The 72,089-nt window shown below is 39.1% G+C and overlaps 2 protein-coding genes across 2 annotated transcripts in view; both read right to left on the bottom strand.

Annotated features, from left to right (window-relative positions):
- ELAC1 (elaC ribonuclease Z 1) overlaps positions 1 to 3,147 on the bottom strand; it is a 16,282-nt gene extending 13,135 nt beyond the window's left edge. The window contains exon 1 of the mRNA XM_068993880.1: positions 3,099 to 3,147. The gene's annotated coding sequence lies outside the window, so the exon portion shown is untranslated. The remainder of the gene's footprint in view (positions 1 to 3,098) is intronic.
- Positions 3,148 to 14,261: 11,114 nt separating this feature from the next.
- On the bottom strand, positions 14,262 to 67,521 carry ME2 (malic enzyme 2). Its single transcript, XM_068993729.1, has 16 exons — positions 67,481 to 67,521; positions 56,719 to 56,838; positions 49,846 to 49,979; positions 47,212 to 47,361; positions 44,778 to 44,853; positions 42,988 to 43,149; positions 42,606 to 42,709; positions 39,747 to 39,856; positions 39,551 to 39,648; positions 39,140 to 39,253; positions 36,671 to 36,785; positions 34,152 to 34,294; positions 28,479 to 28,581; positions 19,439 to 19,509; positions 18,856 to 18,954; positions 14,262 to 14,801 (listed from the first exon to the last, which is right to left on the bottom strand). Exons 2-16 carry the CDS (start codon positions 56,824 to 56,826, stop codon positions 14,634 to 14,636), a joined length of 1,755 nt encoding a protein of 584 aa, XP_068849830.1. The 5' UTR covers positions 56,827 to 56,838; positions 67,481 to 67,521; the 3' UTR covers positions 14,262 to 14,633.
- Positions 67,522 to 72,089: the final 4,568 nt, after the last annotated feature.

The following is a 72,089-nucleotide window of genomic DNA, read 5'->3' as shown; positions in this document are numbered from 1 at the left end:
GTAGTGAGAGGAAATGCAAATTAAAGAAAAAAGAGCCATCATTTGCCACACATTGGCTGGCAAATATTAATGCTATCCAGTGGTAACCCAGACAAGGAAAAATGGGTACCTACATTTTACTAGTGGTAGAAGCATGAACTGCTATTATGTTTTGGGAGAGTAACCTGGCAACACATATTACCAACAAAAACGAGCAACGTACTTTAATCCAGCAATCCCATTATTGGGAATCTACCTTACAGAAATAAAGGATCTATGTACAGTGATATTTACTGTGAAACTTTTAAAGTGGCTAAAATTTGGAAACCATCTGAATATACAGATAGATAAATATCAATATGGAAACAACTGAGTATTTCATTGTACATTCATACCATGAACTATCTGTTCTACAGTCCAGCCAGGTCTGTGGCTCCTGCACTGAAGGGATGACAATGAGAAAAGTTACAGATGGCTATGGTATAATCTCATTTTTATAACAATGCCCAAACATCTATGTTTTGCAAGACAGAGATAGTCTGGTGAGGAAAGATATACACCGTACTGCTACAGTGGTTATCCCGGGGGTGATTAAAATGATGGTGGTGGAGATTAACTTTTTAAAAAAATCCTTGAATTGTTTTTGGTTGCAATAAGCAGCATTTTATTTACCTATTTGACTTTATTTTGCATTTAATTTACTTCATGACTTTAAAAAAAATGTGTCATAAAGCTAAACATGCTTTTCTGACTTTTCAGAAGAGTAAAGAGAATACAGAAAGTCAAAAATTTAAGGTAATAAATGCAGAAGGTATAATAGAATATAAACACTTTGCATGTGTAACTGACAGTAGATCTAAGCCAGTGGTACAGAATCCTGGAGTACTAATCACCCAGTATACAGACTTTCTGTACACTCTTTACTTTTCTGGCTCTTGCAAACTGCAGTCCAATCAGAAACCTTTGCAAATTAAACTATAGAGTTATCAGAGGAAGTCTTGATCTTGGAAGTGAAAATGTGGAGTAAGGCATAGAAAGGTCACTAGCAATAACCTAAAGACTCATGTGCGGGGTGGAGAGATGTACCATCCACCTGCTGTGTGGGCTGTGGGGTGGAGATCTTTTAAAACATATCAACCATTGGGCTCCATCCCAGAACTATCAACAGGAAATTCCACGAGACATGTGTTTTAGAACTGAATAAGAAAAATTCTTCCCCTGTGATCCTAACATGCAATCAGTTTTGAGAACCAGTTAGTGAAAGGCTAGTGGAGAACTATAATGGATGGATCAGGCTGACCTGAACTCACTAGTCAACAATTAAAATAAAAATAAAAAAAACCCAAAAACTTTTGTTATGCAAAATTTCAAAAACACACAAAAGGAGAGAGATTAGTATAATGTACTGTCACACTGAGCTTCAACAATTATCAACTCAAGGTCAATCCTGTTTCCTCTTTATCCCCCATCCATCATCTAAGTATATGTAACAAGTGGTATTGGTAAGTTCTACCAGGGAGCACACGCTGTCTGGCTGTCTCTCTTTATCTGATGTTAGCAGCCATTAATGATCCTTTCCAGGAACCATTATTTCATTAGGGGTTGTCAAAAGGTGATATTCTCTCATTCAGTCTGTAGTTATCAGTATCCTTCTATAATTCCCTGATCGATCAGTCACCCTGCAATACAATTTGTATGGAAAAGAGCCAGTGATCAATCTTAACACCACAGAGACAAGACCTAATCCAACTCCTGCTGTGATGCAATATGAAGCACACAGTAACCGAGGTTTTCTTGCCAAAAAACATAACCTGTATCTGGAAAAGGCTGTCTTCTAAACACCAGTTTATTAGAGCACACCACAGGGAAGGAAAAAGCAAAATTCAGTATGTAAGAAACATTACAGGACAAATGACTTGACTTTTTCAACAACCTAAATACTAGGAAAAATAATAATCAAGAGAGAGGAGACAAAGAGATATGAGCCATCAAACAAATGTAACATGTCTAACTTGTCTGAATCCTGATTTGGCCAATCAGATGATGGGAGGGGGGAAAAAATGAGAGAACAGGGGAAATGCAAACTTCACCAGATAGTAACAGGAGATTCTTATGAGACTTATAATGGTGTTAGGGTCAAGGAGTTACTGTGTTGTATAAACATGGATGAAATGGTACATTTTGATTTGCTTTAAAATAATCCAGTGGGGGTGAGGGTGCCAGATGAAACTAGATCAATTAGCGATTAGTACATGAGTTGGTACATTCTGTACACGATTCTGTTTTTGTATAGATTTGAAAGTTTCCATAATAAAAAGCTTAAAAGCAAGCCAAACAACCAACTCTTCCACTAGGTCGGGAAGTAACCAGAAATTTAATCACTGGTGCGCGTTATGCACCACTAGGAAATAAGTAAGCAAACCAGGTTTTGGGTCTTGTCTTCTTGGACAACAAAACAAAACAAAACTCAGCCGTTTGCTTTCTCATAGTACACATTCCTAGCGAGAACACAACACACGATCGAGCTCAGTAGCCCACTTGACACTGGGTTCGTGGTTCTCAGTCCTGGCTGCAGACTACAATCGCCCGGCGGTTCTAGGGTTCTCAGCACTGGGGAAGCTCCCCGGAAGATTTTAAAGACTGTCGGGCTCCGAAGGAGTTTTCAGGCAGAGGCGGTGCCAAGCCTGCAATCCACCCAAGCGGTGCAGGCAGGGCAGGTCCTGTCATCCTCCATTTCAGAGATGAAAGGGCCGAGGCCCTCTGCACAGAGAGTGGCCTTTGCGAGGCCAAGGTCTAGCCAGCCGTGGCCAGAGGCCGGGTCTCCGACAGCCGGCCGGCCCCAGCAGCTCCTCCACGCCTATCGAGCAAAAGGAGGGTGGGAGGCGGCAGAGGCGCGGGGCAGGGTGTCCTCGGCCCGCAGGTCGGGGTAAGCAGGCGCGATGAGGGGCGGTGGGTGGACAAGGCGCGTCCCAGCTCCCCGGCTCGGGTCCTTGGCTTCCGGCCCAGCCCGCGACTCCGCGGGTCGCCGAGCGCTCGACCGGTTTGGCGGGCGCGGGGGAGGCCTCGGTGGCAAAGACCCCGGCCCGTCCCCCACCTCGGGCGCGCCCTGCCCCACTCACCCACTCCCCGAGGCCCGCGGCGAGGCCCGGCCGTCCGCGGGGCGGTGACGCGCGCGGGCGGAAGTGCGCCGCCGGCCTAGCCCGCGACCCACCGCTCTAGGAGGCGCCGGAGGTCCGCGCTCGGTGGTTCTCCGTGGAGCGCGACCCCGGCGTGAGGCTGGGCTGCGGGTCCGCCGCTCTGTCCCGCGGCGGGTGGGAAGGCCTCTAAGACGGCTGCAGTATCCCGGGAGGACCAGAGCGCCTGAAGTGAAAAATGCCCGCTGTGTGGGTTGCTTTTTTATTTTTATTTTTTGGCCACTGCTTGGGGGCATGTGGGATCTTAGTTCTGCAACCAGCGATCAGACCCTCACCCCCTGCCCTTGAAGCCCAAGGTCTTAACTACTTGGACCGCCAGAGAAGTCCCTACTGTATGGCTTTTTTTTTTTTTTTTTCTTTTTTGCCGTGTAACGTTGATGCTTTTGAACTGTGGTGTTGGAGAAGACTTTTGAAAGTCCCTTGGATAGCAAGGGGATCCAACCAGTTCATCCTAAAGGAGATCAGTCCTGAGTGTTCATTGGAAGGACTGATGTTGAAGCTGAAACTTCAATACTTTGGCCACCTGATACGAAGAGCTGACTCATTTAAAAAGACCCTGATGCTGGGAGAGTCTTAAGGTGGGAGGAGAAGGTGACGACAGAGGATGAGACGGCTGGATGGCATCACTGACTCAATGGACATGAGTTGGGGTAAACCCCGGGAGTCGGTGATGGACAGGGAGGCCTGGCGTGCTGCAGTCCATGGCGTGCTCAGTCGGACACCACCGAGCGACTGAACTGAGCTGAACGTTTTCAAACAAGAGTGTTCTCCCAGATGCTTTGCTTTGGCTTATCTGCGTAAAATCTGTGATGTTATGGGGATGAATCTATCTGAAGCACTAAAAACTGAAGCGTGCGGTGCCTTGGAATCAGAGTGCATAGTAGAACTTACTCTAGATCCCAAGTCTTCTTTCGATTCCACTTTGCACTTCCAGGGATACCGTGGAATGTCTCCTGAAAAATCCGCAGCTGCGGGTGCTGTACCCGCAGCAGGGTCGCGGGTGTTTTTCACTTGCTGAGCGGAGCGCACAGCCACAGCATCGCCTCCTGGACACGTGGGGTGAAGAGCCCCGGCTGAAACTGCACGTGGCCCAGATGGAAAAACTGAAGTGACCTGAAGGTCGAACTCCAGCTTTCAAAGCTTCACACTCTTGTGTAGTGTCAGATGTACTGATTTTTGCTTACATGCTGGAGGTGGTCAAAGTATCCAGCAGCTTCATAACAGGGTTAGAAGTGCTGTGGATGGAGGGTTTTTAACACTACTGGAGAGTGGGATCATTTACTTTTGGGCCTCTTCAAAGCTTTTATTTCAGAGAAGGCAATGGCACCCCACTCCAGTACTCTTGCCTGGAAAATCCCATGGACAGAGGAGCCTGGTAGGCTGCAGTCCATGGGGTCACTGAGGGTCTGACAAGACTGAGCGACTGCACTTTCACTTTTCACTTTAATGCATTGGAGAAGGAAATGGCAACCCACTCCAGTGTTCTTGCCTGGAGAATCCCAGGGATGGGGGAGCCTGGTGGGCTGCCGTCCATTGGGTCGCACAGAGTCAGACATGACTGAAGCGACTTAGCAGCAAAGCTTTTATTTATGCAAGTGTTACTTAAGCACCGCCTTTGTGGAGGGAGAATCCGACTATGATAATGAATTTTTAATATATGTCATGGTTCCTGGTTTTAGGAGCAAACACCAAGGTTGGAAAAAGAAGTAGCAGAAAGTCACTAACAAAATGAGAGGGCAAAGGAGAAATCAAAGAGAGTGACAAAAATAGGGAGATCATTAAATTAAGGAAGGGTTAGGGAATTCCCTGGCAGTCCAGTGATTAAGACTCTGCACTTTCAGTGCCAGGGGTGTGTTCAATCCCTGGTCGGGGAACTAAGACCCCACTGCCTTGTAAAAAAAAAAAAAAAAAAGCAGGGGGTGGTTAGACTTGAGCTGGGTCTTGTGGGAAGGTTGAGACTTGGATTAATCTCCTGGAAATGAAAAAATAAGGAAATAAGGTGGATTCGTTCAAGCGGGGACTGGTTTAGCAAAATTTTAAAAACCAGACCTTGAACGTTATTTATTCTGACACTTGCCTGGCTGAGAAGTGCTCAGGAAGACACATTCTACAACTAGGTTTTGACCACAACTCAGCTAGGGGTTCCCTGTAGTGGTACCCCCAATAGATCTGCCCATTCTAGAGGTTCCTGGCTTAAACCTACCATCCCCTATGCCCACCCCAATCAAGATTTCTTACAACCCCTTTTCTCAGAGGTTATTATAGCTTTAGAGAATTATAGACAGTGCTTTATGTTCCTTTTAAAAACCTTATGGGAAATTTTTAACATACACAAAAATTGAGAAAATGTTTAGTGAACTTCTATATAGAATCATCATTCATCTTCAATAGTTATTATGTCCAGTTTTTTTCACCTAGAACCCTGCCCCTCCAAATGTAACCTAGCCCTTAATTAACCATTTAGTTATTATAAAATACTGGCTTTGTTCCCTGTGTTATACAATATATCCTTGTAACTTATTTATTTTATACATAGTTATCTTAATCTGTTATCCCTATCTCACTCCTTCTCCATCCCCTCTCTCTAATGGTAACTAATAGTTTTCTATATATGAGTTGTTTCTTCTTTGTCATATTCACTAGTTTATGTTTTTACATTCAACGTGGGATATCATACATTACTTGTCTTTTCTGATATTTTCACTTACCATGATGCCCTCCAAGTCTATCCATGTTGCAAACACAAAATTTCGTCTCTTTTTATGGTTCAGTGGCACTTCCCTGGTAGCTCAGTGGTAAAGAAACCGCTGGCCGATACAGCAGATGCATGTTCGAACCTGGGGTCAGGAAGATCTCTTGCAGAAGGAAATCACAACCCATTCCAGTATACTTACCTGGGAAATCCTATGGACGTAAGAGCCTGGCAGGCTGCAGTCCATGGGGTCACAAGAGTCAGACACTAAACGACAACAAATATTCCACCATGTATATACCACATCTTCTCTGTATGTTCATCTGTTGATGGACATGTAGGTTGCTTACATATCTTGGCAACTGTAAATTGATGCAGCCACTGTGGAAAGCAATATGGAGATTTCTCAATACTACTGTGAACACAAGTACATGTGTCTTTTTTTAAAATTTTTTAATTGAAGGAACACATGTATCTTTTTAATTAACATTTTAACTTTACTTTGGATCAATACTAGGAGTGTAATTGATTCTTTAGTTTCTTGAGAAAACTCTGTTTTCTCACAACATTTCTTAGTGTTTTCCACAGTGGCTGCACTAATTTACATTCCCACCAACGGTGTAGGAGGGTTCGTTTTTCTCTACACTGTTGCTAACATTTGTTGTTTGAGATTTATTTGATGATAGCTGTTCTGGAAGGTGAAAAATGGTTGTTGAGAAAGTGTTGGACCCTAGAGAAGGCTGAGCGCTGAAGAATTGATGCTTTCGAATTGTGGTGCTGGAGAAGACTCTTGAGAGTCCCCTTGGACTGCAAGGACATCAAACCAGTCCATCCTAAAGGAAATCAACCCTGAATATTCATGGGAGGACTGATACTGAAGCTGAAAGCTCCAATACTTCAGCCACCTGATGCAAAGAGCTGACTCACTGGAAAAGACCCTGATGCTGGGAAAGATTGATGACAAAAGAAGAGGGTGGGAGAGGATGAGATGGTTAGATAGTATCACCAACTCAATGGACTTGAATTTGAGCAAAGATAGTAGAGGACACAGGAGCCTGGCGTGCTGCAGTCCATGGGGTCACAAAGAGTTGGATATGACTTAGTGACTGAACAACAAATTCTAAAATGTGATAGATGTGTTTTCAAATATATATATATATTTTTTCTTTCTTATTTATTTAGCTGTGCCAGGTCTTAGTTGTGGCATGCGGGGTCTAATTCCTAGACCAGGGCTCAGACCTAGGCCTCCTGGATTGGGAGCTTGAAGTCTTAACCCAGAGAAACCCCTGTTTATTAGTTTTTAACCAAAGGATCACTCTGGGTGCAGAGGAAGATCATTTCTGTGGTTTGGATGATACTCAGGTTTTGCCCATGTGTAGACGTGATGGTCTACATGGTGTCAGATTTCATTTTCTTGGGCTCCAAAATCAACGCAGATGGTGACTGCAGCTACAAAGGTAAAAGACGCTTGCTCCTTGGAAGACAAGCTATGACAAACCTAGACAGTGTATTAAAAAGCAGAGACATCATTTTGCCAACAAAAGTCCATATTGTCAATGCTATGATTTTCCCAATAGTCATGTATGGTTGTGAGAGTTGGACCATAAGGAAGGCTGAGCACCAAAGAATTGATGCTTTTGAACTGTGTTGGAGAAGACTCTTGATAGTCCCTTGGACTACAAGGACATTAAATCAGTCCATCCTAAAGGAAATCAACCCTGAATATTCATTGGAAGGACTGGTGCTGAAGGTGAACCTCCAATACTTTGGCCACCTGATGCGAAGAACCGTCTCATTGGAGAAGACCCTGATGCTGGGAGAGACTGAGGGCAAGAGGAGAAGGGGACAACAGAGAATGAGATGGTTGGATGGCATCGCCGACTCTATGGACATGAGTTTGGGTAACTCTGGGAGTTAGTGATGGACAGGGAGGCTTGACATGCTGCAGTTCATGGGGTCACAAAAAGTTGTATACAACTGAGTGACTGAACAAGACGTGATATTGGAGTGACCTTGTTTTTGTCTTAATCCATTGTGGTCAGAGTCGCCTTGTCAATGTCCTGGGAGATATCCATCACTCACTGCCTCAAGGACAGTCACGGGGGGAACTCTGGGTATCAGTGTGTGTATCCCATTCAACAGAGAGCTCAGGAGAGCTCAGCCGTGAGTTCCTAGTATCAGGTCAGCTCCTGGAAGTCGGGAGCTGCTGCTTTTCACTTTCTCAAGGTTCCTGGAGAGATGAGGGGAAAGGGAGCGTGGGGACACCTTCTTCTGATCGTCCCATTTCTCTGTGACTGAAGCAAGGCTTTCTTGAGAGCTAGGATGCAGGAGAACATCAGGGATCTGACAACAGGCAAGGTACCAGAGTTACGGGACCGGGATATGCCAGGAGCATTGAGGCTGTCTTGAAGTTAGTGATTCTGACTCAGTGAGACAGCAGGACTATGATGTTCTGCTGCCCTGCTGTGCAGGGCGGGCTGTGCTTAAAAGGAGGAGGAGAGTCTAAACAGGATTGGAGTTTCTGTCACAAACATGTCACAAGAGCTCTGAATCGTGGCTTTGCATTTTAGTAGCTATGTGACCCCCTCAGATCCTACATCTGTAAAATGGGGGGATATCAACACTTCAGAAGGTTGTGAATGAGTAAAAAAGTATCAGGTGCTTAGGACAGCGCCTGGCTTGAAGAAGCACTCAGTAAGTATGAGCTCTAATGCCATCTTCTCCCTTAATCACCGAATCAACAGTCTTTCTGCTTTAGCATTCTAACACTAAGGTGTGGGAAGGTGTATGTGGTGGGGCAAGAGGTGAGAAATCATTCCTTCACTCTTCTGATTAAACAAAATAAGGAGAGAAAGAGGGTAAGGAAACAAACAGAAGGAAATGAAAAGATGAGCAGAATCACTAGGTCTAACAGCATATTCTCAGGGGAGCAAGTATTTTGGAGTGCGTTTAAGGTTTAATACCAAGTGCGCGTGTTTTAAGATAATACCTTACAGCCGCCTTTAAAAACAAGATCATAACACATTTTTGATACATAGCAAAATTTTATTAAGAAAATACACACATCTCAGCGTTTTAGATTAACATATACACATTACTATATGTAAGATAGATAACCAACAAGGACCTACTGTATAGCACAGGGAACTATATTCAATATCTTGTCATAACCTCTAAGGGAAAAGAATCTGAAAAAGAATATATATATATGTAACTGAATCATTGTGCTGTATACCTGAAGCTAACACAACATTGTAATGAACTATATACTTCCATTAAAAAAAGAAAATACACACATCTCAGTGGAACTTATATATCACAAATGAGAAAAAATAGTCCATACCATTAGGAAGTTTTTAGACTGACTCTTGGAAGCATCTGGAATATGTCTCTGGTATAATACACTCTACACAAGGCTTTCCCCTTAAACTGGTATTTCCATAGGCTATTACCACAACACTGCTTATTCCAAATACAAAGGTGAGAAAGGGTAAGCAATGACTTTTGCTACGTGCAACTCCCTTCAAGTTAATAATGAATGTTTCACATGTTACCAAAGGAAATACAATATCAACTGCAAAAACAGCTTTAATTTCAGTTAATTTTAAAGGTGATTAGGCAAAGCTTAATAAAACATTAGGCAGAAATGTTATTGTGTCAAATATGTAACTAAAATAGGCTTCAGAAATTCCTAAATTCCTTATTCCGCACACATTTGATGCTACTACCAATATTTTCCATTATGACATCTTAATGGAAGAAGTTATAGACATGCATATAATAGATATCATTAAAAATACGTCTTACAATTCCCAATTCATGTTGACATTGGCAGATGTCAAGATACAAAGTATAGTACAGCAGAAACCAACACAGCATTGTTAAGCAACTATAATTTTAAAAAGAAAGTTAAAACAAGATACAAAGTGTTTAAGTGCTACTGAAACAGTGATAGCGGTTGGTGGTTTTTTGAAGATTGGCAGCTGAAAATGTGAGTGAAAATGAGTCACTCGGTCGTGTCCGACTCTTTGCAACCCCATGAGCTATACAGTCCGTGGAATTCTCCAGGCCAGAATACTGGGAGTGGGTAGCTATTCCCTTCTCCAGAGGATCTTCCCAACCCAGGGATCAAACCCAGGTCTCCCGCATAGAGGGCAGATTCTTTAACAGCTGAGCCACAAGGAAGCCCTCTTGTAGTAATTTTTGAAGATTACCAAATCAAAAGATGTTAGTGAGCTGGAAGTTTTGGTGTAATTTATCAAATTCAAAACCAAATCTATTGTTTACATTCAGTACTTAAAATGCTTAAGACTAATGGATTAAATAGGTTTATACTGTATTTGAATTATAAATGGGAACAAAGTAAAAAAAAAAAAATCACATGAACCAGTAAAACACATTAAAAAGGACCTAAGACTAATCTTACGAGAATAGGTGAAAATTTTTCACTTGAAATAAGATTCTTAAAAGTAAGGTATTTAAGATCCAGGTAAAATCACCTGTCACAGAGGCCCCTCTTCCCCACTAAGGGCTAAGGTGAGGCACAGCTCTGCCTCTTACCAGCAGAGACCTTGGACAAATCTTTTAACCTCTCTGTGCATCTGTGTCCTTCTCTGAGAAAGAGGCTAGTGACAAAAGGTGTTCATGAGGATTAAGTATGCTGCCTCATGTAAGATGCTTAGAACAATGCCCAGCAGACTAGGTGCTATCCATAAAATTTAGTTTATCATCATTTGCTAACTGAACATACCTGATGTGTTGGTGATAATTCAGTGACTATGTAGGAATCAACGATTTGCTAGAACGACACTTAAAATTAGGAAAGTCAAGGAGAACAGTTTTCCCAGAACATAAAAGGACATACTGAAAACCAGGGGGAATAAATACCCATTAATTTCCCCTTCGTCTTAAAACTTTTAAAAGTGTGCTGATTGTAGGGGTAATTTCCCATAAAGCAAAGTAGCAAATACATCTTTACTTGGGAAAAACAGGGTTGATTAAATAGCCACATCAAAGAGTCAGTTTACTGGCAAAAAGCTGTTACAGAAAGATGCAAAGCATCCAAGTCACGTGACTTAAATTTGTGTATTTTATGTCACTGAACTATGCACACACTTCCAGACCTTTTTCTCCTTGAGAGGCACTGTCTTCCGTATCCATGTAAGGAAAACAATGATTGTTTTAAAATCTAATCACTGGTTTATCTGAGTAACTCCTGGCAAGGATTAAGGGAATTATGCAATAAGAATCCTGTCCTAATTAGGCCCAGCTGAATTTATAAAATTCGGAACAAAGCACTGAGCTTTGTCTCCACTTTTATTAAAACATCTTGATTTCAGATGAGGGGTAAGGTTTCTGTAGTAAAACTGTTTTGATCATTTTAAATATTATGTGTTATTTAGCTTGTCTGTGGAGGACTGATCTTTTTAAAATCTGGATGAACATCGAAATGCCAGTCATACATCGGTTGAGAGCCGAAGTAGACAAGGAGTATCTCTGCCATTTTCTATAAAGTCAGCAATACACGTGTACCTATCTTGGCTGGAAATATGGTATTGGTGCTACTTCATTAGGACGGTCCCTTTAAGTGGAACCCCAGTAGAGCTTTGAGCTTTATATTAATGTTCTCCAGTATTCTGTATGCTCGGCAGAGCTGATTCTGATTCGGTGAATTTAACGGAACCCTGGAGCTGCTGCGGGCTTGAAGAGGTTATTTCTGAGGGATACTGAATGGACTTGGGAAACAGCAGCATCTAGAGGAAGTGTTTTTCCTAAGGCAAGAGTTTTCCCACTACCCTGCCAGCCCCCTTGGGCTTTCTCAGTAACCTGAGAGTAAATAATGCTCCATGCCCCTCAATAACTATTATGCTTTGGTCTTAATTCATTAGCAACTCCTTTGCAAAGGAAAATGTGGAATCTTATTTTTCCAGAGGCTGATAATTTAGAGAAAGAAAAGACAAGAGATAGGGTAAGTTATATCATAAGACAAATAATAATAGAACAAATATTGACTTGATAATCTTTTATAAGTGAAAAACTAGTTGCTAGGTTTTACTTAACAAAGTATATTAATCTAATTAAGAACTGAACAATGTTCTAATTACGTATTTTCAGAAGAAGCTGTTTAAAAGTTTTTTATTTTTGTTCTTATGAACATCCTATATAGGTCATACATAACAAAAGCAGATGAAATAAATTTGGTCTAAGAACAGAATTTCAGTTTTCTTTTCCAGAGGGAGCCTATACTGTCTGAGCACTTGAACACACACTACACTCAGGCCTCCGGAGCAGTGTCACACACACGTCCTCCACAGCAGCATGGTCACCCCTGGGAGATTATCCGAAGTGCAGAATCTCAGGCTCCATCTCAGGCCCGCTGCATCAGCAGGAGGGTCGGTTAGCTCTCCACGACCACCCAGCTCCTGGTGCTGGTGGTGTAAGGCCCTTAGGGGAGGGGCCAGAGGCATCTGCATTCTGAAACTTTACAGTAATTTGGTGGCCACTCCTGGTTAAGAATCCATCCCTTAAAAATCTTTTTAACTAAAATCTTTGACACTTTTCCCATTATAGTCAATAAACCTTTACCCTCACTGGCTATCCAATTTGTTTCACAGTACAGGTCATTCCAGATTAGAAAAACATGCATTCTCACTTTTCCCTACTAAATAATTTGATAGCCTGATGTACAGAATTTCTTCAAAAGAACGAAAATAACTGTCCATTGCTATTAGGTTCAAATGTTGTTTCTTTTCCCATTTGTTGCCATGATGCCACCCCTCCCCCTACCACCATTATGACAGTTCCTGCCTGTATTCTTAGCTTAAATAATAAAACATTTTAATTTACATACAAAAATTGTTACATGTTGAAATTCTGGTTGGTAAATAACACATAATGAGAGTAGGCAGCTTTTATTCTGTCTTATTTAAATAAGCAGGCTATATGCCATTTAGCATTGTTTTTTCCTTAAAATATTTCCATGTAAACTGTATTAGACACATTTGAATAAGCAAACATCTGAGTAAAATTACTTTAATTTTGCATTTTCCTACCTTCAAGAAGAATTGAGTGAAAAAACAGGTTTGTAATTATTTTACTTGTAATGTTAAACTAAAATCAAGAATTCACAGAGTATTTTTGTGGATGATTTTGATAAAGGTAACATGAAAACCATAAGCCTTTCATCTTTAATTGAGGAAAACAAACAGTGATCTGATTGTTTATTTTACCAAACAGATAAAGCATACCTCTGATTTTACTCATCTGTTAAGTATATTTAACCAACTGCATTTTTCCATACTCCAAATGGCAATGCCATTTTGAGCATTCTTAAAACATTGAATTATATTCAAAATTACTATGAATCAATTAGTCTTTACCTATTAGTTTTGTAAAAGGAAACAGGAACATAAAAATGAAGCCCTTTTACCACGCTCCAGAATATCACATCTAACGTATTAAGGACTGTGGAGGGAAACTTCAAATAATGTGCACATTGATATGCAGCTATGCATAATTTTTTATAGTTTATCTTGTAGAATGGGCATTTTAAAGTTTTGTTTGTTGCCCCAAAGCAACTATGTTAGGGTTATATATAGCAAGACTACTTCTCAAAATGTTTGGGATTTTCTTTTAGAACTCTCCAATGTGTAAGCCACATAAGAAAATCGATTTTTCACTAGGTAGTTATTACCCATGTTACTGGGACTAAAAATGACATTTACTGGTCTAAACACCTATTCACTCCCACTTAGCTCTAAATTAATTTTGGTGATTTCAAAAAATTAAATCCATCTTCAATGGAGGAGTTAGTTATTAGTACTAATGATATTTAAAGGAATGTATAATAGGAACATTCCAAAATTATCTCAATAAAGACCATCACTACTGGAATAAGGGTATAGATTCACGTAGATGAGTCTAAATGTGACTCATTTGGATGGGAAACACATGGTCAATTTGTTAAAAATCACATGTCAAAAACCATAATTTATGAGGTCTACCTATACCTCGTTCTTTAGAATCATCCAGGAGAAAATGAAAATGTGTTTTGCATAATAAGCTAACCTAAATTTCTAGTTATGCAATAAAAATAGCCTAATTAAAGCAATTAAATTTAAGATATTACCTTTATTTTACAATATTATACTGTGACTTTCACACACTGTTGAAAACAATGACTAATTTGTCTAAAGGCAGCAATAGTTCCTGTTTCACTTGATAATTAAGCTTCAGTTTAGTCCCAGAAAATAAATAGTAGGGTAGATTTTTCTGTATCTGTCTACTGGAAAAGGATTTCAGAGGATGAAGGTCAAATAAAGCAGATATAAAAGGATATTTTTAGATACTGACAACTTGTCCTTAGAATTTGGTTAAATTTTGCTTCTTCTCAAAATTCTGTACTCAAATCCACAGAAGTAAATTTCTATTTTAGTAGCCCAACAAGAACTGGAGGAGAGATTTTTAGCTGTAGTAGTAACTAGCAAATCTTTTGCTAAGAGTGAACAAGAGCGCAAGTGAAGACATTCACAAGAACATTTTTAATATTGCTGATATGACATGAGCTACAAATGAGAATAAAATTATTATGGTCATTTGATAGCAGGGTGCAGGTGGGCGTTAACAGAGCAGGCAACTCATCCGCCCCGGCGCAGAAGCGTAGGTTCATGGGCAAAAATAACAGAAAAAAGCATGAAGTTAAGAACACTATCTGTTTCTGTCTGAAAAAAGGAGCTCCCTGACGCATGGGAAGTGTCTGTGGTGTGCTTCTATTCTGTTATCGGGGGAGGGTGCGCCGCAGCCTCTGGCCACTCATACACATCGGGCAGCAGGGAATCGTACTCGCTCCGCCATATTCTTTCTCTAATGTATTTGGCCTTGTCCTCAGGTTCTGGGTATCGGAAAGCCATTTTATTAGCGTACAGGTATTCTGTAACCTGAAAAATAATAAGATTACTGCATGGCTCTCAGTATTAACCTATTTAAAAGAAAAGGTATTATTAAAACACAAAGTAATGAATTTGGAAGGATGGTGTTTTTTTCAAAAGAAAAAAATAACATTACTTGGACTCACTTTAAAACATTCAGAAACTATTAGAAGATTAAAAATATCTGCACTCTCACCATACGTTTGATATGTTTTAAAGTGACTTTAAAGTTCCCCTTGCCCTGAAATATCAACAGTTCCTTGACACTGAAGTAACTTTCTGCTTTACCGTGTACGGGTCCAGCAGACCTGCTTGGGCAGCCTTCCCTGCCTGTGTCCTTTCCCACAGCCCTGCTGAGACGTGTGTAGGAGATTCTACTTCCTGGTCACAGCTGACGGGGCTACGGTGAAACTCTAACCCAAGTGAGCCAGGTGTTTTTGCTCTATAATTTCGATAAAAGGACACAGAAATTATTACAAACCAGTGTTGGACACTAGAACTGTAAGGTCAAGTAAAGTAAGGGCTGGAACCTATACACGGTAATAACTCAGCACCACCATCACTGAGTGTCAGCCATGTTTTTATGTGCTTTACATGGGTATCTCATTTAACCCTCACAAGAATCCTATAAGTACTATTATTATTATTCTCATTTTATACATGAGAACAACAAAGTCTGAGGAGTTTAAGTAACTTGCCCAGGGTATTTAAAAGTGAGAAATATGTTTCAAGTGCAGAGCATTTTGAGACTAGACCACAGACCACTCTAAAAAGTTAGGTTAGGTACTTCCCACCTACACTGGCTTGAATGAATTTCTGATCTTTGTAGCAAGCCACACATCATGACTGGTGGTGAAGATAAACCCTCTGAGTCTTGGTTATGTTGTAAAATGAGGCAGAATGAAAAAGCTTCCTCACAGGGTAGCACAGTGTCTATCACATAGTTAAGTTCTCAAGTTATGGTCTAATTTTTAAAAATGTAGTGATAAATGATAGGAAAAAAATTTTCTTCAAACAATTATGTCTCCTCCTCTAATTTTCATTCTAAATGATGATTACTATTAGTTCTTTCAGTTTTCTAAAAGGAATATTTAAGGAAAAATGACGGCTATTAAAGGTAATCCTTGGTCTTAGGAGCTCACTCTCATGATATTTTGTGATGGAAAATGTGTCACATTCAGTTGACCTCAAACAACAAGGGTTTGCACTGCACAGGTCCACTTATATGTGAATTTCGTTTACTAAATATATACCACATGATTCCCAGTTGGCTGAATTTGTGGATGCAGAACTTCAGACCCTGAGGACCAACAGTAAGGTAATAGGTAGATTTTCAGCTGCGCAGAGAGTCAGCAGCTAACTTTCGCATTGTTCAAGGGTCACCCGTATTGTCTAGTCTATTGTAGGAAACACGTCTGTGTCCACAGGAAAGACTGAGGGCAGGGCCTGAGATCAAGCCCTCCTTGGTTGCACATATATCCAGCAGGTGACCAGTGGCTATGTGGAGCTGCCTGGTGGCTCTGGGTAGTGTTGAGGGACAGACACAAAGCACTGTCTACTCTCCTGATCCCTTGGCCCCTAAAAAGGAAAACTTTAGGACACAGAAGGAGGAAGAGGCGGAAGAGACACAATCCTGGGGTTTCTGCTCCCATACCACCCCCAAGCACAGATCTTCTTTTTCCTTATATATTACCTTTCATGTGGACATGCTAGTAATCTAATTGACTGGTATCTTCCAAAATCTGTCCCACCTATAACATTCTAAAGTTGAACTCTACTCATCTAAATGCTGAGCTCTAAGTTCTTCAGTTGTTTTACAATAGTATTCAGAGTCCTAAATCTGGCATTTGTGTATCTGTACAGCCAGTCTTAATTTCAAATCTTACTAATGCCTTTTTCCTAACTATATTCTAGACTCCAGGTCAACTGAATTGATTATTTCCTAGGCATATCATTCTTTATCAATTTCCAATCTTTGCTTATTTTATAAGTATTAATATAATACAATAATAACATTAATACTCAAAGGGGTAAAATTTTATGATCATCAGCATTTAAGTTGAAAGTGCGTTGATAAATTCTATATCTAATCCTGATATTTATGAAAATCTTGGGAGTTTCCCAGTGGCCTAGTGGAACTGAGGCCCGGGTTCACTCCCTGGTTGGGGTGCTGAGATCCCACAAGCCATGCAGAGCAGCCAAAAATAAAAAAGAAAATCTTAGTAAATAGTAGGAACATAAGCCTACTTCTTCAAAAAGATTTTACAAGTACTTATTTCAATCCTTATTAAAATACAAGGATGTGTGCCCTTATCAACTCAATTGTTTAAAACTGCTCTTACATAGCAAGTAACTTAGTAAAATAGGGAAAAAGTGAGTTATATAAATTAAAAAACAGTCATTTTCAGATAATTCACAACTCAACAATTCCAAAAGAATTAACTTAGTTCAACAAAGAACCCTGTTATCAAATAAATACCTTCCCTGTATATTAGAAATGACCAACGAGGAAATATATATGGAAAGGGAAAATGTTATTTTAAAGGATAACAAAAATTTTGGATATCTATGAAAATAAGCAATAGGAAACATGCCACATTTCAATGAAGAAAACAACAAAATTATATTGAAAAACTTAGACTAAAACCTTCGTAAATGGAGAGAGAGATATCGAGTAGGGAAGAGTCAATACAGACAGACTCAATTTCACCAATTTATAAATATGACACAGTCTCAGTTTGAAGGGTTTTGAATTCAAAAATTCATCCAAAAGAATAAAAAGGCCAGAATAGAAAGAAAATCCTGTAATGATGGTTTCATATGTATAATGTGTAGTATCAAATAGCAAACATTATTAAACAAAAACAGTGCCTAATAATAGGCAAATATGGTCACAACAGACTCCTAGTAAAGGAACCAATGTTTGTTTCTATGTTAACAAGAGTAGCATTCCCAGTCAGTTGGTGCTGAGACAACTGGTTAACTTTTCAGGAAAGAATGTTTCTCTGTCTCATATCATACACTAAAACCTCAGAGGGATTAAAAAGTTTTCTGTTATTAGAAAATACAGGTAGACATTTATGACTTCGGAGAGGAAGAAAGCATCAACATCCACAGGAGGTAAGAAAACAATCCATAAAATAAACAGATCATTCCATTAAAGAAAATGTGAAAAATGGCAGTAAGTTAAAATAAATGACAAAGGGGAAAATACCTACAGCACAGAAAACAAAAGGATCATTGCCCTTACTGTTTAAAGAGCCTGCTGTTAGGAAGTAGAAGACAAATACAGAAAGAATACTATTGTTCAATAAAAACAAAAATATTCTTCGATTTAATAAAGTGAATGCTTTAAATGAAAATAACATGTGCAATTAAAAAAATAATTCTCAGTATTGGCAGAATACATTCCTACCTAACAGGGCAGTATAAATCAATACTTTTTTTTCTGAAAAATCATTTGGCAATGTTTATCAGAAGCATTAACATGTCAATCCTTTTGTTCTTATGATAAGAAATTTACCTAAAGAAAAAATGATCACAAATGCATATAAAGACTTATTTAAGGATGTTCATTGTAATATTATCTGAGGATGTTCACTGTAATATTATCTGAGGATGTTCACTAAAATATTATCTAAGGATATTCACTATAATATTATTTCTAATGAAACAGAAGATGCTTAAATGTCCCCCCCAAACCGATAAATGGTTAAACAAATTATGATCTTACAACAAAGAGAATTCCACAAATATTAGTGTTCCTAAGAATTATTATTGATTTACATACTATACTTAGAATATATTAAGTGGAAAAAATGCAGTGAGGAATCAGTTTTAAAAACAGGCATAGGTGACTACACATGTGTGCATTTTATATGTTTGTGGAAAGAAAAAAAAAGACTAGAAGGTATCAAAGGAGAGTTACATTCTGGTAGTAAGAATATGAGCAACATAAAATTTCTTGTTTGCACTCTAAATGTTCCCAAGTTTTCTCGAACCTGTGTTAGTTCTGTAAAAACACCACTAAAATTTCTGTGAAGAGGTATAAATTATTACTTACTTTAATAGCAATGTTAATAGAAACTTCCTGAATATTAGAAAGTGGTGGGTAAAGTCTCCCCTGAGCCAGCTCTTTATCTGTTAACTGACTTGTCAGAGCCTGAAGAGAGAGAAAAGAATTTCATTTTTGTTTGCTTAAATAAGAGAGTAATAAGGACTAATGAAATGGGAAAAGGGTTGGGGGAACAGAGAATAATTCTCTGGTAGTCTCGATTCTAGCAGGAATACGCTTAATCCACTGCAGAATTTAAAACTGCTTTCCACTAAACAGTAAATATTTAGATTTATTTAAAGACTTCTAATCATATTTAAAGACATTTTATCTGTGCTGTCACAATTATGTAACCTTCAGATATGTATAATACAGATAAAGTATATATGAAAGGATTCACAGCTTGCAATTAAACACTGGAAAAATCATGGTAAACTAATTTTATGTAGAAGAAGGTATATCAAGAAAACAACAGATGAGTCATTTCCTTTTCATTCATAAGGCAAATTTAACTCATTCTCTGTTTTTAAGATCCATTCATTTTTATAATTCATCCTTTATAAAATAACCAAACAATATTTAAAACACTTACCTTTGCAGCTTCCAGGAACACATGGTCACTAATATGCCGGGTGTTACAGAGAATAACAGCTAAAGCCACACCTGGAATACATTTAAAATAGTTTTCTTAGTAAGGTCACTTCAAATTATGAAAGGAGTGAAATAAATTCCTAGATTTAAACCAAATTAATGGTAAGGCATCCCTCCCTCAAACAACCTCTCTGAAAAAACAAAGCAGCCAAGAGAAAACAGAAATCTGAGCACTAAAATCAAATGATCTCTGACTATTACAATTCTCATTTACTAGAAAAAATAATCTTAGAAATATCAAGGGCTTTTTGCAATTTAGTTTTCACATTTATCAAATTCACAAATGTATATAAGTCATCAACAGTTGTTACAAAAACATTAATTCCCAGTCCATCTCTAATCCTCTATTTCTTGCTCTACAGAGGTGACTATTTTTAATTCTCTTAGCCAATTATTTTAATTAGTTTGGTGCAAAAGTAACTGCAGTTTTGCATTGTTGAATTTTGCCACTTGATATTGGAATGCATTCTTAAATAAATGTGGTCATGTTATATATATCGTTTTAATGTACATTTTTTGCTTTTTTTTGCTAATGACTTATTACATGCTGTTTATATTTATGTCAAACTACAGAAGTGATGTTATACAAAAAGCAAATTCAAGTGATTTTTTTATTTGAGTTCAAAATGGAATGTAAAGCAGTGGAGACAACTCACAACATCAACAATACATTTGGCCCAGAAACTGCTAACGAATGTACAGTGCAGTGGCAGTTCAAGAAATTTTGCAACGGAGACAAGAGCCTTGAAAATGAGAAGCATAGTGGCCAGCCACTAGAAGTTGACAACAACCAACTGAGAGCAATCATTGAAGGTGATCCTCTCACAACTACACAAGAAGTTGCCGAAGAACTCAACATTGACCATTCTACGGTCGTTTAGCATTTGAAGCAAATTGGAAAGATGCAAAAGCTCAGTAAGTGGGTTCCTCCTGAGCTGACTAAAAATGAAAAAAAAAACCAGTCATTTGGAAGTGTCACTTTCTCTTATTCTATGCGACAACAACAAACCATTTCTTGATTGGATTGTGATGTGTCACAAAAAGTGGATTTTATGCCAGAAAGTGAAGAACTAAAGAGCCTCTTGATGAAAGTGAAAGAAGAGAGTGAAAAAGTTGGCTTAAAGCTCAACATTCAGAAAACGAAGATCATGGCATCTGGTCCCATCACTTCATGGCAAATAGATGGTGGAAACAGTGGCTGACTTTATTTTTTGGGGCTCCAAAGTCACTGTAGATGGTGACTGTAGCTATGAAATTAAAAGACGCTTACTCCTTGGAAGAAAAGTTATGACCAACCTAGATAGCATATTAAAAAGCAGAGACATTACTTTGCCAACAAAGGTCCATCTAGTCAAGGCTATGGTTTTTCCAGTAGTCATGTATGGATGTGAGAGTTGGACTGTAAAGAAAGCTGAGCACTGAAGAATTGATGCTTTTGAACTGTGGTGTTGGAGAAGACTCTTGAGAGTCCCTTGGACTGCAAGAAGATCCAACCAGTCCATCCTAAAGGAGATCAGTCCTGGGTGTTCATTGGAAAGACTGATGTTGAAGCTGAAAAACTCCAATATTCTGGCCACCTGATGTGAAGAGCTGACTCATTTGAAAAGACCCTGCTGCTGGGAAAGATTGAGGGCAGGAGGAGAAGGGGACGACAGAGATGAGATGGTTGGATGGCCTCACCTACTCAATGGACGTGAGTTTGAGTGAACTCCGGGAGTTGGTGATGGACAGGGAGGCCTGGTGTGCTGCAATTCATGGGATTGCAAAGAGTCGGACACAACTGAGCGACTGAACTGAACTGATACAACAGGCAATAACCAGTTCCGTGCTTGGATAGAGAAGAAGCTCCAAAGCATTTCCCAAAGCCAAACTTGCACCAAAAAAAGGTTATGGTCAGTGTTTGGTGGTCTGCTGGCCCTATGATCCACTGCTGCTGCTGCTGCTACTATAGGATTCTAAATCCTGGTGAAACCATTACATCTGAAAAGTATGCTCAGCAAATGAATGAGATGCACCAAAAACTGCAATGTCTGCAACCAGTCTTGGTCAACAGAAAGGGCCCAATTTTTCTCACAATGCCCAATTGCACGTCATACAGAGAATGCTTCGAAAATTGAATGAATTGGGCTATAAAGTTTTGCCTCATCCACCGTATTCTCTTGACCTCTTCTCAACTGACTACCACTTCTTCAAGCATCTCAACAACTTTTTGCAGAGAAAACCAGCTTCCATAATCAGCAGGACGCAGAAAATGCTTTCTGAGAGTTCCTCAAATCTGAAAGCACAGATTCTTGTGCTACAAGAATAAACAAACTTCTCATCGGCAAAAATGTGTTCATTGTAGTGGTTTCTATTTTGATTAATAAATATGTATTTGAGTCTAGTTATGTGCATGTGCGCTCAGTCGTGTCCGGCTCTTGGTGACCCGCCAGGCTCCTTTGTCCATGGGATTCTCTTGGCGAGAACACTGGAGTGGGTTGCCATTTCCTTCTCCAGGGTATCTTCCTGACCCAGGGCTTGAACCTGTGTCTGCTGAATTGCAGGAGGATAATTTACTGCTGAGCCATCAGGGAAGTCATGATGAACCTAGTTACAATGACTTAAAATCCAGGGTCCAAAACCACAATTGCTTTCTCACTAACCTAATAACATTTCTCTCTCACACAGCTTGCCTCTATTTCTTATGATTGACTTTTAGTTTTGGAGATCACGGACTCGTTCCTGTGGCAAAGAAATATTTAGCTTTCTGGCACATTTCCAGCCTTCTTCCCAATAGAGTTAGAACATAATTTTGGTTGAATCAATATTCAGTGTTTATATTATTATGACTTTCTTCATAAGTGCTATTAATAGTCAGGCCATGTATTAACACTGTATCTTAACTTTTCCTCTTCTACATAACTTTATTTCCCCTGAAGTTACTGTCTTTTTGCTTTTCCTTTGATTTTTGAGTACTTAAAATTATTTCATGCTGAGACACTCATTCATTTAGTTGTCTCAATCACCTAGCAATTTCAACAACCTCACATTTCTCTCGTTTCATCCTCAGAAAAAATCTGCTGAAGCTCCAATCTGGCCTTGTTGCTCTCCATCCTAGATACGGTGCTATTCCTGGAAACTCTTCATCTTCATATAGATTCCCTTTGCTTCTAAGTTGAGTCCATTTCCTACATCTCACTTCTTCCTAGTATTTTTGCTCTTTTTTTTTTGTAGGCTATACTCTCCAGTGTTTTCTAAAGAACAGTACATGCGAGATAAATTTTTTTAAATCTTGCATTTTTGAAGAGCCCCCACTGGTCCCTCAACACACATGCACACACACACTTTTACTACCTTCCACTTATTTGATAGTTTGTCTGGGTTTAGAATGCTAGTTTGGAAGTAATTTTCCTTCAGAATTGTGACACGTTATTTCAATACTTTCCAGCTTCCAACATTGTTGTTGACAAGTCTGGTGACAATGTGATTCCAGATCCTTTTCCTGTGATTATCTTTTTTTTTTTTTTTGCATCTCTGGAATTATGTAGGATCTTTTTTTTTTTCTTTTGTATCTAATGTTCTGTAATTTCACAGTGATGTGCCTTGAGGTATGTTACTCTCACCCACCATATCTGGCACATGGTAGGTGGGCCCTCCCCATCTGGAAATCTGGATCTGGGGAAATGTTAACAGTCTTTGATAATTTCTTTCCCTCCTTTTTTCTTTTCTCTCCTTGAAATTTCTTGGGGCAAGATCTATTGTCTTCTTATATTGTTTTGTCTGTTTCATGTTCCCTTTCTTCTTTCTTGCCTTTGGAATTAGAAAAAAAAATCATTTCACTTTCTCCCCTCATATTCTCTTATCATAGCTTGGAGGTTTCTCCTAGCTTTCTAGCGGTTATCCTCAAATTTGTAACATACATCCTGATTAAAAGTTTCATGCTAATTTTAAATTTACCCTCCTGCCAGGCAATGGAAGTATCTCCTTAACAGTTTAACTCTATGTAACCAACAAGCTCTTATTATTGTGTATTTTGTCTACATATTTTTCAAAATCCCATATATCATGATTGCTTTCCCCTATATATATGACATTCCTTTTGTTTAACTGAAATAATCACAGCTTTTTTACTCTTCATTCTTTCCTAAATCTCTGCACTTCTAGCTGGAATTACATTTCCTTTGTCTAAGGAATACTCTTTAGAATTTATTCTACATTTTTACATGTCTGCAGACAGATGGTGAAACCTTTTTTTTTTCCTTCTAAAAAGTCTTCATCGTTTTCACTCTTGAAAGATCTTCACACTGGGTAACGAGTTGAGCTTAACAAGCATTTTGTAAAGCCACTCACACAGATCGCTGCACTGCCTTCCGGCATCTGGCTGCTGCTGAGGAGTCAGTTGCTGGTCTAGCAGTTGTCCCTTTGAAGGAGACCTTTTTGTTCCGGCTGCATGCGTAGTCTTCTCTCTGTCGACATTTTCTGAAGCCTCATGATGATGTCCCTAGATGTGGGTTTCACCAAGCTTCCTGATATTGTGTACTGACGTCCTTTGTCAGGTCTAAGAAATTCTCAGCCATGAAGCCTGTAAATATTGCCTATTCTTCATTCTTACTCTCAGCTCCCTCTGGACCTCAATTAAATGTACCTCAATTAATATGTTGATTAATATAATTAATATATTAATATATATATTTTTTGTCTCTTGATTGTTTCTTTTGGTCTATCTTCCAGTTTATTAATTTTCTTTGGTCTAATCTCTATTAGCCTCATTAACTGAGTTAACTTATTGTATTTTTCAATTCTAGAATTTAGTGTTACGTGGCTGAATGCTTTTATCTCAAACATAATAAGTTATTTGTTTCAGAGCACTTGTCTGATACGTAGAGTTCCAGAGGGTTATTTGTTGTTTTCTTTTGGCTTATGTTTGTCTTGTCTCTTCATGTGCCTCATTTCTTTTTTATTTCTTAACTGGGGTTCAATTTGAAGATTTATTTGTAAGAGTAACTTGAGGAGCAGGATACTGTTGTCTTGTACCAGAGAAGATTTTTGTCTGTTTCTGCTGAGCACTTCTGCGCACTCTAAGGCCAAGACAAACGCTTGAGGTTTTACAGGTAACTTCAAAGGTAAACTATCCCCACACTCCAAAGTACAGTCCTTCAGGGTTTCAGCCGAGAGAAGGAGATGGTTCACTAGCAGCCCACCCTCCACAGGCGCCAGACTCCAACTCTTGTCCTCGCTCGCTGAGAAGGACACCTTTACTTCTCGGCCACTTTTTCCTCATTAGGAAACCTCAGTCCCTTTTCAGGTTTTATTTCTGTTGTTCATCCAATTATAACTACTAGAGCACACAACTCTAACAGAGCCTTAAGTTTTTACTTGCTTCATGAACATTCTTTTGTCCAATCTTGTTTTTAAATCCATTTTAACCTCTGCTACCAAGTCATTTTTAGGTCTGTATTTACAGTCCTAATAACTGTTATTGTTAAGTTAGGACAGGGAACTGTTATAGTAATCAACTGTCAAGTGCTCTATTGGTCAAATGCAATATTAAAAATGGCTTTGGTAAGTCAACAGAAAAGTATTTATGTTTTTAAGGCTTTATGCTAGAGAAACAATGTTGGATGGGACAGACTGATTTTGAACATTATCAAGTTCTAGAAAGAGATAGTCAACGATGGGAGAATTTCTGTTACAGATGCTATCTCTCAAGAGACAAGCAGAGTGAAACTCTAAGACAACCACAATTACGTGGGTGAAAAGGAGGAAAGAGCACCAGGATATTCATAGGTCCCAAATCTTTATTTTAACAAGAGTTATAATAACATGCTGCCTTGATGCCAGCCTTTACATGCTATAGCTCTACCTGTCATAAAATCTTACAGCTAGCTGCAGTTCCTCAGGGAGAGGCCCACAAGGAGAAAGACACAAGTACAAAGGAAATTCATGCCAAGCCACTGTTTTACTCTGTGTGATTCTTTCATTAAAACAAATAAACAAAGGATCACCAGAAATTGCTGGAAAATAAAACAACACAAAAGAAAAAATATTTAAAAGAATCTTACTAACTCTAGGAAGAGATCTGAAAGGACATTGCTAGCTTTAAAAAGAAAAGTGGCCATTAAAGAGTTATTCTATGAATAAAAGGTTACTGGGAATAAAAAAAATATTTGACCCTACTGAGTTGATATGCTATTAAGCAATTATCATTTATTTTCTTTGATGTGACCAGTACTATGGTTATGTTTAAGTAAAAAAAGTTTTCACTTTTTTAGTGACACATACGGAAGTACTTATTAATGAAATTATATGATGTCTCTGATTTGCTTTAAAATAGCCCAGTGAAGGTGGAATGGGTGGGAATATAGATTAAATATATCAGCTACCAGTTGATAACTGCCAAAAGGTGGGAGAAGGTAACATGGGACTTCATTCTTCCCTCTATTTTTGTATATGCTTGAAATTTTCCATAATAAAAAGAAAGAAGACTATTGAAACAAAACATATACTAGAAGTGTTAAAAAACAAAATAGATACAGATGAATGAATCAACACCAGAGAAATCCCCCATATTACAGAACAAAAAAGACAAGAGGCTAAAATATGAATAAAATTTACAAGTCAAGGACAACAGAGAGATCTGACCATGGTCATCTAACCCAAGTTCCATAAGGAAAAAACAAATAATGGAAGGAAATTAATGGGGGAAAATAAAAACAGGAAAAAAAAAATCCTTTGGAAAAGAAGATATAGTGAATTGGCCCACTTGCAGACATGCATGATAAATGGAAATAAAGCCCAAACCTGAATGCATTTTACTAATCTTTCAGAAATCCTAAAGATAAAGACAACACTGAAACATTTTCAGGGACACAAAACCAGTATGTATAACAGAATGAGAATCTCATCAACACCAGGTTTTCTGTCAGCAACACTGGCCACTAAAAGTGAATGGAGAAATGTTTCCAAAGGTCTGACAAAATGACTTTGAGGGAATTTCCTAGCAGTCCAGTGGTTAGTAGTCAGTGCTCTCACTGCTGGGGCCCTGGGTTCGATCCCTGGTTGGGGAAGTAAACTAAGACCCAGCTAGCCACATGGCACAACTAAAAAGAAGACTTTGAATCTGCAAATCTTTACCCAACCAACCGAGAGAAAAAAATAAAGACATTTCATATACATTAAAACTCAGTTTTCATTCATGCTTTATTAAAAACAAAAACTTATTCAAAGATGTATTCCATAGGGAAGGAAATGGCAATCGACTCCAGTATTCCCGTCTGGGAAATTCCATGGACAGAGGAGCCTGGTAGGCTACAGTCTATGGGATCACAAAAGAGGACACAACTTAGCACCTGAACAACAACAACAAAGGAATTTAAAAGAAAACCAAGTGGAATTTAAATAGCTCAGGCTAACATCAGCAAAGGAATAGAAAGGAACAGTGTACATGGGCAAGAGAACCACCACGGAAATGATTTACTGTGGGGTAGGATTAGATGAAATGAAGCAAGCAAGCAAGAAATTAAAGGAGGATTCGTTACACCTGACACTTAAAAGACTTCGAATGTCAAAAATTTTGTGATATAGAATTGCATGTTCTACTGTATTTATCAAACCACACTCTTGTTTAGACATGAATAACATATAATAAGTTAATTTCAGAATCAATCCAAAGACAAAACATGGAAAACAACAAAATACACTGTAAATTTCAAGAATTTCTCTACAACAGAAATATTAACCAATGATAGCTGAGAGATGAAATAAGAGATAAAAGATGTCCATCAGCAGACGAATGGATAAGAAAGCTGTGGTACATATACACAATGGAGTATTACTCAGCCATCAGAAAGAATACATTTGAATCCGTTCTAATGAGGTGGATGAAACTGGAGCCGATTATACAGAGTGAAGTAAGCCAGAAAGAAAAACACCAACACAGTATACTAACACATATATATGGAATTTAGAAAGATGGTAATGATAACCTTGTATGCGAGACAGCAAAAGAGACACAGATGTATAGAACAGACTTTTGGACTCTGTGGGAGAGGGAGAGGGTGGGATGACTTGGGAGAATGACATTGAAACATCTATACTATCATGTAAGAAACGAATCACCAGTCTAGGTTCGATACAGGATACAGGATGCTTGGGGCTGGTGCACTGGGATGACCCAGAGAGATGATATGGGGAGGGAGATGGGAGGGGAGTTCAGGATTGGGAACTCATGTACACCCGTGGCAGATTCATGTCAATGTATGGCAAAACCAATACAGTACTGTAAAGTAAAATTTAAAAAAAAAGAAAGAAAAAAAATAAAGTTTTCTCCAAGAATAAATAAATAAAAGAGGCTACTAGGACATCAACTGTTATATTAAAAAAAAAAGAGAGAGAGAGATAAGGAAGCTAAATACCAGATTTTTTTTTTCATTTTTCACTATGGCAAGCTAATAAAAACTATCTTAAATTGCTTACAAAAGCTCTTTTAAGTTCATTATGTGGAGATAAAGCTGATGACTAGGAAAACTAAAAGTAGTAACAGAAATTGAGAGAGAAAGGAAGGTAATAGGAGGTATGTGTGGACTGTAACTTAGATGTCATAGTTGGAAGTTCACATGTATCAGTCTAGAGTTGGAAGAATCAAGATAAGGGGAGACACGTGTGCCAGTCATGATAAATATGCAAGTATGATAAGGAGGTATCAAGTATGATAAGGGGTATCAGTAAAGAGGGTTAATTTTTTAACATTCTGTTCCTTTTGCATTTTTATGAACCATGTACTATTTTATTTCTACAATAAAAACAAATTTAATGAACAGTATGATTAAATAAATTTTCAGGGGAAATAGAGCACAACGGATTTGCTGAATTCCTTGACTTTTCCTGTACAGTTATAGCAAAATCCCATAAATGCTGTTGGTTTTCAAATATTAATTTCTGAAGAATTTCAAGAAGAATTTTACTGTAACAAATGATTACTCTAACACAATGATGGCACTTACCTGGAAAAATATATACATTGTTTCCTTGGCCTGGTGTAAAGACTTGCCCATCACTGAGTTTCACTGGCTCAAACGGACTGCCACTGGCAAACAAACACCTTCCCTGTTGAGAAATGAAATAACCTCAATTTTTTCACTTTATGTAGACTAGAAAATTGAGGTGAATGAAAACAAAATTAAACTCTGTAGCAGACCAACATATTACCTGCAAAAGGCACAATTTACTTTAGAACACAATCCTTTTATTAAAATTCTTATTAGAATGAGGTTTGTTTTATGCACAGCATACATTCAAATAAAGTTGAAAAATGTCCATTAATAAATTTAAAACCTAACAATCCTCTTTCCTTTAAAACTTTAAAAATGTAGATGGCAAGAAAATATCATCCCTAATAATAAATAAAGACTACTATAAACATGTGAGTGAGAGGGAAACATCAAAAATTATATCACTACCATTTACTGTACATCTGCGTTTTTGGCTCTGTACCAGGTGCTTTATATGTGTTAACTCAGTTAATTTAACCCACACAAAGGCTTGTAAGATTACCATCATCTCATTTCACTAATACATATTTTTTTTAAAAATCTCAGAAAGCTAAGGCTTAAATATTTCCAAATACTTTGTAAAAAGTAATGCACCACAACTGTAGCCATTAAACTTGAACCCAGATTTTCATAACTCTAAAACACATGGTTTTTCTATTATGCTACAGTGCGCCCCAGTTTATAAAAAAGGCATATGGTATAACCAGTCACTCCAAAAAAATATGGCGTGTTGTCTTCTAAAGAAAAGGAAGTCTCCAAAATTGTTGTATCGATCGATTTTAGTACTGTGCTCTGGAATGTCATGTAATACATTAAAAGTGAAAGTGAAGCCACTCAGTCATGTCTGACTCTTTGTGACCCCACGGACTATAGCCTACCAGGCTCCTCCGTCCACGGGATTTTCCAGGCAAGAATACTGGAGTAGGTTGCCATTTTCCTCTCCAAGGAATCTTCCCAATTTAGGGATCGAACCTGGTCTCCTGCATTGTAGGCAGATGCTTTACCGACTGAGCCACCAGGGAAGTCCATAATACACTAAGTGTTTAGATAACGCTTTGTCTGCTTCTCCCTACATCAAAAGATGTGTATTGGGCTTCCCAGGCGGCGCAGCGGTAAAGAAGCCACCTGCCGATGCAAGAGGTGCAAGAGACGTGGGTTGAATCCCTGGGTTGGGATGATTTCCCTGGAGGAGGGAATGGCATCCCATTCCAATATTCTTGCCTGGGAAATTCCATGGACAGAGGGGCCTAGTGGGCTACAGTCCACGGGGTTGCAAAGAGTCAGACATGACTGAGCACGAGCACACGCAAGCATGTGTCTTATACCCAGAGTGAGTGTCCTCTCAAAGACAGTAGACCCTAGTGGATTTAGTACTCAAGAATTTGACCCTTTGGACAATGTGAAGATCTACTATGTATAGTAATGATTACTTTTATAAGACATACTTGCAGTTTCAAAATGATCTCAGGTTTAGGTACAGAAACAAGTCAACTGTGCCAGTGGTGGGCCCAGGTGACTGTCTTGGACCTACAAATCCAGACAGCTATAGCTATTCCCATTCTCCAACTGTTCTAAGCATAGCTTTATTTGTGACAAAAAATTTTTTCTCTGAAGATTTAGGTTGTGAAAGTGAAAGTCTCTCAGTCGTGTCAAGCTCTTTGTGACCCCATGGACTATACAGTCTATGGAATTCTCCAGGCCAGAATACTGGAGTGGGTAGCTTTTCCCTTCTTCAGTTCATCTTCCTAACCCAGTGATCGAACCCAGGTCTCCCACATTGCAGGTGGATCCTTTACCAGCTGAGCCACAGGGAAGCCAGATTAAGGGTTAGTTCATGGCTAATGCCATGTGTGTTACCATAATGTGTATAATATAGGTTATCTTTGTGCCACCATTAATTTTAATAGATTTATAAAGTGGGCTGTGAAATATAGCTCTTCATGGGAAAAATGTTATGTCCTCATGGCATCAGTAAATTTGGAGATTTAGAAAGATCTTGGGCATCTTCTCTAGAATGGCAAGATTCAACTGCAGTTCATCTTCTCCAGGTCATCTTTTTAAAATTCTTCTTTCATAATCAACCTATAGTGGCAAGAACTTATTAACAGAATTCTCATTCTGAAGTCCATGTTCAGTAGAAGTTCTTTGTTCTAGGAGCAACTGACCAATAAAATATGAAAAACTTTTTTTTACGAATTTTTCTCACTCAGCAGCAGAGGGAGTTAGAGTAACACCAAAACATCCCTCCACCAAAAACAAAAGGACACTAAACATTTAAACAGTAACTACAAATAAATATATTTATATCATTATTTTATGTAACACTAAGGAAAAAATTATGTAAAAATTTGCAACTGAGAACTAACAGAATAGACTATATCAAACCAGTCTCCTTGGGGAGTTGTAACTCATTCAGTGTACATCTTAAAAAATAAAATTCTTAAATGTTTGAACAGTCTTCTACTGATATACTACTATCACCCAAAACATTTAAGGTTTTTATATTTTGGAAACGCCAAGGCCCATAATACACGTAGTATACATATCAAATAGGCATTGTATAAGACTAATTGATAATTTGGGGGATAACTTTTAGTTTTGATTAAAGTGAAAGAGGAGAGTAAAAAGCTGGCTTAAAACTCAACATTCAAAAAACGAAGATCATGGCATCTGGTCCCATCACTTCATGGGAAATAGATGGGAGAACAATGGAAAGAGTGACAGGCTTCATTTTTGGGGGCTCCAAAATCACTGCAGATGGTGACTGCAGCCATGAAATTAAAAGACGCTTGCTCCTTGGAAGAAAAGTTATGACCAATCTAGAAAAAGCAGAGACATTACTTTGCCAACAAAGGTCCATCTAGTCAAAGCTATGGTTTTTCCAGTGGTCATGTATGGATGTGAGAGTTGGACTATAAAGAAAGCTGAGCGCCAAAGAATTGATGCTTTTGAATTGTGGTGTTGGAGAAGACTCTTGAGAGTCCCTTGGATTGCAAGGAGATCAAACCAGTCCATCCTAAAGGAAATCAGTCCTGAATATTCATTGGAAAGACTGATGCTAAAGCTGAAACTCCAATACTTTGGCCACCTGATGTGAAGAGCTGACTCATTGGAAAAGACCCTGATACTGGGAAAGATTGAAGGCAGGAGGAGAAGGAGACGATAGAGGATAAGATGGTTGGATGGCATCACCGACTTGATGGACATGAGTTTGGGTAAACTCCGGGAGTTGGTGATGGACAGGAAAGCCTGGCACACTGCAGTCCATGGGGTCGCAAACAGTCAGACACAACTGAGCAAATGAACTGAACCAAAATGGCAATACAGACTCAGAAGGAATTTTGAAAGAATATATGTGTCAAAATAAAACTTATAACAATGAGAAAAAAAATGCTAAATATATCAAGAGCATGAATATGAAGTTCAGAAAGTTCTGAGACAGAGTTCTACTTTGGGAATAGTCTTCTAGGTTGCTTCACACCAATTCTCCCTTTGGTAACACTGAGAAAAACTCTATAAAATATATTAAACAGATGTTTCAAGGAAGTAGGAGTGCTACCCAGGTAGGGAGGGCTTGGAGGTAGAGATGGTCAAGATTCAAAAAAAGAGGAGAACAAGACATTCAAACTCAGCATTGGAAGCTCTCCTCCTTCAGGTGAGTGATTTCAAAAGGAAAATCTGTGGCTGAGAGCCTGAACAGCAAAAGTGTCACGAGTCCCATGATGATAAAAAAAAAAAGTAAAGTTTAGAGACCACTAGGGGTGCGGGTGGTGTACCAATAAATACTCCAGGGTTTTTGACTTATACTCCAGAGAAAAGGTTAACTGTGAAAACAGAGGAGGCCTCTCATGGACTACATCCTGATGAACTATGGGGAGTTACCCCAGAAAAGAGGGCTTCCCAGGTGACTTGGTGGTAAAGAATCTGCCTGCCAAGCAGGAGACACAGGAGACATGTTGAGTCCCTGGGTCGGGAAGGTCTCCTGGAGAAGGAAATGGCTACACTCCAGTACTCTTGCCTGGAGAATCCCATGACAGAGGAGCCTGGTAGGCAACAGCCCAGGGGGTCACAAAGAACCAGACAGACTTAGTGACTAAACCACCAACCACCACTACCCCAGACAAACAGTCTCCAGAAGGATAGGTGAAGTCCCTGTGGAGGAAGCTAACTTCATCTCGAGCCTCAAATTATTGCTACAATTCTTTATTTGCACTACCTAGCACTCAACAAGGAAGTGAAAAGCTAAAGTCGGCTTACGAAGACAAGAACTGGATAACCAAGAAGAAAACAAAACACATAATAGAAATGGATTGATAGAGAGTGAGATATTTGTTACTATCATATACTTAAACTATAATTCATATATTCAAGAAATTAAATGACAGACAAAATTTTAGTAGAGAACCAAGAGCTATACAAAAGCATCAAATAAACATTCAAAAATTGTTAAAACTGTGAAGTGTGATAGTCTATGCACCTAGAGCCTGCGCTCCACATGAGGCCACAGCAATGAGAAGCCCGCACACCACAAGTAGCCCCCATCTGCCGCAACCAGAGAAAGCCCATGAGCTGCAATGAAGACCCAACACAACCAAAAATAAAGAAATAATCGAAATTAAAAAGAAATAAATTTTAGGTATGATAATGATACTGTGATTTTTTTTTTTAAGAATTCTTAACTTTTGAGAGATATACTGTAATATTAATAATGAAATGATACACCTGAGGCTGGCTTCCTAATATAAGGTAAGTAGGATGTCAGAGAAATAAGACTGGCAATAAGCTGACCACTTCTGAAGCAGAATATTCATACATGATGGGATTCCCCAGTGGTTCACCGCTAAAGAATCCACCTACAATGCAGGAGACCTGGGTTCAATCCCTAGGTCGGGAAGTCCCCTGGAGAAGGGAACCCACTCCAGTATTCTTGCCTGGAAAATCCCATGGACAGAGGAGCCTGGCTGTCTACAGTCCACGGGGTCACAAAGGATTTAGATATGACTTAGCAACTAAATAACAAAAACATTGGTACATGGGAGTTAAATTATATCATTCTTTCTACTTTTGTATATACTTCAAATTTTCCATAATAAAACAACTTTTAATAGAGACAGAACACTAAAAATTAAGACATATGAATTATTCTTAAGGGCATGACTCAATAATTACTGCTATATATCACTGTTAAGCAAGGTTTTAAAAATCACTTCCTGAACAGTAAGGATTTACTGTATAGCAAAGGGAACTACATTTGATATCTTGTAGAAACCTATAATGGAAAAGAATACAAAAAACTGAAACAAACAAACAAACCCAAATCACTTTGCTGTATACTTAAAAACTAACACAATATTGTAACCAAATTAAAAAGAAAAAAACCTACTTCCTAGAAACTCTTAAAGGTCACTTGAAAGAACAATACAGAAAGGGATGACATTGTGATTACAACTATATCCCTACGGAACAGGAAGGGAAAAATCCAACTGTTCCAATGGTATATAAGTTGATACTTGTAACGGAATATAAACCAGTGGCAGTGACAAAGAATTCGAAAGAACTAAAATTTAAACTCTCCTTAATAGAGGGAAAATCATAGACATAACCATTTCATATTGTTATTAATACCTCTGTAAGTGTGTATGCTTCTTCAGCTGTGCACTCAGCCTGTGCCGTAGGATTACTTAATGCAAATATTATAGGCCTTTCATTGATTTCAGCCATTGCTTTGATTACACCAGGAGTGAAAAGTCGGCCAGCTCCTGCAACTCCTATCATAAATAAAGGGGGAGGAAACAACTTCATTACAAGTAAAATATAGCATTCCCATCAACAGCATTTCTACAATATCTTTAACATAACAAAAGCACAGGTAAACTCCCATTACAAAGATAAGATTTTGCATTGCTAAAATAATTCCAATCTTACATCTGAAAAGAGAAACAATAAAAACACTAAAATTTCTACTGAAATATTTATTATCTATCCCAGACATAGTAAATTGAGAGCAAAAAAAAAAAAAAAGAATATAAGACAACCTCCAGGGAATTCCGACAGTCCAGTGATTAGGATTCTGTGCTCCCAATGCAGGGGGCACAGGTTTGATCCCTGGTCAGGGAACGAAGATTCTGCATGTTACATGGTGCAACAGGGGAAAAAAAAAAAAGACTACCTCCATCACGTAATTGTTGTCTAATAAGCACAGAGCTTCAGTTTTAAAAGGGGAAGAGTTCCGCAAACTGGCTGTACAATGTGAATGCATTTAACACTACCTAACTGTATACTTTTAAATGGGTATGATGACAAATTTTAAGTTATATACGTTTGACCACAATTAAAATTCTTTTTTAAATGAAAAACTTGAATCTCTAAATGTTAACTTGTTAAACTCTGTGGTACTCATTACAAAATAATAGGAGTGTAGAAGGGAAAAAAAGATCTTCTTGACTACAGTCATCCACTTTCTTGATAGAGATCAGTTTAATGAACTTTTAGTAAGCTCCAACAATGTCTCAGACACTGTATGTAGGTCACTGGGATATAAAGGTGAGTATAATGCAGGCAGCTTACGAGTTGAGAGAGAACACAACAGAGTAAACAGAAAACCAGAAAACTGGTCCCAGGCGCTCAGTGCGCAGCGAACAGAGGCATTGAAAGAAGACTCAGCCCAGAGTGGGAACTGGGGGAGACAAGGAATGCCTCAGCTGAACGCTTACAGAGTTCATCCAATGAAAAGACTTACATTCAACAGTCAAAGAAATTTTAAATTCCATTTTATAAACTGACATGTAATAAAGAGAAATACTGGAGACCAGAATTTTAGTACTTCCTCTGTCACTCCTGGCTATATGAAATACTCACAAAATCTTGAGCAAGTTGTTTAACAACTCTGTGCTTGTTTTTCTCATGTAAAAAAGGAATGTATACTCAGTGTTTTCCCATGTGGTCACATGAGGTATGTGGACATATTTTTAGGAATTCATGAGTTCTAAGAGAATGAAACATTATTTTCTTATTTCCTTCATCCTCCAGGGCCGGAGTCAATGGACAGACTCTTAGGTTTCTATACTGAGTCAACTCACCCCAGTATTCTTGCCTGGGAAATCCTATAGACAGAGGAGCCTGGCAAGCTATAGACTTATGGGGGTCACAAAAGAATCAGACATGACTTAGAGACTAAACAACAACAAAAAATTGAGTTCTGAGAGAAATGCACTCACAATCTTAAAGATTACTTCCCACTCTAAAAAAATTGTGAGTTTCAATCAGTAAAGAACCTAATACAGATACCTTTTCCTAACCATAAAGACTGTTCGTGACTTAAAACAGTTTACTATTTAAAATTCCATAGGGCTCCTCCATGAAATTGGTACAAGAAAAATGATACATTCTAATCTTATAGCTGTATAGAAAATAAAATAGTCCCTCTTTTAAAGACTCTACATTTTCTGTTAATGCCATGTTACAGTCTGATGACAGCTATTAAATGCCTGACTCTTAAAACATACCAAAAGCTTTCAGCTTTGTTGTCAATGAAAATCTTTGACTCTGCATAGTATTTTCTTGGTACAGTCTGTCAAATAACCTTGGTCTTTTTCAGGTTTTGAGCCCACCAGTCATACCAACTCTAAAAGCAAAGCATGAGCAATCACACAGCTTCTAGAAGTTAAAAGTACAAGCAACATCTGTTAACAGAACTGTATACACTGTACCTAAAAGCTATCACATCTAACACAGGGAACACATCTAACATTTTTAATAAGTATGAATGGAGTATAACCTTTAAAATTTGTGAATCACTACACTGTACAGCTGTCACTTATATGATATTGCACATCAAGTATACTTCAGTTAAAAAAAAAGCTATCACATCTATAGTGACCTAAATGGGAAGGAAATCCAAAAAGAGGGGGAATATAGGCATACATATAGCTGATTCACTTTGCTGTACAGCAGAAGCCAATGCAACATTGTAAAGCGACTATACTCCAGTGAAGATCAATTTAAAAAACAAAGCTATCACAGAAACATAATATGCTGAAAGCTGAGTAAAATGTGTCATTTCACTTTTAGTAATCCCGCATGCAAGTCAGGCCCAGCCATTATACAGGTAGGTAACAGAATGACTTAGCAACAACTTTACTCACCAATTATAGCTGAAGGCTTAAGTATATTTACTGCCTCTTCAAAAGTATCAGGTAGGCTCTCTGGAGCTGAGTGAGCAAATGGTTCCTGATGATTTTCTACTTTAGCTCTCCGCCCCTGAATTTTTAAATAAAATACATTTTTTAGTAAATGTTTATTGAGGATTATTTGAAAAGACATCATTATAAGTCACATATTGTTACTATAGGAATAATGTTTCATTTTTATTTACATTTCTCTTCAACTCATTATCTTCCAATTCTTTCTTCATATTGCCCCAAAACCGAAAAATAAAACATGCATCAAATTCCATTATTACCAAAAATTTCTTATCCCTTTCAAAAACTCATTTACTCTGTGAAGTCTTCCTAAATCCAACAGGGCACAAAGGCATACAATTCCTTATGTGGGCTAGGTGCATTTTAGAGCTTAGAATTTCATATTTCAGAAATGTCTTATGATAATACATTACAAGTGCTAGTTGCTCAATCGTGTCTGACTCTGCAATCCCATAGACTGTAGCCCACCAACCTCCTCTGTCCATGGATTCTCCAGGCAAGAATACTAGAGTGTGTAATTTATCACAAACACCCTCTCAGTGGGCACTCCACAACTGAACAGAAGTTATGAATAGTCACATCAAGTACAAAAGGTGAAAATTAGAAATATCATCTTTGGTCTTGCTACTAAAGTTAGTACATAATTTCAGGTCTGTCAGATTTATTACCAAAGGAATTTCAGGAAAAACTCAGGGATTTCAGAATTTCAGATAGATATTATAGACTTATGCTACCAAGAGTTCAGAAACAAGAGGAAAGGGAATTCTGGTTTAAGATAGCTGAATGAAGTAATATGCTTTCCTCACCAAATCCCAGGTCAAAACCCATTAAAAATAAACTCCTTAGTAGTGTCACAAGTGTGGGAGATGTACCACTGACACGTTAGAACAGTGATGAATTTCTCAATCGTTTAAAGCAAACAAAAACATGTTGAATGCAAAAACCAACCAGGATGGCAAATCCATATCCTTATTTCGGCAAAAGAGAAGACCTCCCCAGCAAAGGTGATTTTTAACATCAGAGTTCCAGACAAGCCCCAGGTGAGGACCAGCAGGGGCCCAGAAAAGCAAAACTCCATCATCACTTGGCTGGGGAATTAACTAAAAGACTGAAATACAGCCTCAATAGATCCAGGTTCTCAGGACAGTGGCTTTACATGCTTGCTCCCAAGAAGACCACATCTCTTCCATGAGGGCTTCAGTCAGAAACTCTCAAAGTCTCAAAAAAGAGGACAGTGTTTTGGGTCACAAGAAGAGATACAAAGCCTAAACTCATGCTAAAGGAAAAACATACCCTGACCTCGCAGATGCACATACATTCACCCTAGACTTGATTACTGCAAACACGGTAAAGAATCAAAACATTTATGAAAACAAACATCACAAACAGAAGCACCAGACTCATGTGTACTAGCAACAATATATACACTCTCCAATGGTCTTCCAGGTACAAGGTCTCAATAATCCTTGTATCTGTCATACAAGTAAACATGGCAGTTACAGCTCTGGGAGGAGGCACCGCTGAATGACTGACAGCATAGGATTCACAGTCAGGCCACTGGGGTGGAATCCCACCTCCATGACTTACAAGCTTGGAGAAATGACCTGACCTTTTTAAACCTCTTCCCTCATTTGTAAAATTTGAAAAAATTTTTGATAAGATCAAATGAGATTGAAAAAAAAAAAGGTCAAATAAGTTAATCACAATGTGTGGTACATTTTTTAAATACTTAAAAAATTACTTAAAATCTAAGCATTCAAGATTTTTCATTCATATTTTTTATTTCATTTTTTGTACTAACAGAATACTGATACTAACTAAGAAAAGATTTCAGGAACTAGAGCAAAGTAAATGATACAAGCTTGCTCCAAAGATGTAAATGACAAGTAGTTTATATATATCAATAAACACCACAAAATATAACAGCATTGCGTACTGCATAAGCTCAACTATGAAACAGTTTACCTATTCTTTGATGTGTCAGACAGTATAAGATACAAGGCATTTCTCAAGCTACTAGAAATGGCAATCAATGATAGGAAGGTGGGCAGGAACAAAGGATACCAAGTTGACCTGGGATAAACCTATCATCCATCATTTCACCTTAGGAATACATGCCTTTTCTAGGGAAAAGGTCCATAGATTTCTATCAGATTGCTACAAGAGATTGTGATCTCCAAAGAGTTAAAGGATCTGTTCAAATTATCAGATGTCCTGCTAACAATTTAATTAGGAACTTCTGACTTCCCATTAAAAGCCAATAGGTTTAGAAGAGTCAGGAGTCAGAAAACAAAGCAAGAAAGAATAACTCTGGTGCCAACATAGACATTATGATTTGAATATGAAAAGAAAACTCTAAAAATATCACTATAACAACATACTTTTGCTTCTCCAAGTTTGAGAAAACCTTACCTTAAATAATAAACCAAACTTGTCAACCATCCAAATTTTCTTTCGTGCCTCTTCTTCTGAGAGGCCATTTTCAACCATAGCCATAACTATCAGATTTGCAATTCCAAGAGCAGCCTGTCCAACAAAACAGAAATTTCAAAAACAAAGATTAGAGTGTGATGCGATATTATAAGTTACTTTATATATGAGAATTATATGGTATGAGAAATACTGGGTTTATTCTTCCCTTATGAAGCACACAAAACTTGATTCTTTGTGATATTCTTTCCAAAGATTTTAAATTATCTATTTCACAACAGAGATCTTGAATTTATGCCCTCTATCTCAACAAAATTAGAAGTTCATTATGCCCCATTTTCCAGTCTAAAGCAGAGTGCTGGTTTTCAATCTTAAAAGCTCACAGAAACTTACCTCTCCTGCTCCAAGAAATAAGATTCTGTGATCTGAGACCGGCTTCCCAATGACTCTCTGTGCTGCAAGCAGACCGGCCAGAGCAACCGCAGCCGTCCCTGCGAGAAAAGTAAAGCACGGTGCAGTGAGAAACAGCACACTACAAAAAAGGTTTTAAGGAGGAATAAAAAACCTAAGTGTTTGTTTTTTGCTCTACCTTGAATATCATCATTGAAGGTACAGTATTTTTCTCGGTATTTTCTCAAGAACCTGAATGCATTATGATTTCCAAAGTCTTCAAACTGAATAAGTGTGTTCTGTCCATATCTAAAAAACAGCAAAGCCCATTACGGTTGTGATGAAATAACACTTTTAAACATTTTAAAAATAATATACTAAGTTAGTCCACTTAAGGCCACACTAACAATTTTTAGAGTGTCTGAAAGACTAGACTCAACATACAGAAAAATCTATTATTCATTCAGAAAAATTTATGGGATGGTTAAAACAAATGTAGCACCATGATGGACCAAAGGGATACTAATCTGTACAAACTATTTCCAAGTGCCAAAGAAAGACTGCGTAGTCCAAGCAGTTGCAAAGAGTTGGACACGACTGAGTTACTTTCACTTTTCACTTTCAGGAGGGTGCCCAGCACATATATGCACAAATAACTTCCTAAAAACGAAGAGATTTCTTTCTCTGAGTTTCAAAAAGTATGTATTTGATATGTGAATTTTCATTACATTCACAGTTAAACAGCAATACAGTAAAATATATATTAAATAAGCAGTTTTAAAGAAACTGCTGTATGAGTTCACTGGCTTTCAAAAAAAGCTATCAGTCATCTTGGTGAGATGAAGTATGGGGAGGCATGAAAGGAGGTGGAACTTTATTTGGATCCCAAAAGAACAACAGAAAGTAAAATGGTAGGAAGAAATACAAGGTCTACTTGGCTGTCCCTGAATTTTCAAACCTGGCTACATATTTCAGGGTTTATATGAAAGTATAAGGGAGAAGTTGGTTAAGGGAGGTTGGAGCTAGATAAGGGAGAATTCTGAAAGAAAAACTGGGGAAGGGAAATTTTTTCTGTGTCTGATGTAGAATCACTGAAGGCTTGAGAAGGGAAAAATTCATCTAAGACTCCCTGGAGGAAGGATAAAGCTGCCAGTGAGGCACAGCACATATCAAATGCAAAGAGAGATGAGAAAGAAGGGAAAATAATCAGGAAGGTACTGAGGCATGAAGACAAGAAGAGGTGAAGCAGAAGCCACAGGAAGCAAAAGGGATAATTATGAGACATCAGAATGAACAAGCAAAACTTGATGATGAGGACCACACCTGGGAAGAGGGAAAAGCTGTTGAAATGCCAAGGCAGCCTGGATGACTAAAAAGGGGAAGGGGAAGAGGTGGCAATGTCTGGGATGGTAAAAAGTTTAGATATGGCAACAACTTTGACTCTGAAAAGGAGTTAATTTTTACGATCGTCCATGGATCATTAATTTTAGATCATAATCTAAAAGGTAGGGCAGGGAAGCTTCCCAGGCAGTCCAGTGTTTAAGATTTCATGCTTCCACTGCAAGCAGCACAGGTCTGAGCCCTGGCTGGAGAACTAAGATCCTGTATGCCACCAGGGGCAGGCAGGAAAAAAAAAAAAGGTGGCGCAGGGCTAGATGATAAAAAGTTTGGACTTTACCCTTTTTCAGTTCAGTTCAGTTCAGTTCAGTCGCTCAGTCGTGTCCGACTCTTTGCGACCCCATGAATCGCAGCACGCCAGGCCTCCCTGTTCATCACCATCTCAGCCAGGAAAAGAAAAAAAGGTGGCACAGGGCTAGATGATAAAAAGTTTGGACTTTACCCTTGAGCAATAGGAAATTAAGCAAAAGAACAACATAACAAACAGTATGTTTTTAAAAGACTAATCTGGTGGTAAGGTGGAGGGGAAACAGAGAGGAGAGAAGCTGGAGGAAGATTCTGAAGAGTCCAAAAGAGACATGAGGACCTGCAAAGAGGCTGTGACAATGGAAAAGAAAAGATGTATTTCTGAGGCTTGTACGGGGTAGTACCAACTGGATGTGAGGACTGAATGACACTATATGGGGTTGACAGAAGAGAAGAAAGAGTCAAAGATTACACCAAGATCAAAGGTTTGGTGAGGAAGGTGCATGCTACTACCATTAACAGAGGCTAGATTTATTGAAGATAGGCAACAGGTAAGGCGTCTATCTGCAGTGTGGGAGTCCAGGTTCGATCCCTGAGTAGGGAAGATCCCCTGGAGAAGGAAACAGTAATCCACTCCGGTACTCTTGCCTGGAAAAGCCCATGGACAGAGGAGCCTGGTAGGCTACAGTCCATGGGGTTGCAAAGAGTGGACATGACTGAGCAACTTCACTTTCACTTTCAGGCAATTTAGAAAGGGAAGGAGACAGCAACAAAACCTCTAGAGGGAGGATTCCAGCTATTGGAAATGCAAGCCTCAGAGGAAGGTGGGACTACAGAGATAGGTTTTCATGGGCTGACAGTCACAAGCATAAAGGTCACAGGCTACATGATTCAAAAGAGAAAAGAACTATATACTCACCCACATTTAACAGAAGAGAACAAGACAAAAATCAGTGGAGATGACAAAGGAAACAAATACGGTTGGAGAAAGACTAAGTCAGGAGAGTCTTTTAGTTCAAGAGAAGAGAGAATGTCAAGGATGTAGCAGTGGAAAACCTGGTCAGATGCTGCAGACAGGAGGAGAGAGAAGACCAAAATTTAAAATATGAAAGCTGCACAAGAATTTCACTGGAATGGTGAAGTGAGCCTGGATGCTGAGGGTTGACAGAACTGCACAGTGAAGGTATTACTTAGGAGCAGTGAGTGCAGACTTCAAGATTTCAGTGTGCTCAGGATGCCAGATAACTGAGGAAAGCAAAGCAGAGAGCATTACCGCGTATCAGCACCGGGCAGGAAAGAACCAAAGTTCTCAAATGTTTAATCTCCTCTATCTTCACAAGAAATAAAGGAAAAAAAAACAGTGGTTCTTTTTTTTTTAAGATGCTTTCATATACTCAAACTTTAGAAAAAATACCTGTCAGTAATGGCCTTCATAAACTCATCAATTAGGTCATCATAACGCTGTGATCGATCTCTTTTCTGATATAAACCCATATAAAATGGATCCTTTAAGAGGGCCTATAAAACAGAACAAACATAAATGTGAAAGTTTTTTGTTACATAACCATAACATATTCGTAAAACAGAAACTGTAAAGTATAAAAAAATTATTATAAAAACTATATTGCTCTTCAAAAAAACTTTTAATAGTATTAACCTATTGTTATTCATATAGATATTAAAAGAAGTTTAAGACAAAGGCTAACATCTAATCACAGAATTTTCTCTTATCTTTAAAAGAGGGATGCAATAAAGCTGTGGGACAAGGATCAGAGAGGGAAAGTAATTTTACTCACTGGATTATCAGTTCCTACGTCAATACACACAGGCAGACATCTATCAGGCCGTATTCCTGCACAAGCTGTATACAAACAAAGTTTTCCTACTGGAATTCCCATTCCATAGACACCCAGATCTCCAAGACCTAGAATTCTCTCTCCATCAGTCACCACGACAGCCTTAATCACAAAAAAAATACCAATTAAAAGTTGTCCAAAATGGAGCACTAAACAAAAGCATTTTTAAAAAAGACTCTCTTCATCACAAAATAGCACGTATTCTATTATTCCATTCACATGAATACGTAAATCTACAGAGAAAGAAAGTACATTAGTGGTTGTCTAGGGCTGGGGGAAGGGAATGACCACTAATAGGTACAGGGCTTTTCTGGCGGGTGGGGATGAGGGAGCTGTGATGAAAGTCTTCTACGTTACAATGGCTGCACAACTCCAAATATACTACAAATTACTGAATTTACATTTTAAGCTGGTGAACTGCACTGTCTGTGCATCATATCTCAGAAAAGCTACTAAGATAAAAAAGAAATTTAAAAAAAAAGATTTTCTTCACATATTTTCACTCTCACTTTAAAAAATAAAATTGTTTCTTAACTAACTTTCAAAATAAACCACCCAAGAATACTTAAAATTCTAGGATTTCTAGACATAAAAAGGAGAATTAACTAGATTTGATTTCCCTGTCTTTGGTTTAGGAGTAGAACGCTTCTGACTAGAAAGTGTTAATTGTTAGTTGCTCAGTCGTGCCCGACTCTTTGCAACCCCATGGACTATAGCCCACCAGGCTCCTCTGTCCTTGGAATTCTCCAGGCAAGAATCTGGAGTGGTTTGCCATGTCCTTCTCCAGGGAAAGAACTTGGACTTCCTGCATTGCAGGCAGATTCTTTATTGTCTGAGTCACCAGGGAAGCCCCCTGACTAGAGGATCAACTTAATATGTTCACAATGACTTAACAGGGGAGGGAGGAACAAACTTCTGATAAGGATTAATCCTAAGAGAAAAATAAATAAGTGAAGTCGCTCAGTCGTGTCCGACTCTTTGCGACCCTATGGGCTGTAAGCCCACCAGGCTTCTCTGTCCATGGGATTCTCCAGGCAAGAATACTGGAGTGGGTTGCCATTTGGAGTTTAGAAATCACATGCTACTCCAAACAACAACTGAAGCCAACAAGAAAAACCTCAGCAATGGTGAAAAAAATCTAAAATAAAAAATATACCTACAAAGTTTTAAGATGATACTATGAACTTAATGATCTGACCAAATTTTTCTAGGCTCTTTGAACAAATGATAATTCAAAGATTATTTTGGTGAGGAAGACACGCAACAAAGGCAAGCAAGATTACTGCCTATAATAAACACGAAAGCCTACCAAAAGATCTTAAATAAGTCCTTAGTTTTTGTTTTGTGAAAGACAGCCAGATTGATTAAGGATCTAAATCTACCTTGAATTTACAAGAAGACATAATGAATCCTCCTCATCACCCACCAGAATAGAAGTTTTTAGGGCATTTTAATGTATTTTCTTTACCTAGAACAATATTAATTGAAGGCAGGAGGTACCAGTGGTACTGAAGTGAGCAGGCTCACCTTACTCACTCCAATTGCTTTCCCACGGCAAACTCTATACCCCTTTTGTAAAGACCATCATGATTTTCTCAGAGCACTAAATCTGCATGTATGTAAGTATAAAGTAAAACAGAGCAACAATGAAAAAAACTGTCCTTGGAAATTGAGAGGTAACTTACATAGAAAGAAAAAACATTGTGAAAGGAAGGTTGTGCTATTAGTACCTTAACATGATTTTCTGGCCAGTTATCCACAATTGATCTAACATGACCTCTGTCTGAGATTGAAATAAATAATCCCCTGCAACAGAACAAAAACACCTTTGCATTTCACAACAGTTTTTTTTTTTTCTAAGTTTTTGTTCATAATTGGAATATTTAGATATTTTAATAAAAACAACAAGACACAGTGTAGTTTCCAAGCAGATTTAGCTAAGTGACACTGGTTTATTTTCAAATATTTTCAGCTACTTGAAGCTGTAATTGCATTGCTCACACAGTAGCTGCAACAAAGATCCTTATTAAATGATGTAATCATTTTACCCAAGAAGAAATGTATCCATATCTCCTGCTCAAATAAACTCAATATACCTCCATAGAATACCTCCAAAAATCAATATAAAGACATCCCATCAGTGCAACAGAACATGAAACCACTAAGTAAACTACTGTTAAAAGTCACTGGAAGTTTGAAATCTGAAGAAGCAGGAAGGGAGAGAAGAAAACTACAGTAATTTCAAATAAAAAAAATACATCCTTGAAGCATTAGGAAAAAGGAAAAAGTTATTCTAAATACAGTATATTGTTATCCAATTGAGATAATTAATCCAGGTTTCAAAAAAGGAAGAGAGAAGGGAAAGAAGAGAGAGAAAGAAACATAGGTTCTGGACAAGAGGGCAAGTAGAGATGAGGGCCAATAAGTTCTTATATTTAACTTTCTCATTGATATCTTTTTAAAAAAATTTTGTTTTATTGAAGTATAGCTGATTCACAATATTGTTAATTTCTGCTGTACATCAGTGATTCAGGTATATAAATATATATATATACACACATTCTTTTTGATATTGTTTTCCATTATGGCTTATCACAAAACACTAAATATAGTTCCCTTGGTGATATAGTAGGACCTTGTTTATCCATTCTTCTCATTGACATCTTAACTCTGGCATTACTATCCTAGCTCAAAGCAGTTTAAACAGTTTCTCAACCATAGCTGCCTAGTACAGTAGAATCATCTGATGAGCTTTTTAAAAATGCCAGGGTTCTACCCCAAAGATTCTGACTTAACTGGCCTGGAGTTAACCAACCAAGACTTACCAACCATCTCCTATGTGAAAAAAAAAGAAAGAAAAAACCCACTGTCACTACATAAATGATACACAGTATCTGCCCTCATCCAAAAGCTCTTTATATTTCATGTGAGTTCTTAATTCTGGTGCACAACAAAGGAGCTTTAATGAAACAGCAGCACCTGGGCCCAGCTCTACACTAAAGGAATCAGAACCTCTGTGTGTACGGTGGAGGGGAGCAGGGCATCAGGATCCTTTTGTTTTCCCTTTATCTTTTAGTCTGGACTGAGAAATACTACTTCTCTAAGTGAAAATGAAACTATAAAAGAGCTGAACAGCTAGGCCATATCACAGAAATGTTTAGACACATTAACTGATAGCACAGAACAGACAGTGTTCTCAAAAGTGTCTTCCGGGGAATACCTGCAACACCATCACCAACAGTGTTCATTACAATCCGGACCTCCAGACCTTTCTCTGTTTCATCAGAATCTTAGGAATAGGAAGGAGAGGAAAAGTTGGCAAGGATCAACACTTTAAGTAGGTCCCACAGATGTTCCCATATGCACGTTAAAGTTTGAGAGCCACTAGACTAGATGAGAAGGGACTGAGGACAAATGCTGTCATGCGGCGTCTGGATTTCTACATTTATATCAGTATGTAAGCAGGACATTGGAAAGATATAAGGATGATGGGAAAACGACTACAGGTTAGAGGAACAAGACAAGAAAACTCAAATTAAGTAAAAATAGCACTTACACAACACTTATAAGTTTATAAAGAACATCACATCAGTTTCCTCATCTGACCTTCTCAGCAGCTCTTTGAAAGGTACTGGAATCCCTATTTTATGATAAATGGAATCAGAGGGATAAAGTAACTTACTTACTCAAAGGCTTGAGCCAACGCTCACCCCAGCATCCTTTCCACTTAAAATATTTGGAGGTGCTTGAACTATGTGAAATTAAAATTTGTGTAAGATCATAAAAATGAACAAGCAATAGAAATAAAGCTGATAAAAAATGAGATTTACTCTTTTAGTCAGCCAGACTGTCAAAAAGTTTTATGATTATTCTGCAGAATATGTTACCAAAATGGAGAATACTTTTTTTTCGGTTCAAAAATGCACAATTCCTCTAACAATCAAAACTTAAAGAAGGTTAGGAATGAATGATGCTATTTCCACAAAATAAAGAATATGACACATTAGATTTTTATGAATCCCTTTCTGTCCAAATTAAGTTTTTGTGAGGAAGGGAACTGTGTGTGGATAAGACTGCAACACAAACAATAGAAATGTAATCGGTGCTGTGATTTTTTTCCTATATAATAGTAATTTGCAAAAACATTTTTAAAATAAGCCTTACTTAGGTCTTCTAAAGATGTGTCCATACTGGGAGCAGGCAAGACCAACTGTTGGTGTATATACAATCGGCATTAGAGTTTCAATATCATCTTGCAGTATTCTGTAAAACAATTTCTCATTTCTTTCTTGTATTCCCATTATATAGATGTATCTGAAATTGAGCACAGTAAATAATGTCTACATCAGCCAGCATTAAACATTTTAGCCTTTGAAATGAAATCTAAACATGTACAATTGAGGATCCCCTCCCCCTGGAAAACAAAACCCTATATATCCTTATGTAATACCCAGGACTAAAAAATAAAAATGCACTTAAATGGTAGATGATGATGATGAAAAGAATCAGAAGCAACAGCTAACATTTATTGAGCCCTTACTGTGACTCAGGCTCTGAACCAGGCACTGGAAATGTAAAAATTACCATGAGGCCCCCACCCTTAGGGGCTTCCCTTATAATTCAGCCGGTAAAGAATCTGCCTGCAATGCAGGAGACCTGGGTTCAATCCCTGGGTTGGGAAGATTCCCCTTGAGAAGGATATGGTAACCCACTCCAGTATTCCTGCCTGGAGAATCCCAGGGACAGAGGAGCCTGGTGGGCTACAGTCTAAGGGATTGCAGAGTCAGCCATGACTGAGCGACTAAACCACCACCTCACCCTTAAGGAGCTAATCTTCAAGATGATTGACATGTAAACAAGAAAACAAAATAAAGTGGCATTCATTCAAATATTTACTAAATACTAAATATGTGCCAGGCACGATTGTACACTCCAGAGATGTAAGAAGTGCCCCTGTTCTCATGGAGTTTATCATCCAGGAAACTTAGAAGCATTTTAACTCTATTACAGTGCACAGAAGTAGCATGAAGGAGGCAATGGTTAAGTCATATAAACCTATAAATAACAGCTTTTAAAGAATAAAGTTTAGAAAACAGGGAGATGTTGGGCTGAAAAATCAGTTATCACCTTGAATTAAATATAAAATAGACTCGTGTTTTCCCCTCCTTTGTTCCTCTTCCTGCTACCATCTGGTCAAATGGGAATCCATCTGGAGTCCATTCCTGAATTCTTCCTCTCCCACCCTCCCCCACCCCAACCTAATAAATCCACAGGCCCTACAAAGACTGTCTGCTAAATACCTTTCACAGAGTTGTTTCGTCCCTTTCTAACAAGTCTCTATACACACAACTTTGTTCCCCTGCTCCAATCTATTCTCTTAAAAACATACCTCTGATCAGTTCTCTTCTCCTTGAATGGCTTTCAAACACCAGTTTATTAGCCTTAAGCTCTTAAAACAGTTAAGTAGCACCTGCTGCCTGGAACACCCTCTACCCAGGCAGAGTCCTCTTTACTCATGCTCTCCAAATGCAGCTGAGGTGGCGCACTCTCTGCGGTCTTTTCGGTCATTCCCATCCCCCACCACACATATATACATTTTAGATTTTCCGATTTTCAGGTCCCGTAACACCCTACTCCCTCTGTGACCCTCACGCAACTTTTTGACTTTCTTTCCCCTCTGTGAAGAGTGAGAGACTATACACACACATGTACATATGTACATACGTACGTATATGCGCTTTCCCAGTGGCTTGGACGGTAAAGATTCCAGCAATGTAGGAGACTGGGGTTGGGAAGATTCCTCTGGAGAAGGAATGCCTACCCAGGATTCTTGCCTAGATAATCCTATGAACAGAGGAGTCTGGTGGGCTACAGTCCATGGGGTCACACAAAGAATTGGACATGACTGAGTGACTAAGGACAGCACACACGTGTGTATATATGTATATGTGTGTAGTCTCTCACTCATCACTCTCACTCACTCACTCATTTGACATTATGCCCCATAATGTCAAAGAAACCAGTCTCACTTGTCACCAATATCCAATAATCCCCTATACTTTACAAACCAAATGAATATTTTAGTCCTGTAGTCAGACTGATCCTTTTACCCCAAATACCCTGCCCTTCTTTCTCATTTTGCCTGCTCCCTGTAACACACCGTTTCAAATTCAACTAAAGCATCACTTCCTCCAGGAAGCGCTTTCCCAGGCTGCAGAAGGCATCCCTCCTCGTGCTTTCAGGATGGACTCTGCAGGCCCCTCTTCCTCGCCGTCCTGCACACTGCAGCATAGCTACAATGGCAGTCACAGCGTAACTCTCCACAGATGAGCTCCTAGAGGGCAGGCCGTGAATTACCAGGGTGGCCATACATTCCAGTTTGCCTGGGACAGCTTCATTTACCTCTTCTTCACTCCCCAAAGTGTCCTGGACTGGATGATCTATTATATGGCCACCCTATCTATTACTTCCTTTATATCCTCAGTGGCTAGCAACAGCACAAAAAGCAGGTGATCAATAAAAGCTGAACAGAATGGGTGTCTCTGCTTCTACCATTCAATTCAAACCTTAAAGCTCTGTGATTTTAACTATAAAAAACTGATTCCTGCTGAGTTTTACTACAGTGAAAATAAGGGAATTATTCACTGAAGTGAAGGAAATATAATCATTATAAAATGAATCAACTAAAATACAAGTTTCATTATGAGACTTATTTCTCATGCCATCATAATAGTACTCTCAATTTTTTGGATCAAAACATCAATTAAAAAAAAAACTAAACGTCTAATCAATTCTCACTTTTCCAAAGGGCCATTCAACTTTTTCACGTTTCTATGGAACCGTAAAGCTTGAATATCTTGTGTCTCTATTTTGGGAGGTAGAAGTCCTTGAAGACCAAGCATTTGTCTTTCCTGCAATGTGAACGCCATCCCCTGAAAAGGAAAAAATAAAAGAATTAAAAATGATTAATTACAGGGGTAGCAAATGTAATGTAACCTACCAAATGTAATTTAAACATAAAAAGATCAGCCAGATTACATTTTGGCCCCGACTTTCAAAAATTTGTAAGATTGATCATATCTAGTACTGCTGAGAATATAGTAAAAGAATTACTCTCATACCACTGCTGGCAACATAAATTGCTCTAGGCTTTTTGAAAGCCAATTTTAAAGTATTCTTAGTTTTTTTTTAATGCACATATTTAATTTTTTTAACTGAAGTATAATTGACTTACAATATGTTAGTGTCTGGTATACAACATAGTGATTCAATTTCTTTAAACTCCATTTAAAATTATTATAAAACAATGACTATATTTCCCTGTGTTGTACAATATATCCTTGTAGCTTATTTATTTTATACAAAGTAGTTGTATCTCTTAATTCTCCGTCCCTACCTTGTGCCTCTCCCTTCCTCTCCTTACTGGTAGCCACTAATTCGTCCTCAGTGTGAGTTTGCTTCTGTTTTGTTATACCTATTTACCTGTTTTATTTTTTAGATTCCACACATAAGTGATATCATACAGTATTTGTCTTTGCCTGGCTTACTTCACTAAGCATAATACTCTAGGTCAATCCATACTGTTGCAAATGGCAGAATTTCATTCTTTTCTTATGGCTGTGTGCTATTTCATTGTTTGTGTGTGCGTGTGTGTGTGTGTATCTTATTTATCCATTCATCTGTTGATGGACACTTAGATTGCTTCCCTATCTTGAATGCACATATAGCAATTCTACTTCTACCTAGTTATTTTAGAGAAATATTCATAAACAAAGAGGTACATACGAAGAGATTAGTTGTAGCACTGTTTCTAGTTATCTTATCTATTACAAACTAAAAGGCCATCAATTATGGAAGAATTATGAACCTATGACAGCTAAACATATACCTTTAAGTGTATAGTGGAAAAACATGCCAGATACACAGTTAGGAAAAAAAGTTAACTTGAAAATCAAAACAAACTCCCTATTATTATGTTTAGAAAATCCCCATAAACTACATGTTATATACAGATGCACGCACACATTAAAAATGAAAGCAACAGGCAGCTGGAAAGAATACAAACCAAACTAAGAGGCTACCATGACTAGACAGGAATGAGGTTGAACAGAGGGAGGAGGGAAGAAGAAATGATACTTAAGAAAAATTAACCTATGTAATAAACTCTTTTTCAATTTCTGGTATTTAGCTATGGGTTAAATTTTTTGTTATCAAAGAGATGTCAGTGACATCTCTTTTCCTCCGTAAAAGCAACAAGAACCCTGGACAAAAGTTCAGAAGTCTGGAAATTAACCAAAGGTTTCAGCAATTGGAGAGCATTTATTCAAGAAAAACTGCTGTATTTCAGTAAGAACAGAAAGCTTCATAGCATTTTAACTTCCTTCTTCCTATTCTCCCTTCCCCAGCTCCACAGTAACCTTGAAAAAGCAAACACCGTGAAGCAGTCACTTTGAAAATTAGAGCTTGGCTGTCACTAGAGAAAGGCAGGAAGGGTCGGAGATTCTTCTAAAGCCCAGTATCCAGGTAACTGTCGTTTGACCTGAAGACCCTATCTGCAAGGCTGTCTTTATTTGACCTGACTTGCTCAGGCAGCGGGAACAGCCTTCTCCCCCGGCCCCCAGAAGTTTGTTGTAAACAATCAGGTAATTATTTAACACAGCATCTCCACAAGGCAGTAGATGACATCTGGGGCAAACAGCAGGTTAACCAAAAAACTGAAAAGTTCAGGGGGAACTTTGCAAAGCTGAGACATATTCTTAAGAACTTAGAAGGTCATATGCGTAGCTGTAAGCATGTCCAGGAAAGACTTGGGAGACCTCTGGCTAGCCTTGAGGCTCTGTGTAAACAGGACGTGAAGGCTGACACATAGTTGTAAACTGCTTCTGCGCTGTACTAAGTCACCTCAATGGTATCCAATTCTTTGTGACCCCCACGGACTATAGCCCACCAGGCTCCTCTGTCCATGGGATTCTCCAGGCAAGAATATTGGAGTGCGTTGCCATGCCCTTCTCCAGGGGATCCTCCCAATCCAGGGATCGAACCTGCTTGTCTCCTGCATTGGCAGGTGAGTTCTTCACCACCAGCGCCACCTGGGAAGCCCTGTAAACTGCTTAGCTGAGTACTAAAGGCACGCCCCAGGCTTCCCAGGTTGCTCAAGTGGTAAAGAATCTGTCTGCCAATGCAGGAGATGCAAGAGACACTGGTTTCATCCCTGGGTTGGGAAAATCCCCTGAGGAGTCTCCTTGGGGTACCCTCTCCTTGCCTTAATAAAGTCCCACAGACAGAGAAGCCTGGAAGGCTACAGTCCATGTGGTTGCAGAGGGTCAGACACAACTGAGAATGCAAGAAAGAAAATTAAAGGCACACCCCCACAGATACACAGAGCTCCTTGGCAAAGAATGGTTCCAGGTATTTAAGTTTCGGATTAATCATTCGCTGATTACTAAGTTAACAAAGCAGAGATTTCAGTAGGCAAATATAACAAGAAGAAAGAATTCAGAAATGATACTAAATAGACAACAGCAACACTACAAACCCTGGGAGGAATGACTATTTCAACAAAAAATCATAAAGGCAAACAAACAAAAAACACACGAAGTCTGACTCATATATAAGAAAAAGGGGCAGTTAATTGAAATTGCCCCCAAGGAAATCCAAATACTGTACTTACTAGACTAAGATTTTTAATTAGTTGTTCTAGGGGAGGGATAAGTTGGCGTTAACACACTACTACATATAAAGTAGATAAACAACAAGGACGTACTGTATAGCACAAGGAAATATAAGGAAAGAGTTTGAAAAAGTGTATCTATGTATGCATAACATGAATTACTTTGCTATACGCCTGAAATACTGTAAATCAATTATACTTCAACTAATAAAAAAAGAAAAAAGTTAGTTACTCTAAACATATTAAAAAAACTAAAAAACACCATTGTCTCACAAACTGTGGAAAGTATGAGAATAACATCCCACTAACCAGAGAATATTGATAAGCAGAGAAGCTATAAAAAGGAACCAAACAAATTCTAGAATTGATATACAACTGAAATAAAAATTTCATTAAAGAGGTTCAACAAGCAGATTTGAGTGGCGGAAGAAAAAAAAATCATTAAACATGGCTCAACTGAGATAATCCAATCTGAGAAAGGAAAAATAAGGAATAAATATGAACAGACCTGAAAGACACCATCAAGAGTGCCAACATATACATAACAGGAGTACCAAAGGTGAGGAGAGAAAAGGATAAAGAATACTTGAAAAAATAATGGCCAAAAACTTCCCAAATTTTATGAGAAGCATTAATCCATACAATGAAGAAGCCCAATAGCTTTAATCAAGAAAAACACAAAGAGCTCTACCCCAGACACATCCTATTCAAACTGTCAAAAGCCAAAGACAAAAGGAGAAATCTGAAAGCGAAGAGAAGTGACTCATCACATACAGGGGATTCTCACAAAGAGTAACAGAAACCATGGAAGCCATAGGCAGTCCTGAAGGAAAAATCAACTGACAACCAAGAACTTCCCAATTCTACAAAACTATCTTTCAAAAATGAAGAAATTAAGACATTCCCAGATAAATAAAAACAGAGAATCCATTGTTAACAGACCTGTCTCACAAGAAATACTGAAGGGAATCCTTCAGGTCTAAATGGAAGACACTAGATAGTAACTCAAATCCATGCAAAGAAATAAAGAACATGGATAAGATGACTACATAATATAAAAAAACAGTATAAATATATTTTTTGTAGGTTTCTTCCTCTTACTCAATTTAAAAGACAATTACATAAGATAATAACTACAAATCTGTGTTGACAGTCATGCAATGTATAAAATATAATTTGTATGAAAAAGCAGCACAAAAGGAGACAGACCTCTACAGGAGCAAAATTCTGGTGAACTATTTAATTAAACTAGTATCAAACTGAACTAGACTGTGATAAAGATGGTAACTGTAGTCCCCAGGGCAAACCACTGAGAAAATAACTCAGAAATAGGCAGTAAAAGACAAGGGAATTTAAATAGTATAATGGAAAATGTTTAACACAAGTGAAGGGAACAATGGAAGACAAAGAGGAACAGAAACCACATAAGACTTTTAAAAGAAATAGCAAAATAGCAGACATAAATCATACCCTGCTAGACACTATATTAATGTAGATGGATGAAATTCTAAAATTAACAGGGCTGGCAGAACTGATAAAATAACATGATCCAATTACATGCTGACTACAAGAGACACATGTTGATTCAAAGATACAAATAGGTGTAAAGTAAAAGAATGGAAAAAGATTCAGGATGCCAACAGTAACCAAAGCAGAGCTGGAAGAGGTATGTTGGTAACAGAGAAGATAGACTTTGAAACAAACATTTCTAGAGGAGGACCTTTTGCTGAAAGGGTCACTCCAGTTAAGAAGATACACTCCATTAAGTATATAAACATACTTTGTTAGACAACAAAAGAGGGCCAAAATACATGACGCAAAACTGACAGAATTAGGGAGAAAGATAATCCAACAAGCTGAAAATGTCAATATCTCAGTTTCAATAATGGAGAAGACAACTAGACAGAAAAACAAGGAAAAGGAAGACTTGAAGAGCATCATAAACCAACTAGACACAGCAGATGCTCCATCATCAGAAGCAGAATACACATTCTTATCATCTGTACAAGGAATATTCTCCAGGACAGACCCTTTGTCAGGCCATACAACAAGTCTCAATAAATTTAAAAGGTTTTAAGTCTTCCAAAGAATGATCTCCAACCACAATGTAACAAGATTAGAAATTAAAAATAAACGGATATTTGGGGAATCTTAACACACTCCTAAAAAACCCAACTGGGCAGAGAAGAAAGCACAGGCAAATTAGAATATACCTGGAAGGAGATTCAACCAATCTATTCTGAAGGAGATCAGCCCTGGGATTTCTTTGGAAGGAATGATGCTAAGGCTGAAACGCCAGTACTTTGGCCACCTCATGCGAAGAGTTGACTCATTGGAAAAGACTCTGATGCTGGGAGGGATTGGGGGCAGGAGGAGAAGGGGACGACAGAGGATGAGATGGCTGGATGGCATCACTGACTCAATGGACGTGAGTCTGAGTGAACTCTGGGAGTTGGTGATGGACAGGGAGGCCTGGCGTGCTGAGATTCATGGGGTCGCAAAGAGTCGGACACGACTGAGTGACTGAACTGAACTAAGATGAATTAAAACACACACACCAAACCTTATAAGATACAGTGAAAATAATTTTAAGAGGGAAATTTGTAGCTGTAGATGTAGCGGAAAGAAGCAGAATGATCTCAAATCAATTATTTAATCTTTCACTTTAAGAAACTGGGTGGCGGGGGAGGAGAACAAACTATGCCTGAAGCAAAAAGGAAGGAGATAATAAACATTAGAGTGAAAATAAATAGAAAACAGAAAAAGTAACTAAAAAATTAAAAATTAAACCAAAAGTTGGTTCTTTGAAAAAGACCTTATAAAATTGTTGAACCTTTAGAATGAAAAAAAAAAAGTCAAATCACTAAATTCTTTGTGTGTCACGTTCCTCCTTGTAAGATTTTATCTAAGACTGGGAAATGTAAAGGGGTTTAAATGAACTGTGTGCTGCTAAGTCGCTTCAGTTGTATCCGACTCTGTGCGACCCCACAGACGGCAGCCCATGAGGCTCCCCCGTCCCTGGGATTCTCCAGGCAAGAACACTGGAGTGGGTTGCCATTTCCTTCTCCAAATGAACTGTGTAGTTCATTTTAAAATGCTTATCCTATTGCTAAAGATAAATGAGTTGGCCATACAAGGTTTTACTGCCTATCTCCTACCTTAAATCTGTCCCTGGATTTAAGAGACACTCAGAACCATTTTATTTATAATGTGCAGGAGAAATCAAAATGATTATTAAAGAAATAATTTTACGTATTGAGCATTTATGATAAACGTTGATAAAATTCTTAAATTTGCTGGCCTGGTGTTAGTAAGTGAACGTGACATAGTCTAAAACGGATGCCCTGAATGCAGAAACCACCTTCCTCTCAGCTGCCCTTCTACTCTTTTCTGTCTTCCATCGCCACTTGTTTTACCAAACCTGTCTTCTGCTCGTGGACACAACAATGCCCTCCTGTGTTACACCCCCTTCAGCTGATCCTGAGTTATCTTCCTTCAGACCCAATATTGATAAAAATCCCTTAACTAGACTCTTCATCATGCAGGTAAGCACAGCAGGAGGAAAAGAAAAGGCCTCTTCTATTTCTTGCCCTCCAAGTGCAGTGAGAATGAATGATCCATCGGGGCTAGGAAATTATAGAACATTTATTCATTTATTTATAAAAGTAATAAAATGACTAAATGAAGTCAATCTAAATATACTACATCTGGCCAAAAGTCTTGACCAACCTGTTATTCTAGGATTTTTTTTTTTTAAGCTAGAACTAGGAAATAAAGTCAACTCTTTCTGGGTGGTAGAAATTGAGAGGGTGAAATTTGGAAGGTATAAAGCCACCCTGAAAAGAGAAAAGTTCACGCAGGAAAAAAAAAAAACCCACCCACTTCCGAATAGTTTCAATATAAAGCCACACAATACAAATCTTTCATACTATATCTGTCTAAAATGTATCAAACCTTTACCAGGAAGACAGACAATGTATAATAGTGTTAATGTTACTAACCTTGTTGGTTCTTGGGTTCAGCATAAGTGGCTTGCCTTTCTCTTTTGTGTGCAAATGGCGGCATGCCAGAGTACAAGGAGTGGCGACTATTTTAAACCTGGACAGCATCTTTCTTCTCACCTGGGAAAAACAAAGCAAATAAAGATAATGAGAAACCTATTATAGAACTGTAGGTATATCAGGGACAAGTTTTCAAAAGCAGATTTACAAAGCTTCACTTTCCACAAATGAAAAAGTTTTTCAAAATACGTTTATGTTTCTATAGACAGAAGGGATTATAAAAGAGTAAGCAACGGTGTGAAGGCAAAGATTTATTTTTTCTGACAAGAGTTGAAGTCCTTCGATGACAATAATCATTGCTACTGTCTACACATTACCTACTGCAGTGAGCCAAATATTTACCCTTTCTGTAATTCACACAAGTGTGGCAGGGTATGAAACATCTAAATAGCGAATGTTTACATGGAAGTAAGTTCAGGGATCAACACCATCCCCACGGAAAAGAAATGCAAAAAAGCAAAATGGCTGTCTGAGGAGGCCTTACAAATAGCTGTGAAAAGAAGAGAAGCGAAAAGCAAAGGAGAAAAGGAAAGATACAAGCATCTGAATGCAGAGTTCCAAAGAACAGCAAGAAGAGATAAGAAAGCCTTCCTCAGCGATCAATGCAAAGAAATAGAGGAAAACTACAGAATGGGAAAGACTAGAGATCTCTTCAAGAAAATTAGAGATACCAAGGGGACATTTCATGCAAAGATGGGCTCGATAAAGGACAGAAATGGTATGGACCTAACAGAAGCAGAAGATATTAAGAAGAGATGGCAAGAAAACACAGAACTGTACAAAAAAGATCTTCACGATCCAGATAATCACGATAGTGCGATCACTCACCTAGAGCCAGACATCCTGGAATGTGAAGTAAAGTGCGCCTTAGAAAGCATCACTACGAACAAAGCTAGTGGAGGTGATGGAATTCCAGTTGAGCTATTTCAAATCCTGAAAGATGATGCTGTGAAAGTGCTGCACTCAATATGCCAGCAAATTTGGAAAACTCAGCAGTGGCCACAGGACTGGAAAAGGTCAGTTTTCATTCCAATCCCAAAGAAAGGCAATGCCAAAGAATGCTCAAACTACCGCACAATTGCACTCATCTCACATGCTAGTGAAGTAATGCTCAAAATTCTCCAAGCCAGGCTTCAGCAATACGTGAACCGTGAACTTCCAGATGTTCAAGCTGGTTTTAGAAAAGGCAGAGGAACCAGAGATCAAATTGCCAACATCCACTGGATCATCGAAAAAGCAAAAGAGTTCCAGAAAAACATCTATTTCTGCTTTCTTGACTATGCCAAAGCCTTTGACTGTGTGGATCACAATAAACTGTGGAAAATTCTCAAAGAGATGGGAATACCAGACCACCTGACCTGCTTCCTGATAAACCTATATGGAGGTCAGAAAGCAACAGTTAGAACTGGACACGGAACAAGAGACTGGCTCCAAATAGGAAAAGGAGTACATCAAGACTGTATATTGTCACCCTGCTTATTTAACTTATATGCAGAGTACATCATGAGAAACACTGGGCTGGAAGAAGCACAAGCTGGAATCAAGACTGCTGGAAGAAATAACCACAGATATGTAGATGATACCACCCTTATGGCAGAAAGTGAAGAGGAGCTAAAAAGTCTCTTGATGAAAGTGAAAGAGAGTGAAAAAGTTGGCTTAAAGCTCAACATTCAGAAAATTAAGATCATGGCATCTGGTCCCATCACTTCATGGGAAATAGATGGGGAAACAGTGGAAACAGTGTCAGACTTTATTTTGGGGGGCTCCAAAATCACTGCAGATGGTGACTGCAGCCATGAAATTAAAGGACACTTACTCCTTGGAAGGAAAGTTATGACCAACCTAGACACATAATCAAAAGCAGATACATTACTTTGCCGACAAAGGTCCGTCTAGTGAAGGCTATGGTTTTTCCAGTGGTCATGTATGGATGTGAGAGTTGGACTATGAAGAAAGCTGAGCACTGAAGAATTGATGCTTTTGACCTGTGGTGTTGGAGAGGACTCTTGAGAGTCCCTTGGACTGCAAGGAGATCCAACCAGTCCATTCTAAATGAGATCAGTGCTGGGTGTTCATTGGAAGGACTGATGTTGAAGCTGAAACTCTAATACTTTGGCCACCTCATGCAAAGAGTTGACTCATTGGAAAAAACCCTGATGCTAAGAAAGACTGAGGGCAGGAGGAGAAGGGGATGACGGAGGATGAGATGGCTGAATGGCATCACCGACTCGACGGACATGAGTTTGGGTGAGGTCGGGGAGTTGGTGATGGACAGGGAGGCCTGGCGTGCTGCAATTCATGGGGTTGCAAAGAGTCGGACACGACTGAGCGACTGAACTGAACTGAAGTTCAATGTAAACAGGTGTGGGAGAGTTTAGGTTGAAAGTAGAAAAGTAAATAATAGAAAAAAGCCTGGAATATATACATTCAGAAGAAGAGAAACTATCCAATTCTTAATCTAGACTTCAAATTTTAAGGTACTAATAAAGTCAATATTTACAATCAATGTACTAAAATGTTTTTTGTTTTTAGAAAACCTATTACTATTTTAAAATGATGCAAATTGACTAGAAAACATGTTTTTGTCCTTTCACATTCATCACAAACATTATGGGAATTTTTCAAAATGGAAAACTATATAAGACATTAAATCTTAAATATTTACTGATGAGAATATATAATAGATTCTTGTGTGTATCAATTCTTCCACTAAAAACCAATTTACAATGCTCATGTCTTTAATCATCACAAACCATCGTAATTATCATACAGCAGCTTTTTAACATGATTTTACTTCTTTCGCTGTGCTGGTCTTCATTGCTGCGCAGGCTTCTCTCTGGTTACGGTGGGCAGGGGCTACCCTCCAGGTGCAGTGCACGGGCTTCTTTCTCTCTGCGGCGGTTTCTCCTATTGCAAAGCACAGGCTCTAGAGGGTTCGGGCTTCAGCACTTTCAGCTCCTGGGCTCTAGAGCACAGGCTTGATAGTTATGGCATATGGGCTGAGCTGCCCTGCGGCGTGTGGGATCTTCCCAGACTAGGGATCAAACCTGCGTCTCTTGTATTGGCAGGCAGATTCTTTATCACTGAGCCACCAGGGAAACCTCCATGCAACTGCTTTTAATGGAATTTCTACTTGTGGAGAAATCCAGGCTGTATATGGGGGTGCAGCAAAATCATCTACATTAGGATTTTAAGTTGATCTTTATGGAGCAGAAATTCACATCACATAAAATGAACAATTCAGAGGGATTTAGAAGTTGCACAACCACCTCTATCTAGTTCCTAAACATTTTTATCATCCCAGAAGGAAACACCACACCCATTAAGCAGTGTTCCCCACTACCCCAGTGCCTGCAACCACCAATCTGCCTTCTGTATTGAGTTTGCCTATTCTGGATATTTTATATAAATGTGGTACCTAAATATGGCTGCAGAAACAAGCAATCTAAATGATCAAGAATCATGAGAGATGGGAATGAGGGTAAGGGACAGGACAGATGTTATTTAAAGGTACAGACGTCGGACTCTTCCAACAAGAGTCGTAAGAGAGAAGTCCTAGAGATCTAATGCCTGGTGAACACAGGCAACAATACTGTATTACAATCAAACTTGCAAAGAGACTAGAGCTTAATTATTCCAATCACTGAAAATACATTATAATTATGTAACATGCAGAGGTGCTAATTATCAGTACAATGGCAATAATTACAATATATAAATGTATCAGATTAATATGTTGTACCTCTTAAACTTTCACAGTGTTTTATGTCAAATATTTCAATAATGGTAATTTAAAAAATCACGAGAGACATACCATAAAATAACTGACGAGTTTTCTTCAAAAATGTTCATGTCATGAAAAACACTAAGTAACAACTGCAATTCAAAGAGGACTAAAAAGACAAGACACCTAAATGCAAAATCTGATCCCAAAAAATGCTATCAAAGACATGACTGGGGATAACTGGCATAACTGGAATATCTACTATAACTTTATAAGTATTGTATAATTTAAAACTTTCTGAGTTCGATAACCATATTTAGAGGTATTCCTGTTCTAAAAATACACAGTGAAGAATTAATGAAGTATAATGAAATATAATGTATACAACCAAATCTTTCAAATTATTTCAAAATAAACTTTGAAAAGACAGAAATTGAAACTGTAGTGCTGTTCATGTTTCAATGGGTCTTCCAGGAGAGAAAGCATTATTTATCACAATTAAAACTTTGGTACCAAAAGACTGTATTAGTATTGTAGTCTAGTGATGATGTAGGGAAATCTAAAATAGAGTTTGAAAAACTTTTTAATTTAAACTCAAAGACTATGTGAAAAAAAAAAGCAACATTTTGTCATACCACAAGTATAATAAAATATATTTGGTCTTGGTCCCGTTCTTGGCACAGAGCTCCTAAAGGCCACTGAAATTTTGAGTGACAGAAGTATCATTTGCTATTCATAGGGAGACCCTTTTGACCATACATGAGTTTATGCTACTGAACTCACTTAGGATGAGCCCACTGCATAACCTCAGAACAGAGCTGATCACCAGAAAGATCAAGTAATTATTAGAGTGGAAACTTTGCAGTACCACTCCAGGTCCCTAGGGAAAAGGGGTGGGACCAATACAGATGAAGATCCATAAAGACTTTTGAACAAGGATAGGTGATGAGCATTCAGGTTGGTGAACACATCTAGGTGTTGGGGGTTGACAAGCCCAGAGGACAAAGAAGCACCATGCCCTCCTGAATCCAGCCGCAATCCCCAGACCTATGTATCTTTTCCATCCATCTGTTCCTGTGATGTATCCCTTTATAATACACCAGTAATTGCAAATAAGTGTCTCTCTGAGTTCTGTGAGCCAGGAGAGTAGACTCTCTAACCCGAGGAGGAGGGTGTGGGAAGCCCTGATCTACAGCCAGTTGGTCAGAAGTATGGGTCAAAACCTGGGACTTTTGATTGGCATCTGAAGTGAGGGCAATCTTTCTGAAGTGAGTCCTTAACTTGTGGGCTTGGAAGCTATCTCCAGGTAGAGAGTGTCAGAATTCAGCTGAAGCAAACCCAGGCAGTGTCTGCCTAGAAGGGGAGAACTGGGTGTGGGGAAAAACACACTTGGTGGCCAAAAGAGCTGTGCCTGCGAGCAGGAAGAAACAACAGTTTCCCTTCAGGACTGGAGATCAACATTCCAACATAAAGTCTTCTATCTTCAGTTCCTGGCTATAAATTTGCTTCCATCAAATACTGAATTTATTCTGTAAAACAAAGACTACCTGTCAAATCTACCTCATAGATAACTGTAATGATCAAACAAGAGAACAGATGCAGAAAAGTATTAAAGACTTATAGAGTGGTGTCATAGCACTCAAATTATTACTTTATTACTAAGTGACAGAGAGTAAAACAAAAAATAAAAGTAACTTTAATAATGTCTTTAAAACAAGTAGGCATCAATCAAAAAACAATTTAAGGAGAAAATCCCATTTCTGCCAAAAATAGAACCAAGGACTAAGGAGACAGAGAGACAGACAGTAGGCTTAATACCAGCTGGAGGCAACAAGATAAAAAGGGGAACTCCTCATATTATAAGATAAGGTGGAAGAACTGTAAAAATGAGTTAAGCAAAAACAGGAAACAAAAGAAGGTGGGGCTTCCCATTTTGAATAAATATGAAAAATCAAGCTGCTTACTACTCGAGAGTTTCCTGGATGTTGAGGTATGCCTGTGGTTTCTTCCTCTGGTGTGTCATTCACCTTGCCTTGCACGGGGTTGGGGGTCGGCAGTGAGTTCACACTCTGGTGGTATTTCTAAACCCAACTGGGACTGAAACTGCTAGGTCACTGACTGCTGAAGATTCCTCTCCCCAGCTCCCCAGCTCGGGGTAGAAAGCAGAAGTTCAATGAAATGGAGACCTCAGTCGGAGAGAAGTCATGGTGCAGTGGTCAAGAATTCACTTGACAAGGCTGGAGACCCTGGGTCAGGAAGATCCCCTTAAGTAGGAAATGGCAACCTGCTCCAGTATTCTTACTGGGAAAATTTCATGGACAGAGGAGCCTGGGCGGGTACAGCCCATGCGGTTGCAAAGAGGTGGACACAATTGAGCATACCCTCTCTCCACCTCATGACCAGGTGCAGTGAGCATAAGCTCAGCAGTCAGTCTGAATCTGGACTCAGCTAATTACCAATCTGGAATCACTGTGTCACCCAAGCATTCTCAAATGGTCTCTGAATTGGCATCAGTCTGGAACACATTTTTCACTGACCTATGACCAAATGAGAAAAAGTAGGACAATATAGTTTTTCATGACACTAAATTTATTGTCTGTTTTCACGTTGTAATTATCTTCCTCCCTTTTTGGTGGTTAAAAAAAAAAACACAAAAACTTTTTTTTAAAGGATGGGGATGGTAGATTGTAGTAGTTCTAAAAAAGGGTCATCACATCGGCGGAATTAAAAGTTGGGGATCTTACATCTGATCCCAACTGCCCACCAACACACACACTACTTTTTTTTTTTTTTTTTAACTTGCTGATGAAGTCCAAAAGTCTGGGAACCTCTAACTTGAAGGTCTCACTTTTCTCATCAACAAAATGGGGAAGGGAAGGGAACCTATTAAGCAGCTGTGTGCAGTTACCATGATATTTAAATATAGCATCAAGTCCTCAAGGCTTCCCAGGTGGCTCAGACTGTAAAGAATCTGACTGCAGTGCAGGAGACCCAAGTTCGATCCCTGGGTCAGGAAGATCCCCTGGAGAAGGGAATGGCAACCCATTCCAGTATTCTTGCCTGGAGAATTCCATGGACAGAGGAGCCTGGCAGGCTACAGTCCGTGGTGTCGAAGAGAGTCAGCTACGACTGAGCGACTAAACGGCAGCGGTAGCATCAACCCCTTAGACCTTTATCATCATCACAAAGAGCTTGACTACTTCACTTGGTTCATTCAACAAGATTCACATCCAGGCAATCTGGCAGAGTGGTCGAAAGTAAGCTCTACGATCAAACCACGGTACTTAAATTCTTGCTTTGCCCCTGAGACACTACTAGCTCCATGATCCTGACTAGGTCACAGTTAAGTCTCAATCTCGAGTAGCAGTTATCTCATCAGTCAAATAGGGATGATAAACAACAGGACCTATTAAGTAGGGCCATTTTAAGATTAAAATTACATAATCCATGTAAGATGCTTATCACAATGCCCTCTAAGTGCTCTCTGTTATTTAAGTATTATTGTTATTAGTAGTAATAAACTAAGGAGGTCAGAAGGTGCCTTCTAAAAGGCTGTTTCTGAATCATCTTCCAAAGTGAAATCCATTTTAAGAGGCTATGAAGTTTATATATTAACGATATTTCAATAAAAATGTCTAAAAAAAGAACCCCTATATAACTTTAAAAACATGAGGCTATGAGGATAATCATGGCTAACATTTATTTCAATTATTTCAAATGAAATCATTAGGTCAAGAATGAGAATTTGGATGGCATACAGATCCAGGCAAATATCAAATGTTATCCTAAACAATATCTACCTAATCAATATATTCTTCATAACTTGAAAAATTCATATATATTAATCAGGGCAGGTGTCATAGGCAGGTATAATAATTAAAATGGTTACTTTCAAATAGCTTTTAATAAAATGATTACCATTTCATTAAATCAAATGTGGAGTAACTTTGATATTTAGTGTGAATTTTCTCCAATATTGATCCTTAGTAAACAACTACACATTTTAGTGTTATTTATGTTTTAAAATTGGAGAAGGTGATGGCACCCCACTCTAGTACTCTTGCCTGGAAAATCCCATGAATGGAGGAGCCTGGTAGGCTGCGGTCCGTGGGGTCACTAAGAGTCTGACACGGCTGAGCGACTTCCCTTTCACTTTTCACTTTCATGCATTGGAGAAGGACATGGCAACCCCCTCCAGTGTTCCTGACTGGAGAATCCCAGGGACGGGGGAGCCTGGTGGGCTGCCGTCTATGGGGTCACAAAGAGTTGGACATGACTGAAGTGACTTAGCAACAGCAATGTTTTAAAATATGGTTGTTGAGTTGGCCTGAAATTCACCAAAACAGATTATAATTTTAGTTTAATATAAAATGTAATGCAGTGTAAAATAGCTTACTTGTTTATATGAAATTAAATAAAATTTATGCACAAACAGCTTCATAGTAAGAGTTAATTTACAAAAGATATTCTCAAGTGGTAAATGGGTATTTCCTTTATGAATTTCAAAGTGTTTTCATAACAAATATATTGAAAGACAAAAACATTATACATAAACACCTTATAAGAGTGAAACCTGTAAGCAATTCTTTTTTAGGAGTAACTATTGAGCAAGAATCGGATAAGGCAATGGCAACCCACTCCAGTACTCTTGCCTGGAAAATCCCATGGGCGGAGGAGCCTGGTAGGCTTCAGTCCATGGGGTCGCACGGAGTCAGACATGACTGAAGAGACTTAGCAGTAGCAGCAGCAGCATTGAGCAAAAATAACTATTGGGCTTCCTTGGTGGCTCAGGTGGTAGAGAATACACCCGCAATGTAGGAGACCCGTGTTTAATCCCTGGGTTGGGAAGATGTCCTGGAGAAGGAAATGGCAACCCACTCCAGTATTCTTGCTTGGGAAATCCCAAGGACCAAGGAGCCTGGCAGGCTACAATCCATAGGGTTGCAAGAGTCAAACACGACTTATCAACTAAACCACTATCATTGAGGAAGAAGTTTTAATTCTCAAGAAAATGCAAAACTTCTACAAAAGCATAGCCCAACATCTTCTCTAACATATGGTAAAGATATATCAGCATTTCTTCCCTCTATGCTTAACTTTCAAGTCTTTATTGCTACCATAAAAGAATCAGATATAGGTTACAAAGCAGTGCTCAAAGTTGACTATTTAAAGGTCCACTACTAGAAGAAAATTGCTAAACTTTTTTCCCTTTATTTCTGCAAACCATGTAATATAATATGTAACTTAACTGTTATAGTAGTTACACAATATATATTTACCTAGCATTTGTGTAACTACTACAGTGTGTGTGTATATGGGGAGGGACAAGGAAACAACTGTTTCTTCTTTAATATCCAGAAAGCTTGGCAACTAAAGGTCAAAACTTAGGAGCACAATACTGCAATTAGCTTTACAACATGAACAATGTTTAAGGAGCATACAAGGTTAAGAGGAGGCTGAAGATATTAAGTTAGACTGCCTGAGTTTGAATCCAGGCTTTGCCACTTAAAACCTGGGATCTTGGGCAAGTTACTTAACCTTCCTAATCTTCCTTTGTAATGCATTCATATTCAGTCTCGTCAGACTCTTTGTGACCCCATGGACAAGAGTCCACCAGGCTCCTCTGTCCATGGGATTCTCCAAGAAGGAATACTGGCGTGGGTTACCATTTCCTCCTCCAGGGAATCTTCTGGACCCAGAGATGGCACCTGTGTCTCCTGCGGTCCTGCATCGCCAGGTAGCTTCTTTACCACTGAGCCACCAGCTTCACTTCCTTTCTAAACCGGAGATAATAAAGAATAACCACCTCAGGGCATTATTTTGAGGTAATTCTTGCAGGAAACAGCGCTCCGGTCTCTGCTGCTGCTGCTGCTGCTGCTAAGTCACTTCAGGCGTGTCCGACTCTGTGCCACCCCACAGACGGCAGCCCACCAGGCTCCCCCGTCCCTGGGATTCTCCAGGCAAGAACACTGGAGTGGGTTGCCATTTGCTTCTCCAGTGCATGAAAGTGAAAAATGAAAGTGAAGCCGCTCAGTCGTGTCCGACTCTTAGCTACCCCATGGACCGCAGCCTACCAGGCTCCTCCGTCCATAGGATTTTCCAGGCAAGAGTACTGGAGTGGGGTGCCACATTAATACGTGCTTCCATTGTTATCGATTGCAACACTAAAATTACAGTGCTATCAACTGTTTTGAAGTGATTGCCATAAACATTAAGAAGATAAACAGATATGAAAGAACGTGTTCTGTAAGGAAGCACTTCTGTCGAGATTCGTTGTTTGGATTAAGCTTCTTCTCACCAAACGGCAAAGGAAATTTTCTAGAATTATCTTCGGAACCAAGAAAGTCAATCCAGGACCTCACTGTGTAACATCACACAGGCAAAAATGGAATACCACCTGCGCCAAAGAAACACCTGCCAATGCTAGTCTACAGATGTCATTTCACATGGCCATAATCGCTCCAATCTCGGAACTTTCTAGCCTGCGACAAACTTCCTTTAAAGCGAGGAAACGATCCAAACACACACACACACACACACACACACACAGTGTCTAACTCCTGACATTAATCCATCCCTGCAGAAAATGAGAACTATTTGACAAAGGGATACAGAGCCACAAAATCGGTCTTTAAGGGGAGCAGGAATAAAAGGTCGAAAAGATGCTCGCGCTACGGAGGCCACCGGGCCTTTCTCCGGGGGAAGGGGGGCGCCCTGGACCAGCGAATCTCGCTCGGTTAAGTCGCGCTCCTAAACCGTGCGCAAGGGAAGAGGTGTCCACGGTCAGAGAGGGTGTCGCCGCTCCCCGCCCTCTCAGCCCGGGCTCGGCGAGCTCCTTTCCCTTCACCCCGCCCTCCCATCCGCCCAGCGGGTCCTCGCGGGCAGAACGCGCGGCTCCGCCCGCCGGGGTGAGGCCGGCGCCCGTTCGCATCCCGGAACTCCCGGCCCCGGGGGCCCGCGGCCGCGCGAAACCCTTACCCCGCTTCTCGCCCCGCGACAGGTGGTGCTGCCGGCGGAGAGGCCGCGGCCCCGCAGGCCACCCAGACGATGCTCAGCTCGGGCCGAGTGCGGCCCTCCCCTTCCCGAGGCTTCCCGGAGGGAGCCGGCGCCAGCTCAGGCTCCGACCAGCCGGCTCCGCTGGACTCGAGCCGAGGCAGCCAGTACACCCGCGCAGTGAGGAGACTGACCGGGGAGAACCGCTGCCGCGGCCCCTTGAAGGGGGTGAGACTGACGGGCGCGCGGGCCAATGCGGAGGCAGGAAGCCAGCCCTAAGGGGAGGGGCTTCGCCGCCGGCTCGCCCGCGTCCCAGCCTCCAAGGACCTTCCTCTGCCCGGTTCAGTTCAGTTCAGTAGCCTGAGGTAACTGTTTGGGGGCCTGGCGGGTGCCCTTATGGGCCCGATCGCCAGGAGTGAGCCCGCAGGCGTGCAGGGTGGGAGGAGTCCGGACACGCAGAGGACAGCTGCCGCCCCACGGAAAGAGCTGGGGCTGGCTAACCGCAGACCTCCCATCGCGGCGACGGGCGCTGGGGTAGGTCCCGGGAGATGGCCGCGCCTTCGCGCGAGAAGAGGCTCTGCGCAGGCGCGGGCGAGGCCGGGGATGGGGTGGGGTGGGACCTGTCGGCGGGTACCAGGACCCGAACGCGGGAAGCGACGAAGGCTGGGCGTGTGGGCCTCTCCTGGACTGCCTGCCGAGGCAGGGAGAGGAAAGCAGAGATTCGAAGGGCAGGGTGCCAGCCAGGAGAATGGAGACGCGGAAGAAAGCGGCCCTGGGAAATGTGAAGCCTCTGCTCTTGAGGAACATCTTTATGTTTTTGAGCAATTTTTGTCTGCCTTCGAGTTGCTCTTCCGCCAAATTCTTTGCTGCTCTCCCTGGTTACTGACAAATTTTTTAAAATTAATTAATTTATTGTAATTAGAGGCTAATCACTTTACAATATTGCAGTGGGTTTTGCCATACATTCACATGAATCAACCATGGGCTGACACAACTTTTGACCCGCAGGGAAATTACTGTCATCACCAGCCCCATAAGCAGATATTCGAATATTCTCTCTCAGAAGAAAGCACTGGCACCCTAAATGGACATGGTGAAAACAGGCCGACCCTACCTTAACATATGTATAATTCACCCATGGTTGTGATATTGGAGGATAGTTCTTCATCCTTATTTCAGAAAATGTGGCCACCGAAAAAGCTTTACTGTAATGGAGTTTGCGTGCTTTTAAAGTGTAGTAATAAAAATTTTAAAGATGTAAAGGGTGAAGAAGAGGCAAGGCAGATGGAATGAGAACATGAAGTGACGGTAATGTAGAATAGAGAAGATTGAGCAGAAGTAGAGAAAAGTGGATTCTCGCCTCCCAAACTCTGACGATTCTGTAAAATTTGGACCAGCCGTGCCTATCTGAGCATCCAAGGGTGGGGCATGTTGGGGAAACAGTGTGTGCTTCGCGGCGAGGTCATGTCTGACTCTTTGCAACCCCCTGGACTGTAGCCCGCCAGGCTTGTCTGTCCATGGGATTCTCCAGACAAGAATATTGGAGTGGGTTGCCATTTCCTAGTAGTTAGAGGATAAATGATAACTATGGCTGCTATAGTAACCACCGCTGGAAAAGAGAGACTAGAAAAAACATGGGACTTCCCTGGCTGGTGCAGTGGGTAAGAACCCACCTGCCAGTGCAGGGGACACGGGTTCTGTCCCTGCTCTGGGAAGATTTCACATGTCTTGGAGCAACTAAGCCCGTGTGCCCCAGCTACTGAGTCTGTTCCCTAGAGCCTGCGAACCACAACTACTCAGCCTGCCTGCTGCAATTACTAAAGCCCCAGTGCTTAGGGCCTGTGTTCCTCAAGAGGAGCTACCACAATGAGAAGCCTGTGCCCTGCAACAGAGTAGCTCCCGCTCTGCAACTAGAGAAAGCCTGCACACAGCAAGGAAGACCCAGCACAGCCAAAAATAAATAAATAGAAGTATTTAAAAAATAAGCATGACCTCAGATAACCCTGCTTGCCAGAAACTGTCAAGATGCTTCAAGCTGAAAACAGAAAATGTAAAAATTATGTGTCATTATAAATGGTTCATTAGTAGAGGTAAAATTATTTTGTCTTTGAAAGACAGTCCGTCCTACAGTAGAATCATCCCAACTTGAAGGGTTACAGAGAGCTTATCATGGATGGGATTTCTTTCGGTTAAACTGAGATCAGCTCATTCCTTAGTAAATGAAATATCTGTTAATGTCAAAGATGCAGACAGTGCTGTTTTGCTGGTCCATCCCAATTCACTTCTCCTTAGTCACTTTGGGGAATGGTTTGAGGCTTCCTCCCAGTACAGTACTTACAGGCCTTATGACTATTGAGCATTTGAAATATGGCAACTCTAAATTAAGATACACACTGAGTTTCAGAACAGTGCAAAAAAAATGAAATATCTCAATTTTAAAAATATTGATCACATGTCAAAATAATATTTTGGATATTTGGGGTTAAGTAAAATATATTATTTAAATTAATTTCATCTCTTTCTTTTTACTTGTTTAACATGGCTATCATACAATTTAAAATTGCATGTACAACTCTAGTTTGTGGCTTATGCTATATTTCAGTTGGACAGTGCTGGTCTAAGAGGATCCTGTTGGAGTCTTCCACATATATGGAAGCTGTTAGATGGAACTTTGGAAAAGGCTTTTTTAAAAGAAGGAAAGGCTTTTTAAGAAAGACTCAATTGGCATGTACCTTTTGTTTCACATCCCACTTCTTACCAGAAATGTTTGAAGTCCTGGCACCCATTATTCGCCCATAGGATGAAAAGCAAGAAGATGAAGGCCTCTAAGTATATTGGCAGGATCAAAGCACCTGGATCCCCAGTAGTATTACTGAGCCACTTTCCACCTTGATTCTTATTCCATATTTCTTATTCTGTGAAATAAACCTCTGCCTGAATAAATCACCTCAAATAAGGTTTTCTGTTGTTTGGACTAACAATGACATCTAACTGTTACTGTTAAAATGCACAGAAATCTTGTCATATTATTTTAATTTTATACTTGTTTCTTTAGGATAGCTCATAATTCCCATTAGGTCAAATTAAGGATGCCAGATCTAAAGTTGCTATTTTACTACTGTATTAATACTTACTATTGTATTAATATTAAAATTTTATTACTGTATTAATAATGACAATATTACTGCTTTGATTTTGTGTGCCACTAACCTACTGTATTAGATACTGGCCCTTTAAATTCACTCAAAAATAATTCTATACTTGAAATTGGTTTGTATGCTTAAATTATTTCTGGAGACAGGGATGTGGTATGTAATCGCACTTAGCCTTTTAACTTTGAACTGAGACATTTTAGTGTCTCACTTTAACTATTACTGTATCAAAATAGCATCACTTACAGATGAAATAGCTCAGTTCAAGCAAGAATGTTGGATAGAGGCTAAAAAGGTAAATTCAAAAGAGCACAGTGTTTTTCAAAGCTTAAGAGGATTGTTGTGTTTAAAGTGTTGGAATGAGTTTCCTTATGTTTGTTTGCAATTATACAGAAAATTCCCCACCGGTTGCAGAATAACAACCACTGTATTACAGTGTATTACAGAATAACAATGCATTACAGAATAACAACCATTGTATTACAGGGATTGTGTCTTTGGGGGTGTTCCTTGCTAATAGAAACCATCAGAGAAAGTTTGGAAGGCTTTAGATTTTACGATTACTCATGTTTTCCAATTACATCTGTCTTTTTCCTATGCTTTCATTATGTAACCTATCTCCAAGTACCTGTGACATGAAAGGAACATGTTAGTTGCTATATCAACTTTCTGTATGCATGGGTGTGTTGCAGAAGAGGACTTTCTTACTCAAACTTGTTTTACGTTTTCCACTTTCTGGATTTCCTTGAGAGAATGAAAGGACCTCTCTGAAATGTAGAATTCTCTTCAGAAAATGGAGTTAGGAGCTGACAGTCCTTGACTGGAAATACAGCTGAATGAGAAATACAACTCCAAGTAGAATATAGATTTTCAATAGATTAGACATCCCATTTATAGATCATCTGAGAATGATAGAAGATGGTCGAGATCCCTGTGAACATGTATGTGTATATAGGAAGGTATATCTGCAAAAAGGAGTTGAACAAATTCCTCAGTTCAATTTTTGTTTTTGTTTTTGTTTGCTTATTTATAGCAAAAGAAAGAGTACTCTTTGGGAGGTTTGAATACACGATTCTATCTATCACACTCTTGAAAAATCACTCAACATCTTTCTCCTGTCAGGCGGACCAAATTAAACTCCCCCTTCCTGTATCAAAGGCCCTTGAAAGGAGGAAATGTGATGAAAAATAAGCAAGGGCTTTGCAAAGTTAAAGGAATACAGATGCAAGGGAAGCATTCTCACTCAGGCTCTCTGCCAGTCATGTAGATGATGCCCAATAAGTAATTATTCACTGAACACTTATTATCTGCTAAGCGTGGCTCTGAGTCTCCCTGTATATATATTAAAATGACTTAATTGTCTGAACACTACGATGTAGGTATAATCATTATCCCCATTTTGCAAAAGGAGTTACAGGTTGACTTGCCCAAGGGTACCACTA

Source organism: Capricornis sumatraensis, chromosome 21 (genome assembly GCF_032405125.1).
Source record: "Capricornis sumatraensis isolate serow.1 chromosome 21, serow.2, whole genome shotgun sequence".
Classification (NCBI taxonomy): Eukaryota; Metazoa; Chordata; class Mammalia; order Artiodactyla; family Bovidae; genus Capricornis; species Capricornis sumatraensis.
This window is presented reverse-complemented; position numbering and strand designations above follow the sequence as displayed.

Bases quoted from the DNA above. Each gene is read 5' to 3' on its own strand.
- ME2 (XM_068993729.1), bottom strand. From the start codon at position 56,826: ATGCTGTCCAGGTTTAAAATAGTCGCCACTCCTTGTACTCTGGCATGC. The intron at 49,980-56,718 runs GTTAGTAACATT...TTTCCTTTTCAG, and splicing joins TGAACCCAAGAACCAACAAG to GGGATGGCGTTCACATTGCA. The intron at 18,955-19,438 runs GTAAGTGTTTTA...CTCTCTCTTCAG, and splicing joins TGTTCCTGGAAGCTGCAAAG to GCTCTGACAAGTCAGTTAAC.